At 37.2% G+C, this 72,089-nt stretch overlaps 1 protein-coding gene across 1 annotated transcript; it reads right to left on the bottom strand.

The window, feature by feature from the left end:
• Positions 1 to 10,804: 10,804 nt before the first annotated feature.
• On the bottom strand, positions 10,805 to 27,679 carry LOC140166570 (UDP-glucuronosyltransferase 2A3-like). Its single transcript, XM_072190066.1, has 4 exons — positions 26,610 to 27,679; positions 18,011 to 18,230; positions 16,868 to 17,087; positions 10,805 to 11,777 (listed from the first exon to the last, which is right to left on the bottom strand). Exons 1-4 carry the CDS (start codon positions 27,465 to 27,467, stop codon positions 11,489 to 11,491), a joined length of 1,587 nt encoding a protein of 528 aa, XP_072046167.1. The 5' UTR covers positions 27,468 to 27,679; the 3' UTR covers positions 10,805 to 11,488.
• Between the last annotated feature and the right edge of the window lie 44,410 nt (positions 27,680 to 72,089).

Below are 72,089 nucleotides of genomic sequence, written 5' to 3' on the forward strand. Positions count from 1 at the left end.
CTTATTGTACTTTGTGCATTTAACTCTGTATCTTTTTAACCAATTATCCTTCAGAGTCAAGCGATATGTCAAACTATCCCTCTAGTCATTAGGTACAAAAAACAAAAGAGTCAGCGGTCGCGTATCTGTATGATCATTGGTTAATGAGATATACCGTAAACGTTCGCCTAATGGCGCTATGGAGTTCATGGAAATGAGAGAGCGCCATCCCTGTAAAAGCCGACTATTATCACTGATCATTAAGGGTACGTGTAGTTAAAGGGTGAAACCTATCGACACATAAAATTATGAACAAGATCGAACAAACTTGTTCATGATAATGCGGTAATCATTCACCTGATACGTTGTGGCCCAGTGAGCAGAGCATTAGACTATAGTGCGAGGATAAAGAGAACTTGTGGAGAAGATTGATGGTTCGAATCCCATGCAGTAATTTCTGACAGATTATGATGTCGGTCAATGTTTTTTTTTTCTGATTTGAGGAAATTTTATTCTCTATTTTCTTGATTTTATCTTTAACATTGTTTATATAATTTTATTATTTTATCTTGTATGTGTCTTTTTTCATGATCCTTTGTTTTTATCGGATTCTTTTCATTTTAGAGTAACGCAATCCATTCAATCAAATGTTGTAATGAACCTATTTGATTGTATAGGCATTTGTTATGTGTGTGAGACGAACTGTCGCGTGCGACAAGTCTTTCAATTCGCGCGAGTGTCCTTGCCTATGCATCAGTGGTCATAAGAGGTATATCATTTTATTCGAAAGAGGGGGAGGTCCCAAATATACGGGGGTCATAAAGTCTTGGAAAGAATAATAGGAGGGGGTCATAAAATGTTTTATGACCAAAATGTAGGGAGTCACACGATGACCACAGAAAGTGTGTTATTTCAAAAAAAAGACTGATTTCAATACAATTTTGGGGTTTGGGATCATAAAATTTTTGTTGCCGAAATAGGGGGTGCGCAATTTTATTGACGCAGACTTTTGGTAAATTTGGGAAAATTTGGTAAAAATGATAGCCCTCTAAGAGGATTCAAAAAATAACCTCTGCCCCAATAATCCCTAGCTATATTTGTTTGAAACTTTTCCACGGAGGATGTATCATAATAGGCTCAGTCTTCAAATGATATAAATAACATTTGAATGAGTGAACGAACAAAATCATACAACGACCAACTGAATAGAGACTGTGCATATGACGTATCATTCCGTAAATATGGCGGACTACTACAAATGCATTCAACAAAAGCATGATTGCATTTACCGCGACAGTTCGTCTCACACATAACAAAATGCACTACGATCAAATAGGTTGATGACAACATTTGATTGAATGGACTGCACTGCGCCATGATTACGGAGAATAACCCGGTTCAAATCCTTTGTTTGGAGCCAATCGATAAACGCAAGGCCTCTATAGCTATCATTGAATACTGGCTAGGATTGAGAACATGTTATAAGGCGATTTTGAATGCACACAATACCCCATTGGCTTTCCATATTATGTGCACTCAACAACTATTCAGTATCGAAGCCCGGTATCGAAGTTACGTAATGTTACTATGTCAACGGGATCACGCGCTTAAGTAATGAACCACGATCGAAACAATCAGTACACAAAAAGGCATAAATAGCGTGATCGTAATGATCGCCATACAAACAGTGCTTGGTTCCGATACCATCACGGAGTTACGTAACTACTTCGTGGTCTGATAGTTATATGATCAATGGCCTGATCTACTTAGGTTCGATCCTTTTAAGAAAAGAAAAAATAGCTGATCATTTATAATGCATAAATGAATAAAGTAATGTAATTACATAATTTGAAACATTGAGGCTAGCTCGAGATACTCTAGCTAAAATACAGGTTTACATTTACTATCTTACATTATCTTGCTGTATTTCAGCTAGAGCTCCAAACGACAAGCTTCCGGGTTTTTTGGAGAACAATACTGTTACGTAAGATGAAGAAGAAACCCACCTCGGAGCCCGCCCTACTCATTATTTCATTGTACTTATTGCAATTTGCCTCCACACATTACGTAATCAACACAAAGCTTTTGTGAGGATTAGTGAGTGGATAAGAAATTGACAGTGGAGGATACGAAGGACACGCCGATTGTTAGTTGTCAATCATGAATTGCCGCAACGTATTAATATTTTATTTCATGGCATTCCGCAAACACCAAGACAAATTATGCCGTATTTTTCCAAAGATCGATCATCTCATATGAAGTAAGCTGAATGCGATCTGTACTTTTGTAACATTCCGATCGCTTTTGATCACCTATTATCGGCGAATTTGCTTGAAAACACGTGAGTTCATGTTGTGTAAACATAATTAGCATAGACACAAATGAAATTACCATGCAATACAATGCAATTTGAATGCGCAGCAGATCTATAGAAATAACGTTGCCCGGTTTTATGCAGAATTAGACCCTGTCTGATTGAGGCCGTTCTATTTTTCAAAGGTCATTTAACTGTTAAATGTAGTGGAATATATCACGCATTGATAGGTAGCAGGTGGAGCAAATTTTGTCAGCGGTTTTTGTTGCCGTTTGTTCGCAGTGCCTATTTGTCTAAAAAATAAGAAAATTAAAATAAAATTTTTAAAAAATCACAATATTCGTTCGTAAAATGGGGACAAAATCCAAAAACATTTCTTGACCCTTCTTCACATAAAAGTGTGGGCAGAAATCAAGATTCGAACCAAAACCATTCACCATTCAAAGCGCACCCTCTACCCACTGAGCTAACGGGTCAGACAATAAAAAGGTGTAATTTTGAACTGAAGAATATTAAAAAAATATGAAGAAATTACAATGTTATAAAAAGATTTACCAAAACGAGTTAGGTATAACAAGTCCAATGGCACTTTGAGAAAGAATACCTGAAGAAACCCCAAAACATTTGCTGCTCTAGCAACTAACCTAGTGACCTAAAGTATTGGGTCATGTCACGATATTTTTTCTGAGGCATTATGTCCAGGTTGCTAAATTTAACATACACGTATCCTTAATGCTGTTGAGATTTTACAAGGATGGCGCTCTCACATTTCTAAGAATCCAAAAGCGCCATTAGGCGAACGTTTACGGTAGTCACTTATTGTACTTTGTGCATTTACTCTGTATCTGCTTAACCAAATATCCTAGAGAGTCGTGCGATATGTCAAACTTTTCCTCTGGTCATAAAGAACAAAAAAGTCAGTGGTCGCAAACCTGTAGGATCATTGGTTAATGAGATATAGTCACTTATTGTACTTTTGTGCACTTAAAGCCTTAATGTACGATCTTTTAAATTTTTCTTTTTTCTTTTTTCTTCCAAAATGATAATATGCAATCATTATGAAAGTTCCCAATACATTTGGACGCGAAAAACATTGGGAATTTGCAAAGAAACAACATCATAAACTAGTTTCGTAGGAGACTACGGTTTGCGATCGTGTCGGACCAACAGAAAATCATCCCGTTAATTTGACAGTTTGCTCATAGATTTAAGTTAGAACATGTGTAAGTATTACAAATATGCCAAAAAAAATCGGTTTTGAAAAAAATAAAGGTAAATTCTGAAAAAAGATCGCACATTAAGGCTTTAACTCTGTATCTGCTTAACCAAATATCCTAGAGAGTCGTGCGATATGTCAAACTTTTCCTCTGGTCATAAGGAACAAAAGAGTCAGTGGTCGCAAACCTGTAGGATCATTGGTTAATGAGATATAGTCACTCTTTTCTACTTGCGCACTTTTAAGAACCGTAGCTCCCCCTTGGAAGCTCTTGCCAATAAACAGTTCCCATTTGCCATACAAGGCAATAGTTAACTTTGTAGAATACGAATGTGATAGAGATTACTCAAGCTGTGAATCTAACCAGGAGGGGCAATTATCAATTAGTGAGTGGTTTGGTTCACACCTTTTCGCCAGCGTTAGCTGGCTATCTAATTCGGAGATCGTCTGTGTTTGCTAAAGAGATTACGGGGTAGGGGGCCTACTAGCATTGGTTTGAATTACTTTGCGGAACTTTTTATGGTGAAAATATATAATAGACCTGTTATTGGATTTGTAAGAAAAAGAAAGTATGTTTTGCCGTTTCAACGAATGAAAACGAGTGAGAATTTCAAAAGTTATGGTTTGAAGGAAATATGACATTAAAAGTTCATGCCAGGCCTATAATAGTTTCCACAGCATATCAACGAAAGAAAATTATAGAATCCTTGTTATCAGGCGTTCTTAGATTTACATTTGCAGACCTCCTGGAGATCAGCACAGCATGTGATGTGAGTGTATTGATAACATGATTAAAACCTTTATGGACGTAAAAGTCAAAGTAAAAATATCCTATATCCTGTATCGTTTTATGGATAAAAATGACTCAAAATGTCATTTATGAAATAATTTATATCTTAAACATCAGTTTTGTCTTTTCAACGGGAAAAATTCGATGCAATTTCAGGGCCTATTTTTGATATGGGTATAATTTATATATATGTAGGCCTATTATAATTGAACAATATCAGTCTTTATACATTTTATAATGTGCTATATTAAGTATAAATTGCGAATTAATATAAAATTAATGTCCATGTATAAGGCAAGTAGGATCCCAGCAAACACAAAAACGTTTTAAAAACGTTTTAAATAAGTTATATTTTGGCTTTTGGTTTAGGTAAAAACGTTTTAATAACATTAAAATGTCGGGTTATATAAAGGTCATGATAACGTTTTAAAACGTTTTGTATGAAAACACACTACAACAATATTTTTAAATGTTTTCAAAAATGTTATTGTAAACTATTTTTACAAACATTTTTGCCAAATATTGGGTCAATACTTAAATAACATTATATTAAAATGTTTGAACCCAGCAAACACAGAAATGTTCTTAAAATGTTTTTTACAAAACCTTTTAATAACATTTAAATGTCGGGTTATATAAAGGTCATGAAAACGTTTTTAAAACGTTATTGAAAATATTTTGGGCAAACATTTTTCGCAAAATGTTTTTTCAACCCCAAAATAACATTATGTTTAGAATGTTTTGTATCAAGTGTTCAAGAATGTTTTAAGAGTGTTATTGAAACGTTTTTATACCCTTTATATAACCCGACATTTAAACGTTTTCTGTAAAACATTTTTGTTTGCTGAGTAGTAGATTATCAAAAAAAATGTTTTTTAAGGTTATGAAAACATTTTATACTCTTAATATACCATTTATATAACCCGACATTTAAACGTTTTCTGACAACCTTTTATAACCTTTTGCGAATGATGTCGAAAACGTTTTGTGTTTGCTGGGATGGCAGTTTTTAGCCAATTAACTAAAAACTGCATTTCTTTATATTAATAATGAGCTAAGGGTAGCCTAAAAGGCAGAAAAGACAAAAAGACAGAACTGTCATGTGGACTGTCATGAAACATGATGGATCATAAAAAAGAGTGATCCTAAAAATGCCACCACCCAAACTAATTACAAGGCATCTTCTGCATTGAAGCTGGCTTTCCCTTTAAAGGGAATTTTTATTTAGGGTATATACCACGTAACTGGTAGTGGTATGTAATGTCTTGGGGCAATCTGGTAGTACATGTGTATTGGTCGTGGTATACCGGTATGGGGCGACACGTCCTGTTTCCATACATATCCCCCTTTTTATATTAATTATTATCCTCATTCATTTCGCCCTTTAATAAAACATAACATCTTCTCATTGAAACCCTATGAGGTTTTATACAGGGGCCGACTTGGCGTGTGGCCGAATTGGCGTGTGGCCGAATTGGCATGTGTCCGAATTGACTGGGGCCGAATTGGCTTGGGTCCGAATCGACTCGCATTCGTCCAGGAATTCCAGTACAATGCCGGCACAACTTGACGAAACGAAGGATCCATGACTAAGAAGAGGTGATGTTGGCCTTTGTCAAGATATTCTAAGGACAAAATTGTTCAGGTAATCCCATCTGAAATCTGAACCCCCTGTGTGGTAGGTTAAGGTCATGTCTACTATATGGGGTGTATGGATATCAACTGCAATGGCCCACTTTGGCTGAAAAGTCAATGGAATATTACATAGAGTTTGCGGTGTTTTGTTTTTTTGTTTTTAATTCAAAAACTTCAGAATTTTACATTTGTATGACCATATTTGGAATCAGCTTGAAAGTGCATTAAAATGAGTACAAACAAGCCTATTATTGATTCAGAGGCTCTTGCGATAGCTCTTGATATTATGAGATTTCAAAACTGGGACTTTGCATGTTGAAGGCTATGGCTGGCAAGCAGACCGCTAACTTTAAAGCAAATACACCTGTTATAATCATTTAAAAAATTACCAAACTTACATTATCATGACTGGTTTTGAATTGATTTACCTGGCGTACGCTTAGAAGTAATAGAGAGGTTTCGAATTACTTGGCGTACGCTTAGAAGTAAGTGTGACAGGGCGTTAATGGCCCATTCTCAGATAAAGCGTCCAAGTTTGGGCTCAGGAATTGCAAAATGCCAACCACGAAGAATTCGTGAAAATCATTCAGAATCGTAAACTTTAATAGTTTCAGAACACAAAACAATGCATGGGTGATTTTTCAACAATACTTCATTTTTGAGCAATATTACTTGTACGCATTGTGGGTAACGTATCAGTGGTAACGTATCTGTGAAGCCCTTTCCACTTTTGTCTTAATCGTGCAAGTGTAAAACTTACCGACTTAATACCCATACTTGATCAGTCATCACCCAATGTACTAAAGTCTGGTATGGTATTTGGCTTCATTTATCACAGCGTTTTTTCCGAGGGGAGTAGAATTTAGGTAACGTATCTGTGAACGCATGAACGTAACTTCAGGATTTTTTGCCATTAATAGACCTGATTTTTTTACTTTGAAACCATTGTGTTATGTACCACATATATAATATAACTATAGAGCCTGCTTGATACATAACATATGGGAACATTCATATAGCCAGTTATTTTGACAGATTGTTATTCATTAGAAATATGGTAACGTATCTGTGAACAATTTTGGCGACATAGTCTTAAAGACCTGTTGGAAAAATTTAATAACTTGCGTTGTGATGTTTTATACTTTATAATTAGGGCATGATACCACTAATGAAAAGTACCTATATTCCATTATTATGCGCGCATGTTTAACGAACAGGGACACATTATACGGAACGTACCTTGGCTGGCGACATGGAGGAAAACAATGGACATGCATAATCAGCTTTGTTGTTTTATACTTTCTAGGCATGTTACAACCTCCAGCCCCACACATTTTAGAAAGCAACTCCTAAGTATTAGTTATATTAATAAAAGTCATTTCTTTCTGACGAAACAAGTCTGAATACGATTTGACACTATGGGCGACACAGATTTGGCTTTTTGGACACTTTATCGGAGAATGTGCCTAATGTAGTATGGGGAAATTAGCGAAGAGTTAAACACGGAGTCCAATGTTGAGGGATCGACCCAAAAGGGTGAAGTTTATTTGTCTTGTAGTTGTGACGGTCTGATACGAAGTGAAGTCCTAAAGTTACATTCGCTATATATAATATTTACATTTAACATTTACATTGAAATACAGAGTCAAGTTTTAGCCAATAGAATCATTACTTATTATGATGCAATAAAACTATTAACCAATCAAAAACCAAGTTAACTTCCTGTCACTACATGCTTATTGTTTCATCCTCACATGATGTGTAGGAGGATAAGATGTTTTGGCCTTTTATCTTGCATTTCCAAGATTCATGACAATGATGTCTTTTGAACATAAAGTACAACTACATTTGATGCCAAGTTAACACAAAACATAATTTCATCAGAAATAGGGTGTTGTTGATATGACTTGGAAAAGCCATTTAGTAAAAGTGACGTTGTAGTATAATCATCTCTCTGTCTTATAAATCCTCTATTCATTAATGTTGTTAACCTCTCATTTAACCTAACCCAAATCCTTGAGTAAATCCCTCCTTTTATCATTAGTACAAAAGTGACTGACGTAGTTAGCTAATCACTGTTAATCATCCATCAACCATTTTCCTTCAATTACTAAAAGACTACTCATTTGATATAATATGAAATAGAACATAAATATGATATCTATACTTGACATGACTATGAAGCATGTTACAATGATAAAACAATAACATAATTAGCATAATAATACTGACTCAATCGACATAGATTTAGATTATTATTTACATCATTTGAGCCCAGGAATGTGACACAATAGCCTGAACATTTGTAAAAGTCTATATGAACATCATAATCTCTTTCCAAGGAGAAATAGCCAAAAGGTTAAAAAGTGTCATCCCTTATACTTTGCAGTTGTTATATTTTCACTATTATAATTAAAATGCTTAATTATGCTTAATTAGCTTGGTCACAACTGCCCCCTCTTTTGTAAATCAAAACCTCCGGTTTTGCTGAAGATAATAAAAATAATTAACATTAGAGCAATATTTATTGTGATAATGAGGAAACAAAATTTCAAGTTCCAACAATGTAAATGCAGTCCATGCTGGAGTGAGTTGCTAATAAGGACAACTTATTTAGAGTTCTTGAAGTCAGCTGATTGTGTCCATTGAAGAAAATAATAATATTTATAATCTGAAACATGTCAACTTGCAGAAAAGCAAGTAAGTGCAAAACATTTAGAACAAGAATGTGAACAATGCTTTTAATAAGATGTGCTTTCATATTACATAATGATACCTTATAAGACATGTACATGTTATAATATGTAGATGTATTGTATACTTAAGAAATTCAATTCAATAATTAAAACGATTAAGCGTACATCTGTACTATACGTACTACATAAAACACAGGATCCATAATTGACTATACCTTGCGCAAGGATTTAACTTTAAAACCATGTTTGAGCATTTCCGCTCATTCTTAACAAAATAATATAAACAAACAATATCATCTCAGAAGCTGCGAGTTCAGTGTCTTGCAATTACACCGACACGCACAATGTCTTAGTCAACCAGTTAAGGCAAACTAAAGAAATTGCTGCTTCTTATGACATTTTGCAATTAAAATTAAGAATTATTACTTTTTACTTTTCGTTTCTTTCGCCCCGACATGGTTTTATTAATATGAAATTCCTGGATCAAAACTTTGGGAATTCTTGATTCTAGTTCCCAGGTACGTTGAGAACGGCCTTGCCATTTCACTCTGTAATAACGCTTTCCTCGATAATTTTACATCGTTCAATTTTGTCTACAACATACCAATCTTTCTCCTGGGAAGATTGGGCTTGAGTGTCAGTATTTGACTCACTTGGTTTCTTAGTTTCATTACTAGGCTGCCCCAATACTACGGGAGCACCTGGTCTTAATGTATCCGTCTTGGATGACTGTCTCTGATCATTGTCCTGCTTAGGAGTGTCGTGGGTCGCTTCGTCTTTGTCATTGTTGTTTACGCTGTCAGGTTGGCCTTCGGTGACCTGGTCAAAATTGGCATCATTGCCAGGGAATTGGTCTGCATCCAATTCCAGATCGTCCTCTGAATCTATGTTATCAGGAGGATTAGTTGGTCTCTCAGCTGGATCAAAGTAGGGTCTAAGTCTGTTAGCATGTACAAGAGACTTGACAAGGGTATTGAAGCATGTTACAATGATAAAACAATAACATAATTAGCATAATAATACTGACTCAATCGACATAGATTTAGATTATTATTTACATCATTTGAGCCCAGGAATGTGACACAATAGCCTGAACATTTGTAAAAGTCTATATGAACATCATAATCTCTTTCCAAGGAGAAATAGCCAAAAGGTTAAAAAGTGTCATCCCTTATATTTTGCAGTTGTTATATTTTCACTATTATAATTAAAATGCTTAATTATGCTTAATTAGCTTGGTCACATAAGCCACGATTTCCAAACGCCATATCGTAAACCCGTATATACTTCTAGTGCCCGTTTCTATTCATCGTTATGCATTCTTCTCCTGTGCATTATTTTCGCGAACTACTTCGCGTGCAGGCTTATATACAGTCTCCTTCGCAGCCAGTTTGGTTACGCTCCCTCCACACAAACAGTCTGCCAATGATGACGAACTGGTCCTTTTTGATTGGCTAACGGTTTTTGACGACGTCATCCAGCTTGACGTCAAACAAAGCTTTCAATTGGTCGATCGGCTAGACGGCTACTTAATTATTCATGAGCAATTTTGACCCGCCATCTCGCCAGTTGACTGAGGTCAATCAAGTTCCCGTATGTACAGCACCGCGGCTACATACGTGTAGCCAATCAGAAACGGCGTTATAAGTGGCCATTGGCAGACTGTTTGTGTGGAGGGAGCGGAACCAAACTGGCTGCCGTGGAGACTAGCTTATATAACTATGTTCGATATATATACCACCAAAAAAGTACGAATATACATTCTGTGGTGTTAAAATAGTTATAGGGTATGGTATTTTTCATACGCACTTTGTAAATCATAGGTTACAAACTGTTCTATTTTGCAACTATCATTGCCATAAATTATGATTAATGAACTCAAATAAATCAAACATCAAATGAGAATAATCGAGCTTCTATTAATTAAAAAGGGCTAAAAACAGGTGGACCATAATTATACAAGATGACACCATTACAAAATATTCAGCATTTTACAAATGAATTACATGTAGGCCTATATCAAAGATAACATAAACACGCCCAGGAAACACACACTAGCGCATAATATCATGATCATGCTTTATAATACTGAACAAATTGAAAAATTCCACTGTCGTGTGTTTTAACAATATGATTAGATTTTAAAGTTCAAATTGTAGAACTATGAAGTCCAGTTGATATTGATATATAAGTTTATTCTCTCATCTCCATTCACCATAGTACTACATGTAGTGGGACGTCAAAATCGATTGTTTCTAGGTCAACTGCTTCAGTGCTCTCTGTGTTCGGAACTACGATATTAAATGATCACAACATAAAATCAATTGGTTACAAACCATGCGTTAATAAATTACTAAAGTATGACGTATGGCGCAATCGATACCATTGATAGCTAACTTCTACAGTGATTGATTTTCTTGACCAGTTACTAGTAAATGCTACCTGGTCAATGATCTGACGGTGTTTTTAAAATTTAAGATATTTTACCTAATATTCAAACTAATGAATGCAGCCATTGACATTGCCTATTGCTTTAATACACTCAAAGTATATGACGGATAATGTACTCGTGCAAATGCATTCGTCAAGATAATCGCACTTGCCATGGAGTTACGGCGCGTGCGATTATCTTGACTAATGCATTACACTCAGTTCATTATCCTTATCATACCTGTTCAAAACCACTCTGATTGGCGCACGCTTAGATGTATGTATTGCGGAAGACTCGCACCCTTTCAATTCGCCAAGGCAATTGAAACCTGATACGAATTTATTCTAATAAAATTCGTGAACATATGAAAATAATATGGCTGTCGATACGTGCACCGTTACCTTGTTAAACTTATATATATAGCAACCTATTCACTTTTTATTTTACTGGACCCGCTATATAGTCTTTTACAACCTCTGAAACATAGTCTACAACTACAGTATAAAATAATCATAAATGCAATGAAAGCTAATAGCAAGACTGCGATGACGTCTAGTAATAAGTACTGGAATATGTTTAAATCTAAAGCAGCAGATCGTAAATGTTTGGCGCCATTGTGACGTATAACATATTCTATCCAATCAACGGCTTCTTCTGTTGGTGTGCGGGGTGAGTCTCGGAATATTGCGGATATACGTGTGGCGTTGCTCTTGTAACTAAAAAGAAAAAGAAGAATAAAGAACAGTAGGAAAATGTTTATTTTACCTTAAGCATACAAAATTATTATTATAAATGGTAATATCTTATAAATGCTTATCAATTGCTTATTAAAGCATGCAGTTATTATATCATTTAGAATGATCTTTGTTTAGTGTGTTTGGTTGAATTTAAAGCATTGCTCTTAATGTCACCTATGCATTGGCTCTTAATCTCATAGTTATGGGTTATTTATGCATACAGGTCATTTATTAATTGCTTTTAATATCCCGATGCAATTATTCCTTTGTAATAAGTCTTGGTGTTCGGGAGAAGCTGTGTGCTCTTGTAGGCCCTATGTCACATGGGGAGAAGCTGTGTGCTCTTGTAGGCCCTATGTCACATGGGGAGAAGCTGTGTGCTCTTGTAGGCCCTATGTCACATGGGGAGAAGCTGTGTGCTCTTGTAGGCCCTATGTCACATGGGGAGAAGCTGTGTGCTCTTGTAGGCCCTATGTCACATGGGGAGAAGCTGTGTGCTCTTGTAGGCCCTATGTCACATGGGGAGAAGCTGTGTGCTCTTGTAGGCCCTATGTCACATGGGGAGAAGCTGTGTGCTCTTGTAGGCCCTATGTCACATGGGCAGAAATGGGAGCTCACACAAAAACAGCCAGATTTTCTAAGGTCGGCAGCCAGAAATCACGACAAAATCTGTTGAAGCAGGCTGCTGAATTCTGCTAAATGGTGAGTAATGAGCAGAAGTGCTGCTAAATATGTGTGGTTTACCATTTTCCCCATGTGACATGGGGCCTAAAATTGAAATCTTTAAAATCCTACAAAGAAGAACTTTTGGGCTATTCCATTTGAATTCCATACTCCCCACCCGGCAAGACATCTTACACACAAGGAGTGTGAATATCAAATAGAGTTGCCTGAATGGGTGACTACGTTTGATATCTACACTCCTGTGTGTAAGATTGACATAATGACCTCCATCTAGAGGGTGTAAGGATTTTAACTGGAACAGCCCATTGCATTCCACACATCGGCCAATATACAGGTAGGCTGCTAATTTGCATTGTAAGGGCATTGTGCACTGTGTAGCTGTGTAGCAATTTCGATTTAAGTTTTCCCGCTTTTTTTTTTAAATCTTGAAGTGCGAAAGTAATATGCGCGTTCTCGTTGTGAAACTTTAGTCCGGAATCAATTTCATATTTTTGACGCCAGAGGAAACAAGCACTTGGAAAAAAAAAAAATGCATGTGAAGTTTTAATTTTACATTGGACCCTATGCAAAAGATACAAGGTGGAGCCCAAATTGGGCTATATCCTACACATTGAGTGCCTTGAGATTCCAAAGGTTGAAAATATGGGCGATTTCGAACGCTTCGATTTTTCAGTTATAGTCATCCTTGCTGTCCATCAACCTGCTAATTCTGTATTATTCTGAAATATACATGTTGTTAAATAGACTTTGCTTTCACATTTGACACCTTGTTCGTGAAAATCCAGCCAGAATTGACCAAGATATGCGCCTCCAAACCCTCAAAGCCCAAAATCAAAAGTTGCAATTTTAACAATTCAATTGTGCCTGTTATATTGTGTGCTTTATTGATTGGCCCGTGGTGCTTGTGTGCAATACAACGACGTGTTCCCATTGAAACTCGTCGAAATTACAACTTTTGATTTTGGTGTTTGAGGGTTTGAGGTGCATATCTTGGTCAATTCTTGTTCGATTTTCACGAACAGGGTGTCAAATGGGAAAAACAACGTCCAACTGACAAAATGTATATTTCAGAATAATCCAAAATTAATAGCAAGTTGTTGAACAGTTTAGGATGACTATAACTACGAGTTTCTTTTTGTGTCTGGTGAAGACCAATGTCGACTGCAGACGACGAGTACCAATTTTATTTTTAAAAATTCAAATATTTCAAAATTGTAAATTTTCATGACCACATGACCATATTTGGAATCAGCATGACAAATGCATTAAAACAAGTAGAAACAAGTCCAGTATTGGTTCAGTGATTCTTAAGGGCTGGGTAAAGGGCAAACTTAAAGTACTGGTAACTAGAGAGAGAAAGCGACGAGGAATCCCACATCACAGCGCCAGGTAATGACCGGGTCACCAAGTGCAAATGTGCATTTATTTTTGAAGGTACATGTTTGTTTTAAATTTTGGGGCGTTTTTCCCGATATTTGATATTTTGGTGATATTTCAAGAAGGCGACATGCCAAAGACAAATCTTTTTGCACATACTTTGTTATTGCTAATACAACTCTTTTCTGCATACCTACGTTACAATTTGTTTTGGTGATGTAGTAATATTATAAATTTTGTGACTGCATTTTGGCGTTTTCGATGCGATTTTAGTCTTACCGGTAATGAACGTTGATTTCTGGTCCTCCTCCTTTTATAAGTTTACTTTGATCGTCGGCTTTTGCAAATAACAGAATGTAGATTGGCTCTGAATGAGTATCGTAGTCCTCTCGGTGGGTTTTTTCATGATATAATTACTTTGAATTCCATGTAACAACCCAAAATTTACCTCTGAATTCAGGGTTCAAGGCTGTTTTCGGAACAGCCGTAGACTCAAGAAAGTGCACGAGTGGCGAATATGCAGTGAATATGGTTTTATACTTCCCGCATTGATGATTGCGTCAACGCCTAATTGTATATGTTGATTGTATCAAGGTATACAAAGAGTTGGTTACATGTCAATGGCCTCTGTATATTTATTTGGTTAGTATGACTTCAAGGGATAGACCCTTTATGCACCTTTCATGCTTTTCTATTACGTAGGATCTTTACCTACAAGCATGTGTCCGGGTCATGTGCCAATATTGCGTAACGCTAGAGGTGAATATATTTCTTTGATATGGAGTAGGATGTATGGTTCGGTGGCCGAGCGGTCTAAGGTGTTGTGATTTCTTAGTTGCTGTTCTGATCGTCGCTAGTTCGAAACCTTGCTATGCCATATTTTTTATGTATGTTTATTTATTTATTTATTTATTTATTTATTTATTTATTTATTTATTTATTTATTTATTTATTTATTTATTTATTTATTTAAAATTTCAAAGTTTTAGGGGCCTGAGCTTTCGATCCTAGCAGGATCTTTATCAAAGGCAGAGTGACAAGACAACACACAAACATGCATATATATAGGGACATGGACATAAGGAAATTAGCAAGACAATAGAAGACATAAGTGTATCTTGGGAAATATCAATAGGGGCAGGAAGTGGGATGTCATGAATGGAAGTAAGAGGGACAAAGGATATGAATGAAGACAATGGGCTGAATAGAAATATGAAAATGAATGGCAACTACATGAACATATTACAAAATGATAGATGTAAATAGGAAATAAAAAATAAAATAATAAAGTGGAGGACAAATATATTTAAAGTAATTGAAAAAAAATGGGAGGGGGGGCAAAATATTATGATGATGAAAAACAAGTTAGTCGTTTCCCTCTTGGATGTTGAGACCGTGTGGCTGGATGGTACGAAGGCGCTTCATCCAGAATTTCTCCCTGCTGGCACGGACGGTGTCGGGGCGGTTACCTAAAGACTCAATGCCCTGTATGATCATGTCGGAGATGGAGTGGTTGGGGAGGTTAAAGTGATTACCAACAGGGGTGTCAAGCTTCTTGGTTTTGACCTGTGTCCATAAAACCGTTTCTTAAGTGCAGTCTTAGTTTCTCCCACATACTGTATACCACAAACTCTGCAAAAAATGAGTGGTGCAGGTGATGTTGCCCCTGATCCTGTGGGAGGAATTGTTGGAATTACTGACGACAGAATCCCCTTCTTGGATATGGTCCTTGCAGACAACACACCTGTTGGAATCACATGTGAAAGTACCCTGTTTTGTGGAAGGAATAGTATCAGAAACCGGGGGGACTTCAGCTCTCACAAGAAGATCTCTAAGATTGCGAGGACGTCTGTTCGTTGTAGCCGATCTGAGGTTTGTAGTATATGGTGATTGTCATTAGTGATGCTGCGGAGAGGAGGGAGGTTATGATGAAAAGTGAGCACAACAGGGACTCTGGTATTGGTGTCCTGACTTCTGGGCTTCTGCTTCAGTATATCTGACCTGGGAAGAGATTTGACCTTGTTGATGGCCTGCTGCACTTTTAGTGCGCTGTGTCCCCTAGATGTAAGGTTCTTCTTGAGGTCCCTGGCATGCTGTGAGAAGTCGGAATCATTAGTACAAATGCGGCGGAGGCGGAGAGCTTGACTGTATGAGGCGGAGAGCTACTGTATTTAACGTTATTTATTTAGTTAGTTAGTTAGTTATTCAGTTATTTATTTATTTATTCAGTTTTTATTTATTTATTTAGTTTTTATTTATTTAGTTAGTTAGTTAGTTAGTTAGTTAGTTAGTTAGTTTTATTTATTTATTTATTTAGTTAGTTTTATTTATTTATTTATTTATTTATTTATTTATTTATTTATTTTGTATTTATTTATGTATTTATTTATTTAGTTAGTTAGTTATTTAGTTATGCAGTTATTTATTTATTTAGTTTTTATTTATTTATTTATTTTATTTATTTATTTTTATTTATTTATTTAGTTTTATTTATTTTTTTCATATTTATTTACTTAATGACGTTTGGGGGGTCAAGAGAACTGACATATTTATTTATTTATTTATTTATTTATTTATTTATTTTATTTTATTTTTCGATTGATTGATTATTTGAACGACGTGAAGATTGAGCAGATTGACCGATTGCTACTTTAGTAGGACATCATACATTAGTATTGATTTTTTCCGTTAAGTATTATCAAGGATTAATATCACAGGTTGTAGAGCAGATAGGAACTTGGTTTAGTGTTATTATCCGGGCTTCAGAACCAGGAGGTACCGGGTTCGATTCCCACCTATGCCTAATTTTTTTAAAGACCAGGAAAATTACTACAGTAAGTTTATTTGGCGCGCGATCTCGGTTATTCATTTTCTGATTACTGTGTCTCTTGCAGACACCCTCCCTCTATCACGGTTCGCTCTTCTCACATCCCTTAAAAAGAAACATCAAAAACAGTGGTATACTTTTATGCGAAGCCTATGTCTAGCACGCAGAGCAATAATCTTACCTTGGATCTCTAATGACTGTACGTATAGCTTGAGCCAACTCGTCGCTGGTCAACGTAGTTATGTCGACTTTCACCGCCATACCACGTGATACCAATCTTTGTGCATTGTCGGATTGGTCAGCAAACAATGGCACAGCTACCATAGGTACTCCGTGATATACAGCTTCCCATACCCCATTCATACCACAGTGATATACAAAGGCTTTGATCTGAGGATGACCTGTGAACAGAGATGAAGGGCAATATGGTATAAGTCAAATGGTCAACTAGTTTCCAGTATGTTCACTATGGAATTAAATTTTCATAGGCCGTATCAAATTTTGTGACTCAAATTTCTTATATCGAACACAATTAAAATACGTTCTCGAATTCAGTGGCAAAGCCAGAGGCACCCACCCTACGGCACCTCTGTAAATCGTTATGGTTAAATCGTTAGGGTTATATGATATTTTGTGTCATCATAATATATCATATGACAGATTGTATATATTTGCCCAAATCTGTGATTTGTTTCTTTAACACATTTAATGATTAATCCGGCAAATTTTCGCGCGCTTAAAGGCAAGCACAAGTATATTTACCATTTAAATATGCATCTAATCCTACACGGGATTGATTTACCATATCCCACAATGCAAATTGATTCAGGTGACCTAGTGTATTGGCCCATATCTGTGATTGGCCTTTAAAATATTTTGTTACAAATATGAAAATGTCGCCCTCCCCCTCACACCACCACACACATCGTGAGGAATGAGGTTTTAATACACACAGAATAAAATTATCCACCTATTGGTAATATAAGTTTAGTGTATTATTAGGTGTATGGGTACTTTTTGTGCGCAGTATATGATATATGACATAATGACAGATTTCATACGGTGGTATATTAATGTCTAGAGCAGCCTCCTGGCTGCCCATTTTTTATTATATAACTCCCTGGACACTACTGATCATCTAACAGCATTTCTGATTGGTTGATAATTTGAAATCCTCATTTCAATTGCCAATTATAACTAGGCTTTAAACTTTTCATATTAATAGTACCCTCCTTGATTTGTTCACAATTGGACACAATCTTCATTTTGGCCAATTGGCAGGTAGTTATGTCTCATGGGGTTATGTCGGCTGTTACAGGCTTACCTAGCAGATCATTTTGTGGTATCCAGTCTACAACTTTGACATTAGGAGTCACAGTGGCCGATGGTTTGCCGTTCAACTTCCAGATAACCTTTTGAGATAATTGAGCAAAAGCTCCAGCAAAGAGACCTGATATATCTTCATCAATACCATTTGCATTAGAGCCCATTGAAAACAACACTACGCCATCTTCACCAGCACTCTCAAGAAACTCTATCCATTCCTGTATTATTCAAATGTATAAAGCAAAGGTAAGCAAAGTAGTGTCTACATGTAAGTGAAATCCTGAATAGCACAAGATACTGATCGTTTTACCAATCATGAATATAAAATTGTACCATCATGATTATGAACGTTGACATGTCCTAAACATTAAAAGACACATGAAGACGACGAGAAAGCGTTGTCAATAATTAGACAGGTTGTAATTCCACACGCCGTGATCATATGCTTGTCTATTCAAAATCACTCTCCTGTGACGAAACAATGTCGTTAGATTTAATTAGACGTTTTGCCATTTTCTTCGCATATGCTCCTGATCATGAATTTTGTATCAAAAACCAGAATTTGTCAATTCTTTTGTATTTTGTAATAATATGTTACCGCAGTTTCTATTGCAATATTTCGTTTTTACTCGCGGCCACCTCATTTAATTTTTCAGATGTAACAGTGGAGTTTGAAGCGAGTTTTCATCTGATACTAACATTAGCAACAACGAATATCTCTCTGGTTTAGTTTCGTCTCTTCAAGACACTGCGTTGGCTTCAAAAGCCGGGTCTACTACGGACAAATATCGCGGAGGCTGGAAGCGGTGGAAGTCTTTCGCACTTCAGTGGCACAAAGGAGCATAAGTTAATGTGAAAGTGTGATTCTTCTGACAATAGCAACAATAGCACAAAGGAGCACAAGTTAATGTGAAAGCGTGATTCTTAGCATAAAGAGCACAGAATAGCCAGAATAGCATAATGTAACGCGAATATGCCTGAGTAGTAGGTAAATAGCAATAGTAGCACAAAGAAGCATAAGTTAATGTGAAAGTGTGATTTTTCTGACAATAGCAACAATAGCACAAAGGAGCACAAGTTAATGTGAAAGCGTGATTCTTAGCATAAAGAGCACAGAATAACCAGAACAGCAATTCACGTGATTTTGCGTTTTTGTACATCACCTTCCGTACGGTACCTCAAGCTTGTGCTATTCACGCGATTTTGCGTTTTTGTACTACCATGGAGGTATATAAATAAATGGAGAATGATCGCCAGAATTCTAATCTCCTAAGTGGAGATTATCCGTTACCTCTATTCAATGAGTCACCAAACTTGAATTGACCAGCCACTTCAGCCAAGCTATTGATCTCCACGATGGTTATGAGCCTCTATCATGGTTCATTGATTGTCACTCCCAAAATTTACTCATAGGAATTGACCCTACATTGACCCGTACCGGAAGCCTTGTAAAAGAGACTGTATAATGACGTCAGCTAGTCAATCAGTTAGTTCAAAGTCACCAGTTTTGATAGCTTATAGTTTCAATGTATATGATCGTGCGAAAACCCGAAGAAATTCGGATGTTCTGTTCTCAAGTTATGAAACTTTTCTACACTAGTTGTGCCGTAACTTGACAAATATACTTAGTTTTCATGTTCATATATTAAGCTTTTAAGGGGTCTGAGGGAGTTCAAATATAGTGCAAATGAAAGCTAAACGGTTTTACCTTCCGATTGTGAAAAAATTATGTTGGGTCAATTTGGGCCATTTGAGTTACGAGCGAGCAAAATTTACCGGAAGTACTTCGGAATTCAAGCAAAAGTGATGATCAGACAATCTTTTCTAGAGAGAAATTGATATAGGCCTACGGAATGTATAGGCCCTACATACTTTGTTTAAACAGTTTCTCATAGTTTAGTGTATGATAATCGTGATTTTGGTTGAAGCTTCGGGTCAAATTGATTGAGTGCCATGCCCATGACGGATACTTTTAATTCTGTATTGTCATGAAATCGTATAGGCCGCCTAAATCATCATCATTAAACTTCTCATTGTATAATAAATAATTATCAGTATTTAGGCCTAAATGATTATTAATATTATTAGGAGGCTATCATTTTCTTTGGAGGAGGGTTCCAAATATACGGGGGGGTCATAACTTTATGGAAAAAAAAGTCATAATTCAATTTTTCATGACCAAAATGTAGGGAGTCACAAGATGACAACAGATAAGGTGTTTCTTTTTTCAAAAAGACTGATTTCTTGATGCAATTTAAGCACTCAATTTTTGGCGAAAATGAGATTTTGATATCAAAATTTTATGAAACATGAGCACTTTCCAATAAGTATAGGCCTAAACTTCATTTTACGCCATTGAAATCAATGGCCAGTGAAACAGACTTCACAATGTAATCAGCTTAGCATAATCAATATAAACCTGAAATTGCCTATTCAACAATAATTGGTCATAACCAACGTAGTACAAAAGAGGCTTGGCTGGATCATTCTCCATTTATTTATATACCTCCATGGTACTACCGTACCTCAAGCTTTTGCTATTCACGCGATTTTGCGTTTTTGTACTACCGTACCTCAAGCTTGTTCTATTCACGCGATTTTGCGTTTTTGTACATCACCTACAGTACCTCAAACTTGTGCTATTCCTGCGATTTTGCCCATCTCGCTGATTCCATCACATACCTCAAGCATGAACTATTCACGCGATTTTGCGTTTTTGTACATCACCTACCGTACCTCAAGCCTGTGCTATTTACGCGATTTTGCGTTTTTCTAAAACCTCCTAAACCAGATTTAGTTTTCAACCCCAAAATTTAATTTTATGAAACGGTAAATGAGTATCTATTGGCTCCTTCTTATTTTATCCACGAACACCTCTCCTAAACATTATCGCCTTTTTTTTTTTCTTGCAAACACCCCAAAACCGTCCACACCAGATTTTAAATTTCTCTTTGCCGAGAACCGCTGTGTCTAAAGTCGCTATCCTCTGAAAGAGTTGTCAGGACGAGGATGTTTAGATATGAAGTACTTACCGACAAAAATCCCTTTCCCGAAAACCGCCCAACCCCAAACATCACTTCTCTTAACTTAAAAAGCATTCGCAATTTGACCATTCGCAATTTGAGCATTCACAATTTGAGCATTCACAATTTGAGCATTCACAATTTGAGCATTCACAATTAAATTATATGAAACAGTAAATGAGTATATATTGGCTCCTTCTTATTAAAGGATGACTCCGGTAATCACAACATTATGCCTTATATGAAAGAAAAATAATTATCAAGTACGAATCACGTGGTTTAAAACAAACTCATAGTGACCATAAAGACGAATAAAAACATCCGTCTCTCAACACGCGGTATTCAAAATTCCCGGGCGCTGAAATTGTCGAGTGCAATGACGTCCCAGTAATATAATAAAGGCTGACGACAATTGAGCACAAATAACCATTACGTCATTGCACTTAGACAATTTCGGCGCGGGAATTTTGAATATCGCGTGTTGAGAGCCGACTGTTTTTATTCGTTTTTATGGTCAATATGAGTTTGTTTTGAATAAAACCACGTGATTCGTGCTTGATAATTATTTTTCTATCATATAAGGCATAATGTTATGATTGCCGGAGACTCTCTTTAAATACAAAGCATTCGCAATTTGAGCATTCACAATTTTAATCTTACTATAAATAGGGGAATGTTGTATGTATGTATGTATGTATGTATGTATCTATGTGGTTTATGTAAAAGGCTCCGTCAGTTTCGATCCAAATGTCGCCAAATTCATACGGGAGATCGAGGAATATACGGGAAATCGCCTCGACTTTATTTGGTTGAAATCGGTCAAGAATTGACTGCAAAAACAGTGAAAATATGGGTAAAAACGGGGTTTTGTTATGAAAATCAGTTGCCAGCCTGCGCGTCACTGCAGCTGGCAGGCAGCGCGTCGGCGCGCGAGCGTAGCGTAATGCGCACTACGCCAATGCGCGCGTAAACGGCGCAGAGCCACGCGACTTGCGAGCCAGAGACCAGTGGACATGATAATACAGAAAGAAGGAAAAATAAATAAAAATTAAAGGACAAAAAGGTACATGGACGGGTCACGGGATTATGATAAAGATGAACACGTCCGCATACACGCTATGAGAGGACGTATACGGGAAAATACGTGTGTTGTATAAACAAAATGAAGCGGTAGACCTACTATAAAGAAAAATGAAATTAAAATGACAAAAGAGGTACAAGTAATTAGGCCAACGGGTTAAATTAACTAAATGAAACGGGAACGAAACAAAGAAGGAAAGAAACTAATCAGGAAAATATAAAAAAAAAAAAGAAGCTATAATAATGATAACAGAATTAAATAAAAAACATGGAAACGGGAAATTACAAGCAGCAAATAAAAATGAAGCTAAAAGGAAATGTAACAAATAACAGATTTAGAAAAATAAATAAATAACATGGAAACGGAAAATCAAAATGTATCTTTTCGATGATTCTACCTGTTCAGTAATTCTTCCTGTTATAGTGAACGCTCCCATTTACTCATCTAGCGGGGACCCGCGCGAAGCGCGGGTATCCCGCTAGTTATATGAAACAGTAAATGAGTATATAATTGACTCCTTATTTTATCCCCGAACACCTTTCCTAAACATTATCGCTTTTTTTTTCTGAAAACCGCCCCAACCCAAAAACCGTCCATACCAGATTTTAAATTTCTCTTTCCCGAGAACCGCTGTGTCTAAAGTCGCCATCCTCTGAAAGAGTTGTCAGGACGAGGATGTTTAGATATGAAGTATTCACGGACAAAAATCCCGTTCCCGGAAACCACCCAGCCCCACACCAGATTTTAAATTTCTCTTTGCCGAGAACCGCTGTGTCTAAAGTCGCCATCATCTGAAAGAGTTGGCAGGACGAGGATGTTTAGATATGTTGTACTCGCCGACAAAATACCCCTTCCCGAAAACCGCCCAACCAAACATCACTTCTCTTTGCCGAGAACAGCTGTGTCTAAAGTCGCCATCCTCTGAAAGAGTTGTCAGGACGAGGATGTTTAGATATGTTGTACTCACATTTGTACATACACTTTAAGGCTACATGCTCTTTTTGGTTGAAATTTTTGGCGGGAAATAATCCCGCCAAAACATTAAAGTAATCTTTTCCCAAAACTAAATTTGATAGTCAGGAAATTAATGATGCATCTGGTAGCTTAGATCATAACTTTCATTATACTTACCGTCGTTTTATCTTTCAGTTTCTGTTTCCGTATCCGTAATAGTTTTTGTAAGTCATTGTTATTTTGAAGTGGTAGTCTCCCAGGTGTGACCAATCTTTTATTCTAGCCTTTTGTTAGTTACTGAAAATTTGAAGCTCGTGAATTTCAGTTTTCGTTTTGGTAAGTTATATTGATTTTTTACATAAAACCTTGAGATGTGCGGTTGGGTGCTAATCTAGACAAAAGAAGAGTCTAAATTTTACGGTCCTAAATTCGCGGTAAATTGTACGGCTTCAATTGACTTGTGTTTAGTGTATATGCACTTACGCCTAGACGTAAGTGGTTCGTAAAAAAAGTCTTGCATTGAAACATATACTAACCATTTGCCAGGTTATAAGCAAAAGTCTTTCATATTGGCGATGAAACGAGCGTCTAAAATAGTCAAATACCTCCCAATGAGGCGCGTACAAGTGGTGATTTGGGAATCATGTTTAATATTGAAATGCAATACAAAAGATTTGCATTGGAGCAAAGCTAATGTATTCTATTCATTCGTACCAATTGCAAGCTAATCTGATAATTGGTTGGGTCATTATGCAAGGCTCGGGTTTATTTTAAATGTTTATTTTTGCAGAGCTTATTTTCAGTCATTGATCATACTGATAAATTTCACAAGGGATGGAGAGGGAGGGAGGGATGGAGGGAAATACTTGAGACTGAACAAGTGAGAGTTGGAGGGGTGAGGAAGAAAGAGAGGAGAGGGAGAGACGGAAAGACTACAAAAGAAGAACTCGAGAGGAGAGAGTATGGACCGGGAGGGAGTGGGAGACTGATCATGGGGGGGGGCAGGAGGAAGCAAAATAGGGAGTAGAAATAGACATTGATGGAAAGGTGACACTGTGGCCATACACAAGTGCTCTAGGGTTCGACAGGCTCATAAGCGGACCTTTTGTGATTTTAGGGCTTATTTGCAACGTTTTTACAGAAAAAAGTGGACTTTGTCATTCGGATTGGCATGCATTTTGTCAAATAAATGTGGATCAATTTACCAATGTAAAGACGAGAGGGCGCTAGACCATTAAAAACACTGGTGTTAACGTCCCGATTTTATTGACATAAGCAATCACCTCTATTGAAATAAGCTGATTGGTACTTCAGAGTTAACAATGAAGTCAGATTACAGTAACTTACTGAATCCCTTGCGTTTTCGTATCTGAACAAAAGACTTACGGAAACTGGAAAGATAAAAAGACCCTTAGTTGCAATTATCCCAGATAATTCTTGATTTGTTTTTACAGAGTCTTGAATTGTCGATGTTTTTGATCAAAAAACATCATTCGGTGTATTTTGAAACTCGAGGCATTAACTCTTCTCAAATTAGCCCCAAATCATAATTTATTATATGCACGTGCAGCAAACACCAATGGGAATAATTGGACGTTGTTTGCGGAGCCTAAATTTGGTTTGATTTTATTTCACAATAATTCTAAGGTGAGAATTTTGACCTGACATTTCCTTTTTGGATTTCCAATTTAAATTCATTGATATGTGATATTTTGAATAAACAAAGAGTACGCTCACCTTTCTGCAACACTTCCCGGTATCATTGACCATCTGCTGATAGCCAACATTTTAGCTGAAAACAGTCCCGCCCTATCATTTTTGAACAAAATATGTCTCAAAATTACGTGCATCGCGTGTATCAGCACAGCGAGGTAACGAAGAGAGCTATTTACGGTGGGGTATCTATTGTAAGCTATTAGGGTACATGTATATCTTCCCGCAAGTGACAAGATGTGTAAAGCAAGTGCATACATAAGGGCGGTATATTCAAACGGTATTGTCTGGATCATTGAGTATCGATTGTGCACGTATACACGGATGTGTGTGGTCCTCCCCAGGTTTTGACATGAATTACAAATGACGTCGTGAATGACCCAGCGTTTTCATTTTATTATTACAAAATTAATCCTCGTTTATCACGAGTCCTAAGAGTCGTACCAGTTCAATTCATCAAAATTAATTTTTTGTATTAAATGAAAAACAAACAGACAAGTAGAGTCATATGTCTTTCTATGACTATATTCCTACCAAAATCTGATTTTCAATACACTAGAAACGCTTTGATATGTATATCTTTGAAAATCGCCTAATGTTAAGCACAGTCACCGTGGCACAATAGGCATCTTTAGCATTCATAGTGCCTTGGCAGTGGTTCGAAAATTTTAGTATTTTTTATTCTTTTTACTAATGCGCTGTGCCGTTTTTCAAACACGCCCCTGAATGAAACTGATGGGCAAGTACCCTTAAATATAAATCATCAGATTTATAAAGTTTACTTCGAGTACTGTTAAATATCAAAAGTATCAATTTTTAATGATTTTCCATAAAATGTGTATTACATTGCGAATTTCAAAAAATCAAAATTATTTGATATCAGAAGGACATTCTTCGTATTCAGAATGCGATTCATGTGGGACATTTGTATTGCCTCATTAAATGACTGAGTGAGCCTTGCACAACAAAAGAATCGGTTGTTCAGCGTTCTAACAGAATTTACTTTTATTATTTAGTTTTATAGGATTTTTAAAATTCTAATTCACAAAAGCTCCATTCAGATTTGTTTGTCCCCAGCTAAATCCGATTACGCTTTTAATGGTCTCTACGGTATAATAAAGCAGAAACATCAAATGTGTGCATAGAATACTTCATTTGGATTGTTGGTTAAATCTTCCACTTTCCTCAAAACTTTTGCTATAATAAAAAGGTATGTGCCGGCAAAGGAGGAATTACAACGAATAAACATCAGATTTTTTATATCAAATTAAAATATGTTCAAAATAATTTTAAGATTACGGTGGTTCTAAAATAAACACAGCCAAATCAAAACGTCGCCACATCCACATTTAATCAGAGTCTGGAGAGTTTATGGCAAAATAATTTATATAATAATTTTCTATTCACTTTCCTTTGAAGGTTGATACCAAATTTGATATCAAAAGTTTAATCATCGTGAGCATGTGAACCGTTGTTTGGAAATTCGTGCAATTTTAAAAATGACAAAGGGAGTTGTATCAGGCGGCGGAGCTTTTTTTCTGACATGAGTCTGATATTTTGTTAATTAAGACAGCTCATAGGCCACAAGAATTACTGTAACGTGGTCATTTTAATATCACGATGCTATTGCCAATATATGACTACGTCATAGTACCACCGCGCTTCTGCAAATGAACATTTGTTTGGATAAAATATCTCAATACAATAGTAAATCAAGGAAGTTGTAATTTTTTTCAGCCTTTAGGCCTCAAGGCCAAATGTGTCCATTGTCGCGGATTCAAAATAAGCTCGAGTACCCACGCGAACGAGTAAGATTTAACACTCACCACCGCCAGAGGGCGTCCTGGTCCTGTCGTTATGCCTCCTACTGTTCTGGTATTAGGCATCAACGGTCTCGGGAAATCCAAAGCAAAGTTTGTATTGATCAAAAAAAGTTCCGCATCCTCACAAAATAGGGAAGAATCAAGTCCGTGCTGAACTCTCAATTCCTTTGATGGATCAGTTGCTTGGTTGAATAAAATCAAGTAAAATATAGAAGCTGCAAAGTTTATAATTCGTTCTGAAAATGACATCACGTGATCAAACCCGGAAGACATTTCTGGTTTGTATGCAGGATTTGTAGGCGTACGAGTGGTTAAGAGAGAAGAAGAAGGTATTGTTATTATAGCAGACACAGCTACATACGGAATACGATTATACTGTCGTAGGTATTGGAAAACAGGACAGAAACCGTTGACGTCTGCCACTGATATGTCGAAATTTAAATCACGCAATGTTGAGAGAATCGTTTGGTTGCCTAAAACATCGCGACATTCATCATATAGTTGCATAAAGATGTTTTCTGCGCCCATTGCATGTATTTCCATAAGCCATTGCACATACCTGCCCTGTAGTCCCGCTTCTGTCATACTTGCCTGCAAGTAATGATAATCATCAAGTTTGAAAAGAGACGGGAAATAGATGTAATTAATAGCCCTCTCTGTAGGGTTTTGAGATGACGTAATAAGAGGCTGATAACGATCTGCTAGGAGCATTGTAATGTTATGACCACGATCCATCAATTCCCTGCCCAGTTTGAGCATTATATAGTAGTGACTGCCTTCGCCGACTAGTGGTACAATGAGAACATTACTACAGGATACCAGACTCACTGAGAGAATTACAAGCGATACTTTGTTAGCCATTGTGTAAGATCACCAACTTATTTCAGTATCATACACGAAGCAGGGCGGTGAGAGTTCATAAGAGCAATGCTGGATCAATGGCACAGAGAACCTATTCTTGAGAGGGCACTCTATTCACGTGGTTTCTTTTCCAACGCTAAAAGATCACGAATTTTGGTGGTTTGCAAATGAAAAGTGTCCGCACTATCGATTGATTACGTAACTGTTATGAATAATTTATTAGGCTTTTCAATGCAATCGCCTCGACCCATTAATACATATTATCTGTATTATCAAAGTAATTAGAATAACAATCCGGTGAGTTCACTGAACTACGCCCTGATACTGATGGAGTTTTAATGGCGTTTCTTCTCTCCATACACAGATGAACAAATACAATAGATGAAGGTCAACAAACCTGAATATCATAAAGATCAGTATTCGTTTGTGCATATGAACTGCACATTTACGTTGCTAAATATTACTCATTATATATTATGACAAATATTGGTATTATGACAATACGGTATATAGGCCTACATTGTATATAAAACGACTAATAGATCCTACTTTCATGGCGCACACCGACATCGCCTGGCTAATAATTATTTGGTACAGCAGAGACATTAAAATGAATACACGGGATCGATACACGTGAATTGCTATGCACGATTTTGATATCAGACGAAAATCTTCGGATACTGGGTTAGAAAATGATGAATATCTCCCGTAAATGATTTTTTCTCAAGAAACCAGATTTGGTCTCATACACTTGAAAATACGTGTTGAACAGATATGATAGTCGTTAGCGTGCGCTTTGAAAATTGGCCGTGCGCTTTGAACTCAAAATTTGACCAAAACTCTAATTTTATATTGCGTTGGTCATGTATGGACTACAGCGCGCAGCAGGCTATAGCGGCACTCACTCAAGTGGAGATAGTATAACCATTGACCGCAATGTCGTATACAAGCTTACTCACACAGCGAGAAATCAATTACCCCGTCTATTGTCAATAGCCTTAGTCAGGTCACTTCGCTAATTATGCATCTCATAAGGTCCGAATAAAATGGCCATGGTTGGCTGTGGATTCAACCTACCATGGCGATTTCTACCATGAAGATATCGGGGCGATGTCACTGTGTGGCGTCAGTCAATGTTCATCATATCCCGTATGTTTCTTAAAATTCATTCATATTTGAGACAAATTGCTGTGCTCATTTTATAGGTGCACAGGTAGATCCGTGTTTTTTTTTATTTTCATTTCTTTTTAATAAAATAATTAAGGTTTCCCACTGCACGGGGGCCATAAGGGTGATACTAATTTTAATGCTATATTTTCAAAACGAATACGTGTTCCCGGTTGGCTCTATAGCGATTTCACAGAAAAGGTATTTCTAGTACAATGCAGCGTCGGACTCTAGCTGAGAGCGTAGCCTAAGTCTTTACGGACTCCAAGAAGGGCTCTCCATACACAAATGAACAAACACAAAGGAGGGTAGTCTCTTCCGTGACCAGCTTAATTTCGATGGAGCGGAACCCAATTGGCTGCGGAGGAGATGGGTCATGGGTCATTTTGCTATGCAAATTATTTAGTGTCGCAGCCCTGTTTCTATTTAAGTATCATACATGTAGCTATTATAAAGATGGAGATGAAATAGATTACGTAACGCATTGAAACTAACCCTCGTTTCAACTTTTCTGTTTCGGGAGCTCTATTGTTCAGAAACGAAAACGCAAGGGATTAAGTAGGATGGTGTGTTAGTTGACTTCATTGTTACGTTTGGGGCATCATGCTTCTCATTTCTCTCTCTCCTCTCCTCTCCTCTCCTCTCCTCTCCTCTCCTCTCTCCTCCCCCTCCTCCTCCTCTCCTCTCCTCTCCTCTCCTCCTCTCCTCTCCTCCTCCTCTCCTCTCCTCTCCTCTCCTCTCCTCTCCTCTCCTCTCCTCTCCTCCTCTCTCCTCTCCTCTCCTCCCCCCCTCCCCTCCACCAGATCATCTCCTCGTCTAGCATCCCCACTCTCTCATATAATATACATTTAAAATAGATTTTGAGTCTGGCAATTTTGCCAGTGAAGCAATTATCAGATTACCAATTCCAATGAAAGAAATCCTATTAGTTTCACTTCAACGCACTTCTCTGGTGTTGCATATTACCAAGTTTTAAGGTGTATTTGGGACGAAAACAATTCCCCGTTTAATCGCTACATAATCATAATATAACCGATTTTTGCGCGATTGCACGAACAAGTACGTAATTCTTGGCAACACTGATTACTCGTGTTAATGTATATATTTCTACGTTGGGCAATTTTCACAATCTACTCCCGCTTAGGCTGGAGTACCTATACACCCAACGCAAGTCAATTGAAGCCGTACAATTTATCGAGAATTTACGACCGTAAAATTTAGACACTTCTTTTGTCTAGATTAGCATCAACCCGCTCATCTCACTTTTTTTCCTGCCAGAAATTAACATAACTCCCGAAACCGAAACAGAAGTTATCTTCGTTCAACTTTTCTGTAGTCAACAAAAGACTAGAATAAAAGGATTGTTCATACGTACCATGCTAACACTTCAAAATAGCAATGAGATCCGAAACCGGAAACCGAAACAGAAAAGATGAAAGGACCCCTTGTGCCGATTTGAAATCTGACAAGCTATTCATCGAAAGGTACCTGGTCATAAGCAAGATCAGACTTACCAAATGAACAACCAGAAGTAACAATTAAGAAATAGCACACACTGCTGTGTGTAGGTAAGCACAAAAGAACCGGTCAAATTCTTTTGTATATGCCTATTGTGATTGTGCAAGCATGACCTTGTGTGCAGATACACTAAGATGGACACTGCAATTTCAGCTTTTCCATCTATATCTATATGAAGAAATCTATGTTTTTGCTAACATGAAACAATAGAATTGATACTGAAACTTAAATGTCATTTAAAAAATTCATAATGACAACATTTAACATAATAAATCTGATGAAATATAATGTAGACCTATAATACTATACATGTTAACCATGTTAACTATAGAAATCAAAGGGCATTTACATGCTTTGTCTATTGGTCCATTGTTAAATATCTCTGAACAAGCATCTTGAAAAATGGACTGATCTTGTAAAAATAGTCTCAAAAATTATTGGAAAGAGCTATCCACTTTGTTTTTTCAGTACTTACTGCCAATGACATGTTCATTAGTATGTAAAAGTGTTAAGAACAACAGTGCAAAAATACTGTTACCTAGAGGGGCAATTTAAGCAGAAACTTAGCTTGTAATCACTGTTGAAGTCAATCTTGAGTAGTGGACTGATGGAAATCATCTCACTCTGAACTCCTGGTGCATTTTTTGTCATCCTAAAGATGTTTATTTTGAACTTCATCATTTGTTCATTTCATATAATAGCGTTTTGGCCGATTTTTTCACACTTTTCACATCCAGGTGTGAGTTTAACAAACTTTCACTCACTTTCATAGGAAACCATTACATAACATTACTCAACAACAAAAACTTCATTCACAAAAAATAGATCCTTATACAACTTACTCTTTGCCTCAGCGACATTGCTTTGAGTCTTAGCTTTTCTGTGATACCCTATTTGTTGGGAATTATCTTCAAATTCTCTTAGAAAATTGAAAATAGGTGAGGCTGCATGAGCTCGGTTGTTACGCATTACAGGCCCATATGAGCGCTTCGTTAAGAAATTAAGTGCTAATTAAGCAGCTAATTAAGAATTTTGTTTTTGTTTTTTGGCTGAAATATATACCTTAATATCTTATTAATAAATAGAAACAATTCAGTCGATGTTAATAATAGTTTAGACTGAATTCTACCAATTAAAAGATCAGTGTTGGGTACATAATGAAATTGGTAGGACTAATGTTGCTTATGACCACCTTTTGTTTGGGACAAAGGGCTTCCGCCATTAAATCGGTAAGCTGACCCGACAGTGTATTAACGCTTTACCTAGCAGGCTACTGTCAATAAGTGATCAAATGAAAGTCGCGTGAAAGCGCTTACTTTAACGAAAAGTACCTTTTGTTAGCATAACACACAAGGGTGTGATTGAGTAGCCGTAATCACAAAAGGCACACATTAGCCGCTGATGTATAGTTCGTTGTCACCCCACTGACATTAGGTGCTTCATTTAAATAAATTGAATGCGCTTGCTGATGATTACACATCAAGGCTGCCATGTCTGCATGTCTGTATATTGTATAATGGTAATAGCTACGTAGGCCTATACATGTAACATATAATAAGTATACCGGTATAGGCCTATATAAAAGTTGTTTCACAAATTGACATTTTATATAAGAAGGACTGAGAATGTCATAAACAGTGGCGTACTGAAGGGGGCAGTTCTTCTGTGAGAGGTCTTGGTAGGGGATGAGGGTGGAGGAGGGGATATGAAGAATGAGAGGGGACTGGAGGAAGAGAGAAAGAGGAAGAAATAAAAGAGAAATAAATAAATAGACGTAAATAAATAGAAAGGTAAGGAAAATGATAGGAATGAGAGGGGACAAAACGTAAGAGGGGATGGAGAAGGGAAGGGAGATAAGAAGAGGGAGTGATACTTTATCAAGGAAAGAATAAGTACAGAGAAAGGAAAAGAAAGGAATGACAAATAAATGTAGGCCTTATAATAATTATTATAGAAACTAAACACAGCCCCCCCCCACACACACACATACCGTCGTTTTATCTTTTCAGTTTCTGTTTCCGTATCCGTAATAGTTTTTGTAAGTCATTGTTATTCTGAAGTGGTAGTCTCCCAGGTATGACCAATCTTTTATTCTAGCCTTTTGTTAGTTACTGAAAATTTGAAGCTCGTGAATTTCAGTTTTCGTTTTGGTAAGTTATATTGATTTTTACATAAAACCTCGAGATGTGCGGTTGGGTGCTAATCTAGACAAAAGAAGAGTCTAAATTTTACGGTCCTAAATTCGCGGGAAATTGTACGGCTTCAATTGACTTGTGTTTAGGTATATGCACTTACGCCTAGACGTAAGTGCCTCGTAAAAATTGTCTTGCATTGAAATATATACTAACCATATTGCCAAGTTATAAGCAAAAGTGATTCATATTGGCGATGAAACGAGCGTCTAAAATAGTCAAATATCTCCCAATGAGGCGCGTACAATTGGTGAGTTGGTAATCATGTTTTATATTGAAATGCAATACAAAGGAATTGCACTGGAGCAAAGATAATGTATTCTATTCATTCGTACCAATGGTAAGCTAATCTGATAATTGGTTGGGTCTATATGCAAGGCTCGGGTTTATTTTAAATGTTTATATTTTTGCAGAGCTTATTTTCAGTCATGGATCATACTGATAAAGTTCGCACGGGATGGAGAGGGAGAGAGGGAGGGAGGGAGGGAAATACTTGAGACTGAACAAGTGAGAGTGAGAGGGTGCGGAAGAAAGAGAGGAGAGGGAGAGACTGAAAGACTAGAAAGAGAGAACTCGAGAGGAGTGAGTAGGGACTGGGGAGGGAGTGGGGAGACTGATCATGGGGGGGGGGGGGGGGCAGGAGGAACAAAATAGGGAGATGGAAGGGCGACACTGTGGCCATGCACAAGTGCTTTGGGGTTCGACAGGCTCATAAGCGGACCTTTTGTGATTTTAGGGCTTATTTGCAACGTTTTTACAGAAAAAAGTGGATTTTGTTATTCGGATTGGCATGCATTTTGTGAAATTAATGTAGATCAATTTACCAATGTTAAAGAGAGAGGGCGCTAGGCCATTAAAAACACTGGTGTTAACATAATCTTTTCTCGCGGTTTTATTGACATAAGCAATCACCTGTATTGAAATAAGCTGATTGGTACTACATCGTCTCTATTCAGAGTTAACAATGAAGTCAGATTACAGTAACTTACTGAATCCCTTGCGTTTTCGTATCTGAACAAAAGACTTACGGAAACTGAAAAGATAAAAAGACCCATAGGCCTAACACTAACAGCACTATACGCCGTAGAAGTGACGTCATAATCGGATTAACTACCATAGCAATAGATGAATACAATTTTTGAATAGACCGCCCTGCACTACAAGCAGATTGCACTAATCACCTGTGTATGTCAGCAAACATAGATTGAATACAATACCGCTCTTTTCAAAGATACTACTTTTCTTACAGGTGCGAGTGATTAGCATTTCTTTGACATCTATGGTTCAATGCATCGGTACCGCGTGAACGTTGTAGTGCAGGGCGGTATAGTCAAAATTGTATTCATCTATTGCTATGGTAGTTAATCCGATTAACTACGTCACTTCTACGGCGTATAGGCAGCCATTCGATGATGTCAATGCCTTTATGCGTTACGTATTTAAAACGCCCAGTCAGATGTATTTTACACCTTCCAAGCACAAGTCACCCAATTTCGAAAATTGGACGTTGAATGTACACTCTCATGAATATTGATTGGCAACATTTTCCAATATTCAGTGCGTTGGTATCATACACGAAGCAGGGCGGTGAGAGTTCATAAGAGCAATGCTGGATCAATGGCACAGAGAACCTATTCTTGAGAGGGCACTCTATTCACGTGGTTTCTTTTCCAACGCTAAAAGATCACGAATTTTGGTGGCTTGCAAATGAAAAGTGTCCGCACTATCGATTTATTACGTAACTGTTATGAATAATTTATTAGGTTTTTCAATGCAATCGCCGGCCTCGACCCATTAATACATATTATCTGTATTATCAAAGTACTTGGAATAGCAATCCGGTGAGTTCACTGAACTACGTCCTAATACTGATGGAGTTTTAATGGCGTTTAATGGCGTTTCTCCTCTCCATATACACAGTTGAACAAATACAATAGATGAAGGTCAACACGTATGACCTCCTATGTGACAGAGGAGAAGTAATTCATTGGTAGGGCACCAGCATGGAATAATTGGTAGGAAACGGCACTATCTCATTAGCATGAGCTGCACTGTTATTTAAATAGCGTATTGTTATTTAAAGTTGGCCTCAGCTCGTATAGATGGCGCTAGTCATGGCATGCAGACGGAGCCTGTTCGAACCAGTGGAAGTGTACAGGCATGTTTAATTGATGCATAAATCACCCAGGTCGAAATTCCAGTTGAAACCAGTTGAAATAGGCAACTGGTTTCAACTGGACTTAACTAGGTTGAACTATGTGCAACTGGGTGAACCAGGTTGTCAACTAGGTCTAACTAGGTTGACAACTAGGTCCAACTGCTTTCTCACAGCGAAAGGCCAATCCCAATTCCCAATTGAAAACACAGTTAATATCGGTTTCATTTGAACTGTGTTATCAACTGGGCTTATATCCCAGTTACATCCAGTTGAAAACACAGTTAAAATAGAACACACATTAACTGGGAATTGAAAACACAGTTAATGTCTGTTCTATTTTAACTGTGTTATCAACTAGGCTTGTATCCCAGTTACATCCAGTTGATAACACAGTTGAAATAAAACATACATTAACTGGGAATTGAAAACACAGTTAATGCATGTTCTATTTTAACTGTGTTATCAACTGGGCTTGTATCCCAGTTACATCCAGTTGATAACACAGTTAAAATAGAACATACATTAACAGGTAATTGAAAGCACAGTTAATGTCTGTTCTATTTTAACTGTGTTATCAACTGGGCTTGTATCCCAGTAACATCCAATTGGACTTTCTAAACCTAGTTGAAAAAGCATGTCTAGACCAGTTATATACTATTTACAACCCCAGTTAAACACAATTGAACTTTCAAATGCATTTGTTTTCCACTTGAGACTTTTAAACCTAGTTTGAGGTCAACATTCCAGTTGAAAGTTCCAACTGGGATGTACTAGGTTCAACTTGGTTGAACTGGGATGCCATTTATGTTTAACTGTGTTTCATATATTCCCAGTTACGATTTAAATTGGACAGGGGGAGGGGTTGATCCTTTACAATTTCAACTACTGCAATATTATATATAAATAAAGAGAAATAATACATACTCTACATACTTGTAAATCAAATACATTAATTTCAAACATTTAGAAAACATCACAGAAATATTATAGCAGATTTATCAAATGTGACACCATAGAATTTATATAGTCGAAAAAAGAAGCATATATATATGACTGCTAAGCTCTGAAAGTTGAAATTAAACCATCCATGAATAAATCCAGTTCCAAACAGTATGAAAACCCATTAAAAAAAGCTCAGTTAAATTCCAGTTGGCGAACTAAATATGACTTTAAAAAAAAACCTAGTAAGGAATTCCAATTGATCCCAGTTGAACTGGTTCCATCTCAAATCCCAGTTGAACTGGTATGTTGGTATGTACACAATTAATCCCAGTTGAGTAAAATGAAACCAGTTGAACTGGTATCAAATGAAACCAGTTCAACTGGTGTTCTCAAAACGGTTGAACCAAGTTACCAGTTTACCCCAGTTCAACTAGAGCATTTCATTTTTCAACTGGGATCAGCTGGTGTTCTCAAAACAGTTGAACCCAGTTACCAGTTGAACTGGAGTCAACTGGAACGTTCCAATTTCCGTGACGGAATTTCATCGCCCAGTTGTAAAAACACAGTTGAACTGGTATCAAATGAAACCAGTTGATACCAGTTCAACTGGGATCAACTGGAATTTTGACCTGGGCACCGTTCTGTATATAGGTATAAACTGGTATATTTTGTACACGATTTCTTTATACAACAATGGGGGTGATATTAAATGTATTAAGTTTATAAAATGTGACATTTACGTGTCCTTTTATTGTCTGTAGTGCAGAGCTCCGCCGACTGAGCTTGAAGCTATAGATGGTATGTGGAATTCAATTCAGTAATATTGAATTATATCAGATTCATTTCAAGCAAACACCATTGGTCTGCTTTTGAAAAGAAATGTTAATTCCCAAAGATATATAATCGAGTATCACAATGTCATTATATTATGTCAAAACGGCGTAGAGCTTAAAATGTTCAAGGACACTGGTTACGTAATTTCCACAACGGCGTTTGGTGATAGACCTATGAATAAGGGATGAAGTGGTCTTCATTTCTGAATGTGGTGTAAAAGATTTTGACTTGAAATACTACTTGTATTTCATACCTTCTCAATTTCCATCGTATTATTGACAGCAAGTCCTAATTTCGACATTGCTATTGTAAAAAGTCATTCCTTCTCAAATTAGCAGACTTTCAATAAAAACATATCTCTGGTGCCTAATGGAAATACCAGTCCGCCATTACGGGTGCAGAGGTCAGTGGTCTCAGCTCTTATAGCGGGCGCACTTTCAAGCTTGGTACTCGCATTGAACAGACAAAGTTCGCATACTGAATGGGGGCTTTATTTGTGATGCGAGCAAGCAAAATCAGTCGGAACTCGGACATATTAAATTTTCAGTTTTTTATATGATAGTAAAAAGCATTTACAAAGCTGTATTTTGCAGAAACCCCATTGAAATTGAACAACCAGTTACAAAGATATGAGCAATTAAAGAGTTTCCAAAACAAAAAAGAAACAAAAGGAAATTTTTCCTTTGTTTGGCTATATCTCAAAATCAATATTGCCGAGTTCCGACTGATTTTGCTTGATCGCATCACATTTGTCAACCGTAATTAACATGATCTAGGGGTCGAACATGAATATTCATAACCGATCAATAACTGGACTCATTTTCTACCAAGCAAACCAGCGGGATTTGTCATTGCTTGTCAGTGTTTAATAGAACAACCGTGAGTTTAGTGTCTCCCCCTCAGCACCCGCGCAGTCACCTTCGGAGCCTTATTTCACCCTTGTACAGATGAGCACTCCATTATAATGCCTCTTTGAAGGTGTCTTGGGAAGTATTTCTTGAACTGCATATCTCCGTGTCTTGGGTAGGCGTCAATCAATTCTCTGAGGTCTCTGGACTTAGGACCAGACTCTGGTGGGTTAAACCGGTTTTAGGGGCCCCAACCGTCACCCTTCCTCACGCAGAGATAGATTTAATTAAATCATCATCAGAGATTGGGCACTCCATCCTACTTTCAGGCTAGGAACAGCTGGTATGGGTGGCGTAAACCAGCGTGTTAAGTCAATGCCCCTATATTACCCAGCAGACCCGTGAGTTAGAGTCAGCTGAGCAGAGCTTGTACTGCTGGAGCTGGGATGTGCAATGTCATTATGGACAATGACTAGTCACAGGAACCTAGTCTTACTATCAGTTGGAGGGGTAGTTCATTGGTAGATCACCAGCGCTGTCATCTTCGGAGTCTAATTTCACCCTTCTTAAGATGAGCACTCCTGGTGTAGTTTTGTGTTGGAAAATGACAAAATTGGAAAAATCACCTTGATGCAGTTTAACTAACAAACGAACAAAATCAGCTTGTTACACTAGCAAGTGCCCCACCGTTGCAACGGCAGCAGGCAGCTGGACTAGTGTATAGCTATGAAAAGTGTCGTTGAGCAGTATTTATAAGTGTCACTTGGCATATTTAGGTCTGAGTGTCTTGTGCTGGTTCGTCTTCATTATCTTCACATGGAGACTGTTTCCAGCTTTGAATCAGGTCTATCTGTCGGAATGCTTTGCTTTGACGGCAGAACCATATCACATAGCTGGATCTGAGTGCAGTTTTAGAAGCTACATCCATGATGTTACGTCTCTTTCCACTTGGTACTCCGAGAGCAGCGATGCATTTTGTCAGCGATGTGTTGTAAATACCTCTGCTTCCAATTTCAATTGGGAAGTCGTGCGTACACCATCCCCTATTTGCGCAGTCGGCTACAAGATCTTGGTATTTGCTTTCCTTTCTTGCATTGGCATTTGACAGGTTTTCTTCCATTGGGACTGTAAGCTCAATGATGATAACTGTTTTGGTCCTTTCAGAATAGATTGTAATATCAGGACGTTCTGCAGTCTCTGTGATTATGGGAGGAAATACTACTTACTTATGTTCCTCATCCATCAGAAATTCCCAGTCATTGGCCTTCTGTAAGAGGTTTGTTGCATCTCTTTTTGGAAGAGGCAGTGCTAGATTCCGGTAGGTTACACCATCTGCAGTGCGGAATTTGCCGGATAGTAGTCATATAGTTGGTATATTCTGGAGGGGTGTATGATCATCAGTGTCTGATCATGTCTCCAGTTGTATCTGCCACTCTGCAGAGAATAGTTGCATCCATTTAAGATATGGAATAGAGTGCAGTTATTATGATGACATAAATGGCAGGATCCAAGGTTGGTCTTTCCCCAGAGTCTCAAATTAGCTGGTGATGGAAGTTGGTCGTGGATGGCATTGACATGGAAAGATAGGAGCTCTGGTGTCCATACATAAAGGAGCTTCTTCCAAGATGTATCTATAACCCAGCAAACACGAAAACGTTTTAAAAACGTTTTTAATAAGTTATATTTTGGCTTTTGGTTTACATAAAAACGTTTTAATAACATTAAAATGTCGGGTTATATAAAGGTCATGAAAACGTTTTATAACGTTTTGTATGAAAACACTCTACAATAATGTTTTTAAAATGTTTTCAAAAATGTTATTGTAAACTATTTTTGCAAACATTTTGTTCCATATATTTTGTCAACACTTAAATAACATTATGTTAAAATATTTGCACCCAGCAAACACAGAAATGTTCTTAAAATGTTTTTTCTAAACGTTTTAATAACATTTAAATGTCGGGTTATATAAAGGTCATGAAAACGTTTTTAAAACGTTATTGCAAATATTTTGGGCAAACATTTTTCGCAAAATATTTTTCAACTCCCAAAATAACATTCTGTTTAGAATGTTTTGTATCAAGTTTTCAAAAATGTTTTTGGAATGATATTAAAACGTTTTTATACCCTTTATATAACCCGACATTTAAACGTTTTCTGTAAAACATTTTTGTTTGCTGAGCAGTAGATTATCAAAAAATGATTTTTGATGTTATGAAAACGTTTTATACCCTTAATATACCCTTTATATAACCCGACATTTAAACGTTTTCTGACAACCTTTTATAACCTTTTGCGAATGATGTCGAAAACGTTTTGTGTTTGCTGGGATACTTGCATGGCAGAGTCCCATCTGAGCCATTGTCTTTGTTTGGCGCAGCCATAGAGGTACACAAGCATGTCATCTTCATCTACGTCTTTTACCAGACTAGTGAGGCATTTCCTGTGTTCGTGGGGTTTCATGTCTCTTAACAGTTTCTGGTTCTTTTTGAAACCAAGACCTGCTCTGTCTGTTTGACCTCTGCACATCTCATTCAGCATCAGATGTCGCTCTCTTTGTTCAAGTTCTCTGACTCCATTCCACCTTGATTGCTTTGCTTTTCTTTGTAGGCAGTCTTTGTAGAGAGTCTGTGTTTTTCCATCTATAGAATACTTGTTGAGATGGTGCTTGGTGACTTGCATGCATTTTACAGAAGTGGTGAGTCTTTTAAGGTGAAGCCCATACTTCTTCCTGCTTCTGTATAGGGCACTGTTGGTGGTACATCTGCTTATTCCTCCCCATCTTTTCAAGTATTTGGTGCAGGTAGCTTCCAAGCCCTCGATGTATGTAATTGGGAAGTTGTAGATGGTAAACTCCCATGTCATTTTGGGTAGGATTGCATTACGTCGTATTATATCCACATCTTCATGATTCCATTGAGTAGGCTATTGTCTGTCTTTTTCACATGTCTGTTAGTTTCTGCTTTACAGATTCTCTGATTTCCTTATCTTTCAGATCTTTGAAAATAAGCTTGCCGAGAATCGCATGGCTTGGTCGTGGATATATGCAATCTCTTCTCCATCTATTGTCAACTTTGGATCGTATGCCACATATTGGGTTTTATGTCCCTCTTGCTTTTGTTTCTTATTTGGGACACATCTCTTCATGGCATGGGATCGACATTTGCTTGGCTTTGCCTTCATTGATCGAGTCCACCTCAGGAAGTCACTAACGACGTTGACCAGTTTCTGACAGTCTTCTGGGTTTCTTGCAGTTAGAGTAAGGTCATCAGCATAGGCTTTGACTGAAGATTTGATGGATGAATCCTTCATGCAGTACCCCATTATTTTGATTTATTGATTATTGATAAAAACAATAAGATACAAAGAAAATATAAATTGATATATTTTGAAAACCGTATGTCCGATTGACTCCAAATAAAAGGCATATTGATCAGTATACTTTGCTCTACTCAATAAATCTGTTTAAAACATGCTTAGAGCACTTTTATAATGCCTCCATAAGGGGCCATTAATTGTAGGCAACTTCTAGTGCGTAATTTACGGGCAGAATGTCCAGACGAAATCCAAGACCCGTACCGACCTGCCCCCCAACCATAGCCTGATTAAAAAGGGCTGCATTTGCGGCTGAATTTGCGACCTTATTTGACTCTGCTTCAGACCGTACGCATCATGTTCGTTAATATGTATTGCATTTAAATTCGACTCACCCGGAAGTCCACGTAGCAGGTTTTCCCCGTTGGGGACTGGCATGGCTGGAGGTTGTACCGGCGTCTGGTCCCGGCGTCTGGTTCGGTTGAAGGACCTGATTACCCACCAAAGCCTGGTATTCTTAGCCGCAAATCTTGCCGTTGGTCTCCATTTTCTGCCACACTCGCGTCTCGTGCAGCTGGTGCCAAAGTTTGCACCACCATGCGACTGTCTCGTTCTCCGCCTCCGCTACTCGTCACACCGCCTTCGCCAGTTGTCGCAGTGTTTCTAGAAGTATCACTTCCCGATGTCAAATTTCTTACGGTGCGAGCCTGGCCCGGGTTTGACGTTCCGTTACCTCTACCGGCACTAGATTTGCCCTGGATGCGTTTCTTTTCGTCCCACGCTTGGTCCCTCGACGAACCATCTTCCTTCTCTCTTATTATTACGTTTATGCGTCAAAACAAGTAAGGTACTCGCATGGCCGTTCCCAGGGACTTTGCCGCCCTAGGCAAAGCCTCTCCCTGGCCTAATGGTCGGAACGGCTCTGGGTACTCGAACTTCTGCACAGACAGTCGTTTAATTGGTTTGAGAACACATTTTTCCAAGAATAACACCACCTCTTACTCCTCCCGTGACAGAACGATATGTGATTATTTCTCAGAAATTTGATCAGCATCGCTGTGCTCAGGCAAATCCTATTGGCTGTCGTAGACAATAGGCCTTGATGTCAATTGGTTCTTTGAGAATGCTGCACCTAAGCATTGAAGCCCAGCCCACAATATTGGCCTAAACCATTTTCCCAGGGGGTAAATCTGTTTATTGTGCATTGGCCAATAAACTTTATTAATCTCATCTTAATCAATATAATTTCGACGGCATTTTTTTTTCAATTTTAATGTATATCTTTATGTAGAGTTGGGTTAAGAATTTTTTTAATCATCAGTGGAGCAAAATTATGCATTTTCGTCATCAATTTTATTTTTCATCGTCTCACACAATAGAGAGTTCGTGATCTTACACAATGGCTACCAAACTGTCGCTTGTAATTCTCTCAGTCAAGGGCGTAAATCTGTTTTTGAAAGTGAGGGGGACACTACTTCGGCACGACAGCGCCGCCCGTCGAGCCTTCCCGACGTAGGTGTGTCTGAGGGGGGATGCAGTGTCCCCCTCAGAAGTGAGAAACTTTTGCAAAACGAAGACTTATATAATTGAAGCCATTTGGTGGACCATTTTGGCACTATTATTGTGTAAATTTTTTGTTTGAAAAGTCAAAATTTGTTTTGTGGACAAGTCCTGACTATTATTGTATGATTTATTGCGTTTAAAAACAAAGTGCCGATGTCCAAAGCAGAAACGAAAAGAACAACTTCTTTATTTATAAGCAGGGAGTGTTCCCATGTTTGCAAAAATGAAGGCCCAATAGAAGCCATTTGGTGTACGATTTTGACACTATTATTGTGTAAAATATTAGTTAGAAAAAGTTAGGAAATGTGTGAAAATGAAGGCCCAATTGAAGCCATTTGTAGACCGCTTGTTTATGTATGGTGACTGAGGGGGGATGTTGCAAAATGAAGGTCTAACTGAAGTCATTTGGTGCATCATTTTTACACTATCATTGCTTTAACAAAAAAAGGCCCGAACCCAATTTGCAACATTTTACTTGAGATTTGAGATTCGCAATTACTAAAGCATGCATGGATTGATGTTGAAGTCACCATTGAATCCATATTAATACTGACTTTGATGACAAAATGTGACGGGCCCTGGGTATTGGCAGGCCCACAGTAATTTTTACAGGCTTATGGGCCGAGGACCCGCTTCAAACAATGCCTAAAATAATCACAGGCCTATTTTTTTTCTCCTGTTGGCTACTGGCTACCCAACCCAACTCCAACCTTTTACAATTTGTTCTTAGCGCTCTCCTGTTAATATATATTCAGGGACTACCACATTTTCTCATACTCTCCATCTTTCATCCAATGACCGTCATTTGCATAGTCTAGCAACCCGAAGATTAGGATGCCCATATATTACCTAATTTTCCACATATCCCATCGGCTCCTGTTTTTTACACATTCTCTAGCCAATAACCCCGTTTTGCAAGACATTTTACCGACATATATAACTTCCATAGGCCCATACGGTGTTACCACACCCGTCACAACAAATGGCAAAGGTATATTCTGATTTAAAATGGCGGCAATGATGCCCGGGCAATGATGACTACCAGAATTGCCTTTAAGTATTAAAGAAGACCCCTAAAATAACTTGTGGCAGAATGAGACTGTAGACAGTGTATGTTAGGTTAGACCTGGTAAAAGTTATTGGAATGGCTCCATAGTATTCCACACTTCAGCATTCTGCCACACCAAAAGCGTTGCTTACAGTGTCATAAATTGTCCGTTTGTTGCATGGTGTCACTGATGCATTTATCTTTGTTTTAATCCTTAGTACAGGGTGTATGAAAATGGTACCGGGCATTTGACATTTTCAAAAATATATCAAAAACATAAAATTGCTAATTAATATAGTTTTTGTACTATAAATAGACAGGGCCATATGTTAACTTATTGATCTAATAATCTGAAGGTGATAGGTTGATGCATCTGGGAGCTATTGTCATTTAAACGAAGATCGACGTAATCATGGTTTTACTTAAATATAATGAATAGGCTCACTGCTTGCATACATGCTCTCCAATATCTCACCTCAGTCTACATAACATTAAATTGTTTTACATAAGTATGCTTTAAGTTTTAGAAAGATAGTTCCTGAAGTCCCTGCCTTACGACTCTGGCAGTTTGAGGTGAAGCCCTATCTGAAATGAACTTAACACCTAGGATGGATCCATTCTGTAACTGCCCATATCAAATGTTAAAACATTGTAAGTTATAACATGTTTGCATGGGAAACTCCTTGCTCTTGGAAACTGTCTTCTCCATAGCTTAGTGCCAACCAGGAATTCTTACCTATGAATGCAAGCTGAAGTGTGGAATACTATGGAGCCATTTCAATAACTTTTACCAGGTCTAACCTAACATACACTGTCTACAGTCTCATTCTGCCACACCATCTACTTAGTAATCTCAATGCTTCTTATACTGCAACTTAAATTACTCTCCTGGAAGGTGTTGATACACAAACGTCTTTCACCCCATCTAAATTATTCAAGTCAATAATATTACTCTCAACCAATAAATATTGATTAGAACATTTATGTATATTATGAATAAATAAATAATTTAACATTTCCATGATTTTCAACATATCATTCTCACAAGGTATTTGTAGTAACACAGAGCTTTGAAATGGTGCGCTACTACTGATCCAGCGTTACGATGAAAAGTGTAAAAACACATACTTTCATTTAGAATCATGTAACTTCTGAACAGAATATGCTATCTTTATAATCGAAAATTTTTAGAGAAGATAAAACTACTATAATTACAAATATTTAAACAATTAACTCCAAACTGGTACAAAACATAGTAAAAATATTCGGCAAAAATGAGAAGTCGTCGGTACCAATCATTTTGATACACCCTGTATCACTCAAATCGCTATTTTCTGAAAAAACTTTCATAGTCATTCCCTTCCAGTAGTTCTTTGACGTCCTCAGGCATTACCGTTTCAATCCATTTAGGTTGCATGTTTTCGTTGATTGTCAACAATGTTTCCAAAATCGTATACAGTGATATCTGCTGCTCTCCACTCTCTTGCAATGGAATTTGCGCGAAGGATATGAAGTGCCTGCTTACATGGTGATAGTAAGAATATGTCTGTAATCTTTTTATCTTTCGATCAAAGATATCGTATCTTGCTTCGTTGACATCTTTGCCCTTCACTCCGTATAGAAGTGAAACATACTCCTCTAGCTCTTTGCATAAACTTTCTGACGGAATAATCTAATACGATGGTGGAAACATTGTTGACAATGGGTGGAATGGAAATATGGAACCTAAAGGTGTTGAAACGGTAATGCCTGAGGACGTCCAAGTACCATTGGTAGAGAATGACTATGAAGATTTTTCAGAAAATAGCGATTTGAGTGATCCTGAGGATTAAAGAGAAATGCATCAGTGAAACCATGCAAAAACGGAACATTTATAACACTGTAAGCAACACTTTTGCGGCATTCTAGTTTACAAGTTGCTTTAGGGGTCTTCTTTAATACATAAAGGCAATTCTGGTAGTCATCATTGCCGCCATTTTAAATCAGAATCTACCTTTACCACCCTGAAGTACTTCATTATAGGTTCAAAAAGTCAAAGACAACTATTACTTTTTTTCAACTTAAGTAACATTTCCTGGCGCTTTTTCGTTGATATCATACTTTCCTTCAATTTTGTCGGCCATTTTGAAAACAAAGCATCCTCGCCTGTGACATCCTATTACCTGCGTATTAATAATCTGACCTAGTAATGCTTTACCGCTATCAATAACAACATCCAAAAGTGACTAATTTAACAATATATATGCTTTTTATTAATTTTGGCGGCCATTTTGAAAAAGGGCCGTTAGCTGTGTCCTCATGTTACCTTCATATTAATAACCTGACTTGGTAGTACATTATTGCTATCAATAAAAATTCAAAATCTGGTTAAATATGCCCCTAAAGTGGCTTATTTAACCATATATATGTTTTTCATTGAGTTTGGCGGCCATTTTGAAAAAAGTGCCCTCAGCTGTGACCTCCTGTTACCTTCATATTAATAACATGACTTGGTAGTACATTATTGCTATCAATAAAAATCCAAATTCTGGTTAAATATGCCCCTAATATGACTAATTTGACCATATATATGGATTTTGGCGGCCATTTTGAAAAAGCGCGCTCACGGAAAAGTTCTCAGGTTACGGGCTTTTTACCAAAGAAAAACTGGTCCAAATAAACCATATGAGAATTTCTCGTTCTCCAAGTGGTACTTAGCTCAGTTTTAACCTGGTCGATGGTGGACAAAGTAGCGAGCTATCAACAGTAGATAGTGGATGGAGTACTGTGATGTCAGCAGTAGAGAGTGGATGAAGTTGCGCGCTGTGTGCAGTAAGTGGGCAATTCCACGTTAACGGAATTACAATTTAGTGAAATTTTGGTCTTACTTTAATTAACATACTGTGGAAAAGTCTCAAGACTCAACTGACTATTTGTTTCTAAATATTGTCAGGTGATACCCCTTTGTTACACTGAAAAGAAAAAATCATCTGGACGTATCTAGGACTGATTATAAGTGTCGGTAACGAAATTTCGTGAGAAAATCAGTCTTTTTTCTTCTAACTTTGAGATAAAATATGATATAGTTTGTAACACCATGGGCAGAGTGGCTTTTGGCACAATGAGATGATTAGTTTAGACTGTACTTCTTACATGACTTGTACTCAACAGATTTTCTAAAAATGATCATGGTAACGGAATTACCCCTTTGATAACGGAATAGCCCTCTCTGATTCGACCATGTGCATATACCAATTCTTGAATATCAATTGATCTGAAACGATTGTGGTAACATTTACCTGTCTTTACTCGACATTTATCATAAAATAGTTTTGGAACACTGCTTCTTAGTAGTTGAAAATAAGTGACAAGGTTATGCATTTTTTATGTTTTGAAAAATGAAACATTTGAGCAAAAATCATGGGTTTTTTTAAAGAACATTTTATAGTAAACACCTTCCAATATTACTGAACCCAAATCGGAGGAAATAAAATTATACGATATCTCCGGAAGGAAACTGGTATTATTAGCCCTACTAGTAAAGGGCCTTTTGACTGTGGTGATCCAAAACCATGATATATCATAAAACCTGGCTATATCTAGAGAATTGCTAAACCATATGGCCAAACCCAGTGACTGCTAAATTTTTTTCGGATGGAGCGGTTAGTGGATTTTAGCGATTGCCAGTTTTTACGTAAAGTTGGGCTACAGGTACCACGATGTCGTAAACAAATTAATTTACCGTGCCTGACCGTGCCAATTCGACTTTCTTGGGTCGGGGATTGGGGGATCCGAGATTTCTAAGGAAATATTTCCTTGGTATAATTTCTGGGTATCCGTAGTAAACGTAAACAACGTCATTTGTATACGAAACACTAATTAGGCCTAAAGGCTAAAATTAAATCTTGTGAGAATGTTATTGGTGTAAATAAATTAAAGATTAAATATCAAACTGATCATCTGGACTTAATTGGCTACAGTACCACGTCTCATCCGAGACGCATCGCCAGGCCTAATGGGCTGACGCTGAAGTGTTGACCCGTGACTCAGTTGGAGTGACGTCATGGGAGAGTCGTCGAGGAACCCGCTTGATGGCTGCGTCGTAGGCCCTTGACAGGTTGTGTCGTAGTCCCCCTCCTCGGTTGAGTGAAGGTTCCTCGCGGCGGACATATATGATATATGGCCTCCTTGACCCCTCGATCAACCACTTTTGTTCTTTGTCGAGCACTAACACCCTTGTCCTCAAAAGTATGGTTGGTAAACTTGAGGTGGGAATATACAGCAGAGTCGTTGACCCCTGATGAGCTGGGTCTGCGATGTTGGTACATGCGTTTCTGCACAGGTTGTTTCGTTTCCCCTCTGTAAGAGTCTACACAGTCCGAATCTTTGCACTGTACAGCATAAACGATGTTACTCTGTTTATGTCTAGGGGGCTTGTCCTTTGGATGCATAAGTTTCTGCTTCAGCGTATTGCAGGGTTTCAAGGATACCGGAAGGTTGTATTTTCGGAAAATCCGCTTCAGTTTCTCCGAAACAAATGCTATATACCCCAGATAGCAAGACAACGTTGGCCCAACGTTGGCAATGATCGGTAAGCCGACGCCAAGCCAACGTTGGACCAACATTGACATGCCAACCTTTAGTCATGGTTGGTATGGTCACGTCAGGCCAACGTTGGGTCAACGTTGTTATGCCAACCTTATATTATGGTCGGTATGCCAACGTCAAGCCAACGTAGCCAGCCAACCTTAAAATGACGGTCGGCATGACAACGTTGGGCCAACGTTGTTTTGCTAACCTTAAATGATGGTCGGTATGCCAACGTAGAACCAACGTAGCCAGCCAACCTTAATATGACGGTCGGTATGCCAACGTTGGACCAACGTTGTTGTGCAACCTTAAACGATGGTCGATCTGCCAACGTCGAGCGAACATAGCAAGCCAACCTTAAAATGACGGTCGGTACGCCGAGGATGGGCCAACGTTGTTGTGCCAACCTTAAAATGATAATCGGTATGCCAACGTTGCACCAACGCTGCCAGCCAGTCGTAAAATGACGGTTGTTACGTGGAGGTTGGGCCAATGTCGTCGCACAAACGGTTGGAATCCCAACATTGGACCAACGATGGTACAGCGTGTCCCAAAAGTAACTTAACATTGTGAATTTGCCATATCTCAAATATGTCTTACTTCATACCAAAAAGGAGAACATATTCACATAGATTAATCTTTTAGAATTATTCTGATACCAAAAACAGCATTATTGATGACCCCTTGACCTTAGTGTGCGACTGTACATATGTGTGTATCAAACCCACAAAAGCAAGCTCATATGTTCTTTGTTCAAGTACATGAATGATGTGCTTTCCTGAACAATAAAGTTGGTTCACTCACTGCACACGCTACATTTAGGTATGAACATTCATGGATTACATGGCCTAGCGTAAGCGTGACTGCTGTTTTAGATTATAATCAGGATATGTTGACAATATTAAACTTTAAAACAGTTGAAGTGAAGATGAATTTCCTATAGATCAACGGATTCAGATCGTATGGTTCGTTGCCGAGACAGTCGGACAAACTCACTCAAGCAAAGTTGAAGGAACATTTTAATGTAAATTATGCACCCCGCCGAAATACAATCTAGCAACTAGTGTAGAAATTCCTATCAACTGGATCTGTTCATGATTTACCTCGGGCAGGACGTGGAAGAACAGGAAGGTCGGCTACAAACATCAATCTCATACGAAGAGCGGTGGCAAAAAGCACAAGACGATCAGTACGTCGATTTTTAAAGGCGTACAACTGTTCATCGAATCCTCAGAAAAGATCTTAAGCAGTTTCCATATAAAATCCAGATAAAACAGAAAATGAAGATTACGCATTGAATTAAAATAAACAAACAATCAAACAAACATTGCAAAATTAAACAAAACAGATTTTAATACGATAACACGTTATATCGTGTTATCACGTCTCAAATGACGAGACTTATTTTGGTTTTATAAAAGTGGGTTTTACGGTACGGTAGATATCCGTTAATTTCATGCCAAAGGGTCATGACCACATAGGCATGTTTGGTATCATAACATTTCTAAAAGAATTATCTACATACTGTGCAATTTTTGTAACAACACTATTAACCCAACGCAAGTTATGGCCAATTCACAATGTTAAGTTACTTTTGGGACACCCTGTATAAACTGTTGTTCAAGTCATGGAAATGATCATGTTTATAATTATTTTCTTTTTACTACTAAGGCGTATTAAAGAGTGACATTAAATAAAGACTATCAAAGCCCCGCTAGATAAACTTATAATAATATTAAATAATATCAAATAATAATAATAACAATAATAATAATAATAATAATAATAATGATAGTGATAATAATAATAATAATAATAATAATAATAATAATAATAATAATAATAATAATAATAATAATAATAATAATAATAATAATAATAGGCCTAATGAATAATAATGACAATGGTAATAATAATGATGATGATAATAATGATAATGCTTATACCCTACTAGGTATGTAATTATAATACATGTAATAACAACATTGCTTTGGAATTAAATCAACAATAAGAATTATAATTTTTTTTATTATTTCTTCTTTTTTTTAAATCAACATTTATAGCAAATGTTATCAATATTCACAGTAAATTTGATCAATATCCCTAAAAAGGTGCACTTTGGCAGGTTTAGTCATGAAAATATAGCTTATATTAACTTCAAACACTTACTGAACTATGTAATCCCAGTTAGCTCAATTGGTAGAGCATCAGGCTTATAAACAGAAGGTCACTGGTTCGAATCCCGGTAGGTACTAAGGTAAGTAACTTGTGTAAATTTAAGGTAGTTAATAATGTCTTCGTTGTAAAATAGAGAGCCAGGCGATTTAAGACTTAAAGTAAGCACAGTATACACAAGTAACTGATTTTTTTCGGTTTTTTTTTCTCATTGGGCTTGTTTGCCAATGGTTGGATCAACGTCGGCTAATGGTTGGCCCAACGTCGCAAATTACATTTGTATTGCGGCTGGGTCAAAGTTGGATCGACGTTGGCCCAACGTTGTGGTGGTTGGCTGCCCGGCCAAAATCACGTTGGGCCAACGTCGAAAAGCAACATTGGCCCAACGTAGTAAGGTTTTCGGTTCCGGTGCCTCTCGGGGTTTGAGGGCTTTTGCGAATGTCCAGTTCTGATACCCACAGTTACCTAGCGCTGATTTGAGATGGTTTTGTTCTTTCACTTTCGCTTCTTCGGAGGATGGGATTATATCCGCACAATGGAAAGGGTTTTAATGACCCCAAGTTCCAACAGAGAGCAAATTTGATCTGGTTCCTCAACGACTCTCCCGTGACGTCACTCCAACTGAGTCACGGGTCTACACTTCAGCGCCAGTCCATTAGGCCTGACGATGCGTCTCGGATGAGACGTGATACTGTAGCCAACTCAAAACAGTAAGTCCAGATGATCAGGTTGATATTTAATCTTGATTTAATAATGATTCAGAATATTCACAAATATATTATTGGTGTAAAATTTATTTATGTCAGAACATGGAGATATAATAGCATAGAATAGTTCGACTATTTGTTGTACTTTATTACCTCACATATAATTTGTACGACGTATAATTGTAGTAGTTTCAAAAATAGTTATGGTGTATTATTTTGTATCCTTGTGATTAGGAGTACTATTAATAATTTCATATAATATATCTTACCAACAGTATTTTACAATTTTATTATACACATGCAACATCCTCGTCCACATTTATTTGTTCATTTATAAAGTATGTTACATGCTTTCCGATCAATGTATCTATTATCTAATATCATTATACGAAAGAATACTTAACAAGAATAGCATAAACAACCTCTCTCGTCCATTTGCAGCATTCTCTGTTCCATTTTCTACATTTTATTTAGCTTTCTACAGACTTTAAGTACACATTAATACACATTGCAAATCATCTCTCCCATATCAGTCACCATGACAACGTATCATGAACTTATAAATATGTTTGTGTAATCGGGTTGCATGTTACTTCACAGGAAATCAGCGCAGAATGCTTCTAAAGTTCGTAGCCGACAAGTCCGAAGCCTTTGATTCGTTAGCAACGCGAAGTAGCGAATACAGTCATTTTTTCTCTTATTATTAATTTAAGGATACATACTCTTGAATTCCATCCAACTTGTCCATGTTTTACATTTTTGCATATTTATGAAGTACATAAATGTATTCAACACTTCAGATATTCAATTTGCTAAATTTGTGCCTAAAAAGTGCTTTTAAAAATGATTGTAGTATATTAATTTTTACCCTACATAATATGTTGTTTACAGTTGCTAGGTGAGGCAATTGGGATTGCCAGACCCAGCCATAACCATTTCTAAGACAGCTGACCATAAAAATCCCTCTCATTCACAATATGTATTAGCCCAAGGCAGAGAAAATCCATAAAAATCAATATATTCAGACAATGACATAACACCAGCCCTGTTTCAGCATTATTGAAAACCATCCCACAATTCACCTGCTTTTGACACCTCTTGATCTAAATAGCAGTGTATTATAATACATGTTAGTTTGTCACACATCAGCACACATGTATTGACTGCATTGATTTGTGGGAAGTGCTTTGACTTGAAAGATTAGGCTCTTCACCAACCTTCAAAAGAATTCATTACTGTACTGTTGTATGCATGGCTAGTTGTCAATAGTGTGACTTGTAAATGAGGCTTTTGTGTGGGTCAAATACTTGAGGTCAATTCTGGGCACCATTTTGAAAACAATGTGCTTTTTATATGACTGGAGACATTTGAGATTTGGTCTATTTAACCTGGATTTGGATATAATATATAGGATGTATACATTTTGCTTGGGATATAAATGGTGAGTACAATTGAGATGGTAAACTTAGAACTGATTTGACACATAATGGCAAAACCGGTACCTGAATCACAAAAATGATTGAAACGGAAGCTTTTGAAAAAGTGTGTGATTTGGCAGAATGGTGGCAAGAAATGTTACTATTTTTCATCACTGCTGTAGTTTGGACATACAAACTTGGTACCTATGGTTTAAGTAGGATTCAGTGATATATTGCAGCTAGTTTAAAATAAAAAATATGGGTCAAGAAAGAAAATGGAAGAACTTTAATGAATAAGCTTATGGCCAAATGTGGAGCACTGAAAAGTTACGTTTTCTAGAACTTGTAAATTATATTTCGGAGGTTCATATACCAAAGTTTGATAGCAAGAATGTAATTATGGAATGTTTGACATATGCCTACAATTTGGTAGAGAAATCGGTGTGAAGTATGGTATGATATCAACGGGCCTAAAATAAAATAGCGAGTGGTGATAGTGGGGACCCAAGTCATAGGCTTCTAGTGAAAATCTGATTAAGGCTATAAAAATAACAATGGGAAAATAATAATATATAAGCATTTACCTTTAAGATGAGGTATAACTTTTATTTTTCCGATGATTATTTCTGGGCCAAATTTGATACTTAATGTGGCAAATTCATCCCATTTTTTTGCTCAAAACCTCAAAAGAGGCAGTAACCTTAAGGCGATTAATGGACAAAGTTACAATTTTGTACTCGTCTCTCAGATAATGTCCTCAAATTGTGTTGGTTAAATCAACGGGGGACGTGCTGGTTGTGGATTGTTTCTTTTTTGTGGCTTTCTACGGATTTTAAATGCATCCAAGAATGCTCTCCTGTAAATGGGGTTGATCAGGAGGTACAGAAGAACATTAATCGCGCAGTAAACGTGGATACCGTACCCTGTCATTGCCAAGGTAAATCTGTACCTACGAGGAAGTTTGAAATCGGTAAACCTTTCTACAATTCTTACGATCGAATAAACTCGATATGGAATTTGGCAGAGAAAAAAGACGCAGCCTGTAATAACTACCATTCGCGCAACCTGGTTTCTCATTTTGGTGACTTGTGTAATATTTGATGCAACTTTTCTTGAGCTGAGCTTGAAAACTATAACACTGTAAAATACCGTTGTTGTTATCATTGCTGCTACAAAAACGATATTTGTCAGCACATCGTTAACTGTAGGAACAATTAGTCCTGTGCAGTACCGTACACAAATGCTGAATACGTTGAAATGAATCAAATTCGTGTGATTGGGGCCAAATGAAGCAACGAGTTACGTGCTTAGAAAGCAGTACACCACGACAAGTGGCAAAAACAAGTCCAAATACAATTATCCCGGCAATCATGTTACATGAGTGTTTTCGGCTTTTAAAACTTTGATAGCGCAGTGGATGTTTGTTTTTGATTTGTTCAGGTTTTGACAACCCTGGATAACCCAAGAAAGCCTCTATTGAAGCTTATTTCCATTGGGGTCCATTTGAACACCGGGACGGGTTGGGAGCAGTCAGGGGTTAACACCCTACTCTTTTCGAAACTGGCTGCGAGATACATTTACAGGTATGGCTCTCTGTACACGGGACCGACGGCTTAACGTCCCCTCCGAAGGACGGAGTACTTTCATGATTCATTTACCCAATTCTAAATGAACCATGGGGAGAGCGGAAGTCTGAATATAATCTACAGAAGTTGCCAATTAATTCCAGACTTTTTTTCCCAAGTCAATATCCCAGCAAATCGCCACCGCCGGGAATCGAACCCGGGACCTCATGCACTGAAGGCAAGTACCCTAACCATTGCGCCACGCTCTCCCTTATGTGCTATTGCCAAATAGCTATCAAACGCTACAGCAATGACAACAGCGATGGATAAATGATAATAGTATAGTATAGTATAGTATAGTATAGTATAGTATAGTATAGTATAGTATAGTATAGTATAGTATAGTATATTTATTAAAACACATTGCAGCCAAATGGCTGAATTACATGGATTTTACAATTTGATTTAAATAGTATAAAAACATCTAATAACATTTTAAAGACACATTTAGAAATTGTAAAAACATCAAATTACATTTAGAATAATTGCACACGAGAAACATTTAAATATATATATAAAAAAACATCAAATATTGCACGTTAGAAATACATGTAATTAATAATACCAAACAAAAATGAGACCATGGGGGATTACACAACAGACCAGTTGTTTTAAAAGGGGGCTAAATTTGGAAGGGGGGTACATAATGAGCAGACCAGCTGCTTGCAAGAAAATTGGATTTAAATATTTGAAAAAAAATAGATAAAAATGAAAATGAAATAGCTATCACAGACAAAATTGCACTGAGCAGACCAGCTGCTAAACAGTTTGAATACATGATAACAGGGCCGGGGGGTCAACCAAATTAACACAAGATAATATTCAAAAACAAGATAATATTCAAAAACCTGGCAGCAACATGAGTTGAAAAAAATACAATAATACAATTGCACTCAAAAACACCAAATTATTTGTTTAAAAGGTCAGCCATGTATGGCATGGGGCTATCCTGGAATCTTGTTGTTTGCACTTGAAGTTCTTGAATTTTCTCATATTTCTAAGGGTCATGGCAGACCTATACTCAGCCGGCGGGAACCAGGTGGAGAACCTCTCAGAGGTAGTTGTCTTTGTGGCAAAATCTCTGCATATTTTTACCCTCCGGCTGCGGAGTGGATCCAGCTCAAGATCTGCTAGAGATTTGGAGTAAGATATGTACTCCCTGCCTTGGATGTGCTTACAAACACGCTTCTGGATGTTCTCCACCTGGTTCACTTGACTTTGAGTAAGGCCAGCATGCCAAAGAGGGGCAGCATATTCTAATACTGGTCTCATGTATCCCTTATATACTGTGAGTAGCTCACTGGGGCTGAACCCTGCTTCTTTCAATTTGCGCATCATAAACATTTTGCGGTTTGCTTTCGTGCACATGCTATCGACTTGGCTATCCCATTTTAAGTCATTTTGGATCATGGCATCCAGTAATTTGACTTTATCAACAACTGCAAGTTGGTGATTTGAAATATGCAGGTCAACCTCAGGAACTTCCCTCCTGCCAAAATACACTTGCAAAGCCTGACACTTAGCTGGGTTTTCGTCAGCCCAAGTACACAGGGAATCCAGACTGTCTTGCACGGTGCTGGCTTCACCATAGGCCCTATTCTCAACAATGGTAAGATCATCCACACTTTGTGGTTTGGAACATCCAAGGCGTCATTGATCATGCCGAGGAAGGAGAGAGGGCCAATGACGGTACCTTGAGGGACACCACCATTAAGCAAGACCCAGTCTGAATATGTATCTTTGTACTTGACTCTTTGTTTTCTATTTGTAAGAAAATCAACCACCCATTGAACCAAAATGGGAGGAGCACCTAATTTCAGTAATTTGATAACAACAATCTTATGATTTATCAGATCAAAGGCCTTGTAGAAATAGGTAAGCACTTAGGTACTGATATTCCCCTGTTTTTCAGCACCAGATATCATATGATGGTAGGCATCAACTAAACAGTGGGTGGTTGAGACACCTTTTTGATTACCATACTGCCTACTGTCAATGTTAGGTTGAATTTGATCTGTAATCCACTTACCAACCCTGCCCTCTGCGACTTTGGCCAAACAGGACGTCAGAGACACTGGGCGCAATTTGTCGATGGAGGGAGGAGTTTGTTTTGGGATGGGGATGATATTGGCCTCTTTCCATTGGGTAGGAACCTTACTCTGACTCAGTGAGGCATTGATAATATTCGTCACAGGCCTACTTAATTCATAAGCAAACTCTTTTAATAGCTTCAACAAAATAACAAAAGGTAGAAGCAAATTGTTCTATGAAACATCCAATTCGTGCTTCAAAATTGCTGTCCAAAAACGCGAGCAAATTGTACCAAACACCGCGATAGTCTGGTCCTGCTCTGTGCATGTTCAGCACGCGCCAAAATGACGGCCCAATTTGAACGATCAAGTATAGACAATCAGCAACAGATTGCAGGGAAAGGTAAAAGTTCGGTATTGTACGCATTCGATCCAAACGAGCCACGATGAATAAGAACACCAAGTTGAATATTACACCAAAAACAAGAACATACGGAACGAAATGCTTTGCTATCAGATTGGTAATTCCATAGGAAATTGATAACCTCTTTGCGATGAATATATTAGTCAAGTTTGTCGTAATATCACAACTAGCCATTACGTTGCCTGTCAGTGAATGAAGCAGTGAGCTCAAAGTAGTCGGTTATCAGCAGTAGCATATGAGGTAGTGTTCTATCAAAGGTAGATAGTGGATTAAGAAGTATAAATTCTATGCCCTATACCAGCAGTAGATTGTGATAACGCACGTAGTAGTGTCGGAACAGCAGTGAATATTTGATGAAGTATACTTATAATAAAATCAGCAGTTAGTTTAAAAAAGTAGTTTGCTCTCAACAGTAGACAGTGAATGAAGTGGCGAGCTATCAGCAGTAGATAGTTAATAAAGTAGTTTGCTCTCAGCAGTAGACAGTGAATGAAGTGGCGAGCTATCAGCAGTAGATAGTTAATAAAGTAGTTTGCTCTCAACAGTAGACAGTGGGTGAAGTAGCGAGCTATCAGCAGTAGATAGTTAATAAAGTAGTTTGCTCTCAGCAGTAGACAGTGAATGAAGTGGCGAGCTATCAGCAGTAGATAGTTAAAAAAGTAGTTTGCTCTCAGCAGTAGACAGTGGATGAAGTAGCGAGCTATCAGCAGTAGATAGTTAATAAAGTAGTTTGCTCTCAGCAGTAGACAGTGAATGAAGTAGCGAGCTATCAGCAGTAGATAGTTAATAAAGTAGTTTGCTCTCAGCAGTAGACAGTGAATGAAGTGGCGAGCTACAGTGAATGAAGTGACGAGCTATCAGCAGTAGATAGTTAATAAAGTAGTTTGCTCTCAGCAGTAGACAGTGGATGAAGTAGCGAGCTATCAGCAGTAGATAGTTAATAAAGTAGTTTGCTCTCAGCAGTAGACAGTGAATGAAGTGGCGAGCTATCAGCAGTAGATAGTAAATAAAGTAGTTTGCTCTCAGCAGTAAACAGTGAATGAAGTAGCGAGCTATCAGCAGTAGATAGTTAATAAAGTAGTTTGCTCTCAGCAGTAGACAGTGGATGAAGTAGCGAGCTATCAGCAGTAGATAGTTAATAAAGTAGTTTGCTCTCAGCAGAAGACAGTGAATGAAGTGGCGAGCTATCAGCAGTAGAGAGTTAAAAAAGTAGTTTGCTCTCACCAGTAGACAGTGGATGAAGTAGCGAGCTATCAGCAGTAGATAGTTAATAAAGTAGTTTGCTCTCAGCAATAGACAGTGGATGAAGTAGCGAGCTATCAGCAGTAGATAGTTAATAAAGTAGTTTGCTCTCAGCAGTAGACAGTGAATGAAGTAGCGAGCTATCAGCAGTAGATAGTTAATAAAGTAGTTTGCTCTCAGCAGTAGACAGTGAATGAAGTGGCGAGCTATCAGCAGTAGATAGTTAATAAAGTAGTTTGCTCTCAGCAGTAGACAGTGGATGAAGTGGCGAGCTATCAGCAGTAGATAGTTAATAAAGTAGTTTGCTCTCAGCAGTAGACAGTGGGTGAAGTAGCGAGATATCAGCAGTAGATAGTTAAAAAAGTAGTTTGCTCTCAACAGTAGACAGTGGATGAAGTAGCGAGCTATCAGCAGTAGATAGTTAATAAAGTAATTTGCTCTCAGCAGTAGACAGTGAATGAAGTAGCGAGCTATCAGCAGTAGATAGTTAAATAGTAGTTTGCTCTCAGCAGTAGACAGTGAATGAAGTAGCGAGCTATCAGCAGTAGATAGTTTAAAAAAGTAGTTTGCTCTCAGCAGTAGACAGTGGATGAAGTAGCGAGCTATCAGCAGTAGATAGTTTAAAAAAGTAGTTTGCTCTCAACAGTAGACAGTGGATGAAGTAGCGAGCTATCAGCAGTAGATAGTTAATAAAGTAGTTTGCTCTCAGCAGTAGACAGTGGATGAAGTAGCGAGCTATCAGCAGTAGATAGATTAAAAAAGTAGTTTGCTCTCAATAGTAGATAGTGGGTGAAGTAGCGAGCTATCAGCAGTAGATAGTTAATAAAGAGTTTGCTCTCAGCAGTAGACAGTGGATGAAGTAGCGAGCTATCAGCAGTAGATAGTTCAAAAAGTAGTTTGCTCTCAGCAGTAGACAGTGGATGAAGTAGCGAGATATCAGCAGTAGATAGTTAAAAAAGCAATTTGCTCTCAACAGTAGACAGTGGATGAAGTAGCGAGCTATCAGCAGTAGATAGTTAATAAAGTAGTTTGCTCTCAGCAGTAGACAGTGAATGAAGTGGCGAGCTATCAGCAGTAGATAGTCAATAAAGTAGTTTGCTCTCAGCAGTAGACAGTGGATGAAGTGGCGAGCTATCAGCAGTAGATAGTTAATAAAGTAGTTTGCTCTCAGCAGTAGACAGTGGGTGAAGTAGCGAGATATCAGCAGTAGATAGTTAACAAAGTAGTTTGCTCTCAACAGTAGACAGTGGATGAAGTAGCGAGCTATCAGCAGTAGATAGTTAATAAAGTAGTTTGCTCTCAGCAGTAGACAGTGAATGAAGTAGCGAGCTATCAGCAGTAGATAGTTAAATAGTAGTTTGCTCTCAGCAGTAGACAGTGAATGAAGTAGCGAGCTATCAGCAGTAGATAGTTAAAAAAAAAGTAGTTTGCTCTCAGCAGTAGACAGTGTATGAAGTAGCGAGCTATCAGCAGTAGATAGTTTAAAAAAGTAGTTTGCTCTCAGCAGTAGACAGTGGATGAAGTAGCGAGCTATCAGCAGTAGATAGTTAATAAAGTAGTTTGCTCTCAGCAGTAGACAGTGGATGAAGTAGCGAGCTATCAGCAGTAGATAGTTAATAAAGTAGTTTGCTCTCAGCAGTAGACAGTGAATGAAGTAGCGAGCTATCAGCAGTAGATAGTTAATAAAGTAGTTTGCTCTCAGCAGTAGACAGTGAATGAAGTGGCGAGCTATCAGCAGTAGATAGTTAATAAAGTAGTTTGCTCTCAGCAGTAGACAGTGAATGAAGTGGCGAGCTACAGTGAATGAAGTGACGAGCTATCAGCAGTAGATAGTTAATAAAGTAGTTTGCTCTCAGCAGTAGACAGTGGATGAAGTAGCGAGCTATCAGCAGTAGATAGTTAATAAAGTAGTTTGCTCTCAGCAGTAGACAGTGAATGAAGTGGCGAGCTATCAGCAGTAGATAGTAAATAAAGTAGTTTGCTCTCAGCAGTAAACAGTGAATGAAGTAGCGAGCTATCAGCAGTAGATAGTTAATAAAGTAGTTTGCTCTCAGCAGTAGACAGTGGATGAAGTAGCGAGCTATCAGCAGTAGATAGTTAATAAAGTAGTTTGCTCTCAGCAGAAGACAGTGAATGAAGTGGCGAGCTATCAGCAGTAGATAGTTAAAAAAGTAGTTTGCTCTCACCAGTAGACAGTGGATGAAGTAGCGAGCTATCAGCAGTAGATAGTTAATAAAGTAGTTTGCTCTCAGCAATAGACAGTGGATGAAGTAGCGAGCTATCAGCAGTAGATAGTTAAAAAAGTAGTTTGCTCTCAGCAGTAGACAGTGGATGAAGTAGCGAGCTATCAGCAGTAGATAGTTAATAAAGTAGTTTGCTCTCAGCAGTAGACAGTGGATGAAGTAGCGAGCTATCAGCAGTAGATAGTTTAAAAAGTAGTTTGCTCTCAGCAGTAGACAGTGGATGAAGTAGCGAGCTATCAGCAGTAGATAGTTAATAAAGTAGTTTGCTCTCAACAGTAGACAGTGGGTGAAGTAGCGAGCTATCAGCAGTAGATAGTTAATAAAGTAGTTTGCTCTCAGCAGTAGACAGTGAATGAAGTGGCGAGCTATCAGCAGTAGATAGTTAAAAAGTAGTTTGCACTCAGCAGTAGACAGTGGATGAAGTAGCGAGCTATCAGCAGTAGATAATGAATGATGTAGTGTGCTGCCTGTAGTAAATCATGGATGAAGTAGTCTGCTTTCAAGCATATAAGAGAATTGACTTTTTCAAGACCTGCAAGTCAATAAAGCGAGTAATAAAAGCTATTTTAACTTAAGCGACATCCTTCTTTTATATAGTTGCATAAGCAGACTCCTTCAGGATGAGAAGCCAATAATTATTACAGAGTAGTTCTGACGATAACAACTTAGTTGTTATCGTCAGAACTAACCTGTAATAATTATTGGCTCATTAATTTGTGTTTCGCATTGTCTTACGCCCTGCCAGGGTGAAGCATATAGGCCGCCTCCTTCTTCATTATTTAATATATAATTGGCCGCTGAGACACAATGAGAGAGTTAGATTGCCCGAGTACCGACTGTGAACTCAGGTAGTACAGTGGTAAAGCTCTGGACCGGTAATCCAGCGATCAGGGTTCAATCCCCGCTGAGTCCTGATTTTTTCATATGCCAGTTTGCTCGAGCCCCAATCACGTCATTTAAATTATAATTTCTCGGGCTTGCATCGTTATTTCCGATCCTCGCATATATTAATTTGTGTTTCGCATTGTCTTACGCCCTGCCAGGGTGAAGCATATATTCCGCCTCCTTCTTCATTATTTGTTATCTATATAGTTTATTTCATCTGCTATCAAATGCCCATTTTCATATATCTTACAACCAATGACCCGTAGTCAGCTTTTTTTGCTGTGGGGGGAATAAACATGTCGTAGGCAAAGACGAAAATAATTTCCACAATACATTATTTTGACCTGGTATTATCGGTGGGACAAATACATTTACCATGTTTACCGGGCTTTTTTGGAGAGATTGTTCACGTAAAAGGTCTTCGAGCTTCCAAAAAAGGATTTCGTTGGAACAATGTGCGTAATTTGGTTGGGGTGAATTTTGGTGGGAAACGGGCTCCTTGCCCCTGTTCTTTTCCAACCTCCCTTTAAGAAATCATTATTGTTACGAGCTATATCTATTATGTAGCACAGAAAAAACTTTCGCTTCACATACGATTTCATGTGTTTGATTTAATTCGATTCGATTCATCTGAGTGAAAAAAAAACATCAAATGTACCATTTTGGTATCGACATTAGATTAGCAACACTCACCTTGTCTTCATAAAAGTAAAAGTTTTCGTCTAGTGGTCGATTGTGGAAGTTTATATGCTTGTATATAAAAAGTCTTGACTTCTGTAGAACAAACATAGGAAGACATTACAAATGAATGATAAGCGGATGAACAAATGTATATTACGTGGAAAATTAAATCGCTGCAGCACAAATAATATAGAAAACAATAATTACCGTATTAACCTACTAGCGCTCGGCAGTAGATAGTGGATGAAGTAGTGTGTTATTAGCAGCAGATAGTGGATGAATACCAGCAGTAGATAGTGGATGAAATTATGTGCTATCAGCAGTAGATAGTGGATGAAGTAGTGTGCTATCAGCAGTAGGTATTGAATGGAGTAATGTGTTATCAGCAGTAGATAGTGGATGAAGTAGTGTGCTATCAGCAGTAGGTATTGAATGGAGTAATGTGTTATCAGCAGTAGATAGTGGATGAAGTAGTGTGCTATCAGCAGTAGGTATTGAATGGAGTAATGTGTTATCAGCAGTAGATAGTGGATGAAGTAGTGTGCTATCAGCAGTAGGTATTGAATGGAGTAATGTGTTATCAGCAGTAGATAGTGGATGAAGTAGTGTGCTATCAGCAGTAGGTATTGAATGGAGTAATGTGTTATCAGCAGTAGATAGTGGATGAAGTAGTGTGCTATCAGCAGTAGGTATTGAATGGAGTAATGTGTTATCAGCAGTAGATAGTGGATGAAGTAGTGTGCTATCAGCAGTAGGTATTGAATGGAGTAATGTGTTATCAGCAGTAGATAGTGGATGAAGTAGTGTGCTATCAGCAGTAGGTATTGAATGGAGTAATGTGTTATCAGCAGTAGATAGTGGATGAAGTAGTGTGCTATCAGCAGTAGGTATTGAATGGAGTAATGTGTTATCAGCAGTAGATAGTGGATGAAGTAGTGTGCTATCAGCAGTAGGTATTGAATGGAGTAATGTGTTATCAGCAGTAGATAGTGGATGAAGTAGTGTGCTATCAGCAGTAGGTATTGAATGGAGTAATGTGTTATCAGCAGTAGATAGTGGATGAAGTAGTGTGCTATCAGCAGTAGGTATTGAATGGAGTAATGTGTTATCAGCAGTAGATAGTGGATGAAGTAGTGTGCTATCAGCAGTAGGTATTGAATGGAGTAATGTGTTATCAGCAGTAGATAGTGGATGAAGTAGTGTGCTATCAGCAGTAGGTATTGAATGGAGTAATGTGTTATCAGCAGTAGATAGTGGATGAAGTAGTGTGCTATCAGCAGTAGGTATTGAATGGAGTAATGTGTTATCAGCAGTAGATAGTGGATGAAGTAGTGTGCTATCAGCAGTAGGTATTGAATGGAGTAATGTGTTATCAGCAGTAGATAGTGGATGAAGTAGTGTGCTATCAGCAGTAGGTATTGAATGGAGTAATGTGTTATCAGCAGTAGATAGTGGATGAAGTAGTGTGCTATCAGCAGTAGGTATTGAATGGAGTAATGTGTTATCAGCAGTAGATAGTGGATGAAGTAGTGTGCTATCAGCAGTAGATGATAGATGAAGAAGTGAGCTATCAGCAGTAGGTATTGAATGGAGTAATGTGCAATCAGCAGTAGATAGTAGATGAAGTAAGGTACTATCAGCAGTGGCTAGCCTAGTGGATGAAGTAGTGTGTTATCAGCAGTAGATAGTAGATGAAGTAGTGTGATATCAGCAGTAGATAGTAGATGAAGAAGTGTGTTATCAGCAGTAGATAGTGGATGAATAATACGTGAGCAAAATAAGAAAAAAAATGCACAAAAATTGAAAATTATTACAGATTTACCAGTACGGTTTTTTCGTCGCCTGCTTGTGTTCCTGGACGTCATCAAGTTACTCAAGTTCTCGGCGACGCATGCATCCATGGGTGTCTTTACGTATTCAACAACTTTATTTCAAGGGGAAATTAATTCACAATGATAAATATAAGTGTTAAATATGGATAACTTAATCAAGCTCTAAAATTATCATGTGCGATATATCTGTGCATCGATTCATCTGTGTAAAAAAAAGAAAATATATGTTGTATGGATTCGATATTAGTAACGCTCACTGGTGTCAATAAAAGTACAAATTTGTGTTCTGTGATCGATTTTAGAAAGTGCTTGTATGTTTGTAGAACAAACATGGTAAGGCCTTGAATTAGTGAATGAATGAATAAATGAATGAATGAATGAATCAATCAATCAATCAATCAATCAATCAATCAATCAATCAATCAATCAATGATTGAATGGATGAATGAATTAATGAATGAATAAATGAATAAATGAATGAATGAATGAATGAATGAATGAATGAATGAATGAATGAATGAATGAATGAATGAATGAATGGATGAATGAATGAATGAATGAACGAATGAATGAATGAATGATTGATTGTATCGAAGCGAGGTCACGTATTTAGCCAGTTTCGAAGATATTCCACCTGTGAAATTAACGTGGATACATCTTTGAAAATGCACATAATTTGTCCATTCAGGCATCAGAGCTTCAGAACATAGGAGTGAGCCCTCCCCGGTAGGGAAACACGCTAAGAAAACCGGTCACTCTATTCCTACAATGGATGCTAAAATCCTGGATACGGACCCTTCATGGGCACGGTCCGGCGGCTCACATCAGACAGAGCAGGAGTAGTTTGAACAGGGGCGGCGGCCGGTACTACCTACCAGCAATTTACACCTCGTTATTTTAGCTGTTCAGTACAATCAAAATCAAATCAAATCGTCACGAACGCGAACAAGGCGGCTAGGCAAAGACTAATATCTAGAGTTTATCTGATCTGATCGATAGAGGGCAATGTGATTGAAAATTCAATGGTTACACTGAAAACATAAGTTAGTCAAAAAAAGGGTCTTATTTAACTAATTAAAAATTAGTCATACAAGATATACATGTAATTCTTTTATTCAAGAGTACTGAAATTATGTATTTATAATGCTAAAGAACAGTAATATCATTTCACATTAATTTACATCGTTTCAACATATTTTTATGACTTATAATATTCAATTTGTAAAGAATAAGAAATTGCATGACTAATGACGAATTTATGACTTCGCGATTTATCACGATTTAATTAGTCATTTATGTGCATTACTAATTGATTAATTATTAAATGACTAATTAAATGACTAATTATTTATCAAAAATCTGATTGAAAAAATTGAATATTATAAGTCATAAAAATATGTTGAAATGTAAATTAATGTGAAATGATATTACTGTTCTTTTAGCATTATAAATACATAATTTCAGTACTCTTGAACAAAACAAGAATATGATCATTAAAAATTAATTCAAGCAGATTAACCCCCTGTACATGCCCCCTGAAGATTTGGTAACAAGGTTGCTGAATTCGGCAGCCTTGCACATGCTTAATGTAGTAGATTATCATAGAAACTGAAAGAAATTGTGATTCTTGAGCCTGTTTAATAATTATTTTGTATTGTAAATGCTGAGTTTGATACAATATGTTGACAATAACATAAACAGCTTATCAGCTGGCATGGAGGATAAATATCACTTTTTATTTGTCTAGAAGAGAGTGCAATGCTTCATTTAAGTCCGTTAATCCATCCGCAGTCTGCCTTAGACATCACATTCCTCAACTAGAGGTTCATGTACCGTATTCATGTCTTCGGCATTATATTTCACACACATTTTTCTATGATCTGTTAATTGCAAACATCACTTGATTTAAGAAGTGAAAGACCTGTGTCCCTTGCATATCTTCAAGATACAACTGCAAGGTTTTGGATCGGTGGCTTGTCAAGCTTCTCTGGATCCATGGAAGATAGGCCTATGGCATGCTCAGCTGTAAGATCACATTCCCCAAAGGTAAAACTGTCTCCCTTCTGCTTCTGAAACCCGGGACAAGACATGATCGATCATCTTTATCTTTTTGGCTTCATATATGAGAAAGATTCTGCTACTTTAAATGCGTAGGCCTATCACAAATGTCAGTATCATACATGTACTTGATTTGCTGGAATCTGTCCATTGACACAAAGGAGAATGCTAGAATGTTGATGTTAAGAAGGTTCTTGTGATCATTGCGCAATTAGTCATCATAAAGTTGATAAAAGGCTGCATATCAGTTTTGAGTAGGTTGTAACTGTTGAAGTTTAGTTAGTGAAAAATATGGCTCTATAATTATGATGTAAACTAATCAGAGCTCCTGTATAGTAAGACTATATGGTTTTCAGGGAGTCCAGATCCAAGAAGCACTGACAATGCATGCAAGTATGTGTTCATATAGGGCCTCCTAGATAGCTAGAGTCCTTCAGGCTCACTGGGAAATATGGATGTCAATTCATTGGACTTGTTCCATGATTTATTAACTTTGTATGCAGCCAAGTGCCTGATGAGGCAGTAGTTGAGTAGTAGGCCTATTATTATTCTTGGGCATTATCTTGTCTACCTATTCTGTTCTCAATTACGTGCTTGGTAAGACTCTTAGGTCTGTATGCACAAATGAGTTAGACCGGGTCTAAAGTTAGACCTGATCTAAGTTGAATTTAGTCCCAGGACAAGGGACATTTTCCTTTACATTTTCTTAAGCTATTTATTTTGTATTATTTTTGAACTTTTCATGTACCGTAAATCTTTAGAATTTGCTAGCTACTCTATGAAGTAAATAAGAGTAAAAGACCATTCCTGATGGAACTCAATTCCACTTTTGTGCATACGGGCCTACACCGTACAGAAAAGATGGTCAGACATAAACCCAGAATCCAGCCTTTCATCAATAAAGACTTTCTACACCTTATATATGAGCTGTTTGATCTGTGATGACAAAGTCTATCTTTTCATTTTAAAGTGTTTTAGTTTCTACTCCACTTGCTGCTTCTAAGATCACGAAGATAGGCCTACTCACTTTTTACACCACACTAACCTATAAATGTCCAAAATTGCTCAAATGTCATCATATGGAACTAATTTCACACTAGCTAATCAAGAAGGCCACATACACAACCCATAGTTTTAGCGAAAAGCACTTTAATCAAGTGTTTACAGCCATTTCAACTTCCATTAATGTCGTCTGCTACACAAGCCTGTCGAATTCGGAAACCTTGTTTCAAAATTTTCAAGGGGCATGTACAGGGGGTTAGAAATCATTTTGAATAAAATTCTTTCATATTCTTGATTTCCAATGTTGATACCATATTTTGAACTGCAATTCATATTAAAAAGTTGAAATTTGCAAAATAACACACTCCCCTATATTAGGCCTACTGGAAATAACATGGTAAAGTATTTCAATATCCACGAAGTACATTCAATAGCTACGGTAAATTGAGTGTTTTAATGGGAGTCTCCGGCAATCACAACATTATGCCTTATATGTAAGAAATATAATTGAATACATGAATACAAAACCCACCCAAGTCCATGGGAAGTGATTCTGAGAGAAAAACCTGTGTATCATTTTAATTCCTTCAGTTATATTTACCTGGTCAATATGGTAAGTTTTACGTGCAAATGAGTGGGTTCAACTGTATTAAATATGACGATTAGCATTTCAGGGACTTCGTGGGGTTCATTTTAAATTTTGGACTTGGGTGGTTTTTTTAATCATATACAAAGACAACAATGTTTGAATGAGATTACCGCTAATAAGATAATACAAAATAAAGCACATAAGTATGTATAATGTTGATAAGCATTCTGCCATGTAATATAAACCACACACTTTCCTTCATTAAACCCATTTTTTTTTTCAAAAGTCACTCTCCAGCAATTAATGTGTTACACGCGGACTTTTATACATACTGGATTTCAATCAATGTGTTTATACATACTGGATTTCAATCAATGTGTTACAAGACTGAAATCATGGACTTGGGTGGTTCTTTCATACATGCTATTTTTCACATGCTCAATAGATACAGTGGATGAATTTGAGTTGTTTCTTCATACATATGGCAGGCCTATGCATAGCAACAAATTCCCATGCTTAACTCAATTTGGCCACAGTATGGACTTGGGTGGGTTTTGTATTCATATATTCAATTATCAAATACGGATCACGTGGTTTTATATTCTCATATTGACCGTTAAAACGAATAAAAACACCTTTCTCTCAACACGCGATATTCAAAATTCCCGGGCGCCGAAATTCTCGAGTGCAATGACGTCCTAGTAATACAATGAAGGCTGGCGACAATTGAGCACAAAATTTAATAACCATTACGTCATTGCACTTAGACAATTTCGGCGCGGGAATTTTGAATGTCGCGTGTTAAGGGATCTGGAATGAGCGTTTTGAGCGTTTCGACAGTATTTTTTGTGGGACACGAGAGCACATCAGACATATCGAATTGAATTTTGAATGCGAAGAATGTCTTTCTGATATCAAATAATTTTCATTTTTTGAAATTCACGATATAATACAAATTTTATGACAAATTATTAAAATTTGATATTTTTCACATTTTTGATATATAACAGTCCTCGAAGTAAATTTTATAAATCTAATAAAACCTTTCATATTGAAGATGTGGATTTTTTTCCAAAAAGACCTAATTTTTTCTGGTGTTTTGGGACAAAAAATCCATATCTTCAATACGAAAGGTCAAAATTTTCAATTGATTGTCGGCTTTTCATCCCACCTACATACATTTTAAGTATAAATCATCAGATTTATAAAGTTTACTTCGAGTACTGTTAAATATCAAAAATATCAATTTTTAATCATTTGCCATAAAATGTGTATTACATTGCGAATTTCAAACAATCAAAATTATTTGATATCATCAGGACATTCTTCGTATTCAGAATGCAATTCGATATGTCTGATGTGCTCTAATGTCCCACAAAAATACTGTCCAAACGTTCATATCCCACCCCTTAAGAGCCGACTGTTTTTATTCGTTTTTAAATTAAATAAAACTATATGATTCGTGCTTGATAATCATTTTTCTATAATATAAGGCATAATGTTTTGATTGCCGGAGACTCCCTTTAAAGATTCTTAAAAGAATCTTTATTTTGTATCCTCAAGGTAAAATATTAAGTGCTAATTATAATCTTCATTTTGTATCATCAAGCTAATCATTTCATTTATATCGATTTATGTAGCGGTCCCTTCTAATGTCTTTCAACTTGAGCTATACATTATTGATAAGTGATCATCCGCTGTTATTATTTTAATAGCCATAGAGTATACGAGATGGTCGAGCGGTTCATGACTAAAACTCAGAATCCCGAACAAAGTTTGCAAAAGAAGACTGAAATGAAAACAAATGTTTATTCTTGATGTACATGTATAATAACCTGTGTCAATATGTTATTTTGAAATTAAATCTGGAACTGAAATTTTGCAACTCACTATACTACGTCCGAAACTTTCAGACCACAGCTATCGGACTTCATCAGGCATCTGATTGATGATGGTGTGACGTCAGACGGCGAGGAATGTCTTGTAATGCCGGGTCCATATCAGATGCCTGATAAAGTCCGATGGCTTCGGACGCTAGGAAGTTGCAGTTCCAGTATTAGATTTAATTTTAACATAATGTTTTAAACTACTGGATGAATAATCTACACCAAGATCAGTGGCGTACCGTGGCCGCTCCTACCCCGGGGGGCTGAAGAAAATTAAATTTTGCCGCCCCTTCCTCGACAGCCCGAAAAGGTTGACCCAATTTTTTTGGGTGGTTTGAAAAGTGAAGAGCAAAAAAAAAACAATTTAAAGGATTTTAGGCGCTAGCGCCCTAAAGCACAATTTTTTCACAGTTTGATATACTTTTTCAAATTTTCCGCCCTTTTTTCTTTACTAATTCTTTTTGCCGCCCCTTCTTCTTCTTCTTTTTTGCCCGCCCCTTCTTCCGCCGCCCCTTCGTTTTGGCCGCCCCCTACTATGACCCGGGGGGCTGGCGCCCCCAAAGCCACCCCCAAAAAAAAAAATACGCGCATGAAGATGTGTCAATTGTATTTTACTAATCAGATGTTAGACCAGCGGTTCCCAAATATTACATTTTTTATTAAACGACTAAATTTGACTGAATTCGTTCGGAAAATTTATGGACTCTCTAAATTAGCAATGTCATTTCCAATTTGCTCTCCACGAATCTTGTAATTACGTATTGCAGGGTGAAGGGTTGAGTTATAAAGAGCTTTAGCTCAAATAAAAACAAACAAACTATGAACTTAGTTTTTTTTTTTCCAGTGTGTTTTATTTCCTGTACTTGGGACTGGTGGGGGAAAAAAGTACATCGAGTTGAACCACCAGACCCCTGCTCTTAGATTACATCACTTCAATACAATAGGAGAATCACTTTATAACACTTCATACAGTAGAATAAGACTTTGAGGTTTTTTCACAATTAATTGACAACTTATTTTATATATAAACGTATATACGATCATTGCATCTTCCAAATGATTTTAGCTAAGAAAATGGCAGGGTCTTATGGTCTTTCACCTTCTTTCCTAAAATCAAAAAGGATACCGTGTTACACTGTCATTTTTATAGGGTATAATAATCTATAAACATGTTTTACTTGATAGTTTGTATATCCATACAATATATTTTCAATGTTTCACTTTTAATTTATTTATTTTGTTGCTAGATAGATTTTCATTGTACATGTAGTATTGTAGTATTTAAAACTTTTAACATAGAATAGCATGATTATGACAACATTACCATTTATGCAAATGTTTTTACTTTTGTAAGTTTATATTATTGCTACACATCTGTTGCCTCTTACTATCTATGTCTACGAGTATGTTTTTGTTTTTATTTTATTCCAGGGGTATCAGTAACCTTTTTGAATTTTGATTTTTGTATTATATGCAGTTTATTAATTATTTTAACATGTTTATGTAGCAACCTCTCCGACAGATCTCAACTTCAAAATGACGTTTTAGATCTGCCAGAAAGTACATAAACATGTTAACGTTTTTGAACAGATTTTTATCTAATGTATGCTTACACCATGATTTAAATATTGTGTATTTTGCTATGGTCAAGACCATGTTAATAAACTTGAGTAGTGTATCATTATTCGTAATTGATTGGTTTCCAATTATTATAGTTTCAAAATTTATATCCAAAATCAAATTGAATGTCTTTTGGACAAGGTTGGTTATTTTAATAAAAGTTTTAACATGCATGCATGTAATAAACATATGCTCATAGTCGTCTACTGATTCACATAGTATACAGAGATCTGAGTTAACTAGATGCCATCTTAGGTAGAATTTGGTGCAAAATTTTATAATTAAATTCAGCCATTTTTGAATTATCAGTAATATTTTTTGTTTGGCTTAGCCAAATTGTTGACCAATCTTTTTCTTTTTTAAACAATGAATTCCAAAATTGTTCACAATAGCATCTGGTTATTTTGTTTTTAACAAGAAAAGAATATACTATCTCAGAAGATATCTTACTAATGTTTTGAAATGAATACCAGTTTGCATTCCAGAATAATGAATTGTTATCAATGACAACATTTCTATTTCCACCTGTCTTAAGAGTCGTCTTCCATCTTCTAGGAAGGCTTTGCAATATTAACTTATATTCACACAGAGGGTTGTTCTTTTTAGTCAACTTCTGCTTTATTGAATTGGGTGTTAAGAGACCTTTTGAATTACAAATATCATTAATGTACACAATTCCACTATCTATCCAATGTTTAATAAATAGACAGAACCTGTCACATATTATGTATTTATTGCCCCAAATAATTTCCTTTTTGATGTCTTCTACAGAAATTGGTTGAGTATATACAGTGTGTGATTTATGCCAACATTCAACTACGTTTTTATAAAATTCTGAGATATGTTTCGACTTCAATATATAGGAAACAGACACGAGATCTCATTTTAAATATCAACAATCCATTTCCAAAATGATTAAGGTAATAGAGTGGAATAAATTCCATTTCGCGTATTCACTGTCGGCAAGTCGTTTAACCCAATTACAATATAATACTTCGTGTTGTGATCTTATATCGGGTATTCTCAAACCTCCTTCAGCATAGTCTCCAATCATACATGTTCTTTTTATCTTATCATTCTTACCATTACATAAAAAGTTAAATATTTCTAATGCAACTTTCTTTATTATATACTCAGGTGTTACAATCACATTCATATTATAGTATAGTTTCGATAAAGCCAGTGATTTTAGTACAACTGATTTACCGGCCATATAATGTCAGGTCTCTTTTTCTCCATACTGAGAGCAACCTTCTTAATTTATCTAGCTTTGATTCCCAATTTAGTTTTTGAATTTCCAGTTTGTCAAGTCCAAAGTATATACCAAGGGATTTGACTGGACCATAAGTCCACTTAATTTGCACCATTTCTGTTTGAACTGGGTCGTACTTCAACAAGATACCTTCAGTTTTTGTCATATTTAATTGAAGCCCAGGAACTTTAGAAAAACGATTTACTTCACGGATAGCTTCTAAAGTCGAATGAGCGTCTTTTGTAAAAATGGTGGTATCATCTGCAACCTGACTACTAGATTGAAGGGTATTTTGTCTTCGGATAATTGGAAACCTTGAATATTTTTATTATGTCTTATTTTACATGCTAAACTCTCCACCGAAATGACGAAAAGGAGTGCGGATAAGGCACAACCTTGACGAATACCACGCGATATCTTGAAGTATTCAGAGTTCCAACCTTTGTTTGTAACGCAACTAAAGCACCTTCTATATTATACACTTAACCATGTTTACGAAATTAGAGCCAAAATTATTTTTTTCCAACACTGCAAACATGAAATTTCTTTCTTGGCTATCGAAAGCCTTTTCAAAGTCTAAAAATAATAATAGCCCCACTGGTATTTTGTTTCTGAGACAACTCAATGATATCATTGACTAATCTAATGTTCTGTCCTATGAATCTCCCTTTAATATATGCAAATTGATCTGAATTTATTATTTTTGGTAGAATATGTTGAAGTCTTTTAATCAGTATGAGAAGACTTATAGGACGCCAGTTTTTCAGAAGTTTTTTATCATCTTTTTTGTAAATGAGTC

The sequence above is a fragment of the Amphiura filiformis genome, chromosome 12 (genome assembly GCF_039555335.1).
Source record: "Amphiura filiformis chromosome 12, Afil_fr2py, whole genome shotgun sequence".
NCBI classification, from domain to species: Eukaryota; Metazoa; Echinodermata; class Ophiuroidea; order Amphilepidida; family Amphiuridae; genus Amphiura; species Amphiura filiformis.

Excerpts from the sequence above, each read along its gene's own strand:
- LOC140166570 (XM_072190066.1), bottom strand. The coding sequence starts at position 27,467 with ATGGCTAACAAAGTATCGCTTGTAATTCTCTCAGTGAGTCTGGTATCC. Across the intron at positions 18,231-26,609 it reads CAGGACGCCCTCTGGCGGTG|GAATGGATAGAGTTTCTTGA; the intron begins GTGAGTGTTAAA and ends TGAATAATACAG. Across the intron at positions 17,088-18,010 it reads ACCACAAAATGATCTGCTAG|GTCATCCTCAGATCAAAGCC; the intron begins GTAAGCCTGTAA and ends CTCTGTTCACAG.